At 35.2% G+C, this 72089-nt stretch overlaps 4 protein-coding genes and 1 long non-coding RNA gene across 5 annotated transcripts; 2 read left to right on the top strand and 3 right to left on the bottom strand.

The window, feature by feature from the left end:
- Positions 1–26512: 26512 nt before the first annotated feature.
- LOC131612637 (uncharacterized) lies at positions 26513–27014 on the bottom strand. Its single transcript, XR_009287445.1, has 3 exons — positions 26949–27014; positions 26730–26792; positions 26513–26642 (listed from the first exon to the last, which is right to left on the bottom strand). It is a non-coding gene; the product is annotated as an uncharacterized LOC131612637 (long non-coding RNA).
- Positions 27015–27593: 579 nt separating this feature from the next.
- On the bottom strand, positions 27594–28465 carry LOC131614900 (prohibitin-2, mitochondrial-like). The gene is made up of 3 exons (XM_058886436.1): positions 28406–28465; positions 28112–28324; positions 27594–27828 (listed from the first exon to the last, which is right to left on the bottom strand). Exons 1-3 carry the CDS (start codon positions 28463–28465, stop codon positions 27637–27639), a joined length of 465 nt encoding a protein of 154 aa, XP_058742419.1. The 3' UTR covers positions 27594–27636.
- A 9788-nt stretch (positions 28466–38253) lies between these two features.
- Positions 38254–47982, top strand: LOC131610348 (protein SEMI-ROLLED LEAF 2-like). Its single transcript, XM_058882267.1, has 20 exons — positions 38254–38546; positions 38655–38989; positions 39515–39589; positions 40295–40410; positions 40803–40917; positions 41016–41144; positions 41461–41508; positions 42471–42670; positions 42764–42960; positions 43067–43359; positions 43467–43616; positions 43720–44118; positions 44267–44416; positions 44797–44869; positions 46007–46134; positions 46408–46605; positions 46699–46797; positions 46884–47003; positions 47112–47342; positions 47509–47982. Exons 2-20 carry the CDS (start codon positions 38843–38845, stop codon positions 47680–47682), a joined length of 3042 nt encoding a protein of 1013 aa, XP_058738250.1. The 5' UTR covers positions 38254–38546; positions 38655–38842; the 3' UTR covers positions 47683–47982.
- Positions 47983–50382: 2400 nt separating this feature from the next.
- On the top strand, positions 50383–52000 carry LOC131610347 (uncharacterized). Its single transcript, XM_058882266.1, has 3 exons — positions 50383–50515; positions 51411–51518; positions 51603–52000. Exons 2-3 carry the CDS (start codon positions 51425–51427, stop codon positions 51746–51748), a joined length of 240 nt encoding a protein of 79 aa, XP_058738249.1. The 5' UTR covers positions 50383–50515; positions 51411–51424; the 3' UTR covers positions 51749–52000.
- A 5992-nt stretch (positions 52001–57992) lies between these two features.
- LOC131610346 (leucine-rich repeat receptor-like tyrosine-protein kinase PXC3) lies at positions 57993–62131 on the bottom strand. The gene is made up of 3 exons (XM_058882265.1): positions 61824–62131; positions 59105–61582; positions 57993–58986 (listed from the first exon to the last, which is right to left on the bottom strand). Exons 2-3 carry the CDS (start codon positions 61443–61445, stop codon positions 58667–58669), a joined length of 2661 nt encoding a protein of 886 aa, XP_058738248.1. The 5' UTR covers positions 61446–61582; positions 61824–62131; the 3' UTR covers positions 57993–58666.
- Positions 62132–72089: the final 9958 nt, after the last annotated feature.

The following is a 72089-nucleotide window of genomic DNA, read 5'->3' as shown; positions in this document are numbered from 1 at the left end:
CAGGTTCCACTTATTTTTTTTACAATAAATAGAATGTCAATCCAGTATATACCATGCGTGAGCCGCTGCAATACACCTTTCAATTCCAACCATCAGATACGCCTTTCATCTAATCCAACGCGTATAAAAGCGCCAGTCTACCATGGTCCCTCGCAAGCGCGCCACATCGGATCTGAAAGTTAAGTTCCCAATTTTTTTTTTTTATTTATACAGTCACGTTTTAATAGATATATATTTATACTTTTTTTTTTCTTTCTTTTTTTTTCTTCATATAAAACTTATTTTATATATAAAAATTATACAAATATCTTATAAAAAAATCTTTTATATATTTATTTAATCTATTCATTTATTTATTTAAATTAATAAATTCATATACTTGTTTTCCTTTTTATTTAATAACTTTATTTATTTATTTTTAATTTATCATTAGAAAATCATGATTATTTTTATTTAAATTCCAAAAATCTCATAAAAATTGTTTTTACTCTCGATTTAATTTTTTGATCCCGATTTAATTAATTAGGTCAAGAGACCAATAATTAATTAAATCGTTTGTTTTTCTTATTTAAATTCGTGCCCTAATCAGGGTTTACGAAGATCGGCCCTACACTAAAAATCTTCTTCTTCTGTGCCTTTTTCAGGGTTATCTTTTCAAACGCCTCCCGACTACGCGCCTGATTCAAAAGCCAAAGTTAAGTACTCTGTTTAATTTAACTTAGATTCTACTTGATTTATTTTTAGAATTAGGGTTTGTTCCGCCTTCATCTTCTTCTGCCTTGTCTCTTTTTAGGGTTAACCTTAAAGGCGCCCTATTAACCATATCAGATCAAATCCAAATCAAAGCTAAGTATTATTTATTATTCATTATTAATTTATTTATCTGTTATTTTATTAAGGTTAACCCTAATTGTCCCCGAACCGATAATGCACTCACCCTCTTTTGTTTGCCATTTTTTCTTTCTTTCAGGGTTTGTCAAATGCCAAAGCTACGTCATTGGTAACCCTAAACCTCATCTTTATATTTTTTATGATTATTATTATTACTTGTGTCAAACCCTGATAAGGGATCCACTGGTTACAATTTCCCGCCCCCTTTATTGCTTTATATTATTATGTACTGCGTGGTTAGTAATTTAGGGAGTGCAAGATTGTAATTAACCTAGAATCACTAATTTACAAGATAATATATTTTGAATTGAATCACGTGATTGATGCACACACGCACACTTTTTGGGTAACCATCTCTGTTGCCTGTTGCCTTGTTGCCTGTTGCCTTTGTGTTTTGCAGAATAAGCCACGTCCCTCGAATTCGAGGATACCTCAGCCATGTTGCCTCGATAAAAAGGTCACGACCCTAATGATGCTGCCTTCGATACACAAATGACCTAGACCCTCGGATGTTTCCTACGAAAAGGCTGAGGTATCTTCTGGCTGCCTACGAAAAATGGCTTATTCTGATCCTTGCCTTAGACTACCTGCCCCTCTATGGCATGGGACAGTCTTATGGTAACGGATACTTCCTCTTATGGCAAGGATAGACCCTTTCATTCTGAAAGGATAAAAAGAGACCTATCATCTGAGTTTAAGGTAATTGCCCCTAATTGCCTTGCAATGCTCAAACTTTCATTATATTCTTTCTCATAATTTTTCAAAAGGGCAACGCTTATTCACAAGCTAAAGTCCCTATCTCTTTCATCTACATTTTTCTAAACAAACGAGCAAGCAAAGCAATTAAGAGCCCATGGAAAACCATGGATGCAAAGGGTGCCTTACACCTTCCCTTTGCATAAATTACCCCCCGAACTTAGATTTCTTTTAAAAGGTTTTTTTCTGTTTCTTTTTGCCTTTCTGAATTTGTTTGGATAAAATAAAAGTCGGTGGCGACTCTTGCTTACCGCGACATTTCGATTATTAAAAAGTCAGTTCACCGTGTTACACCTACAAAACAAATTAGGTTTTGTTAGGTACCCAAATGGCTTTGGGTCCATCATAGTTAGTTCCTTTCTTCACCCATACATAATGTCCACTAGGAACACTAAAGTTCCTTACATAACAAGCATTGGGTGTGTGACCAATAATACCACAATAAAAACAAGTAGGTTCAAAGTTACTTCTATATCTAGGAGGATAAGATTTCCTCTTAACAAAGTTCTTCCTTTTAGGATAATGTTGCATTACTTTAGGCTTGATCACTTTCTCTTGAATTGGTTGGTTACTAGCCTTGACAAAGATAGTCTTGTTGGATGTTGGTTTATCAAATTTAGAGAAACCAAGTCCGCTCTTATCATTGGAGTTTCTTTGTGTGCTAAGAACATTTTCCAATCCAATTTGCCCTTTTTCATATCTTTCTAAAACACGTTTTAATTGGACAATTTGGAAGGAAAGTGATTCACAATTCTTGCATGCAACATTATCTTCTTGAACACTAATTATTTTTTCTTTGTCATCTTTATGTTCTACTTCACTTATCTTAACCTTCTCTTCTAAAGATAGTATGATTTTCTTTTGAGATGAGATAGTTTTATAGAGAATTTTACATTCTTTTAATAATTCTTCTATTGCACCTTGTGCACCATTATCAAAAAGAGAATCATCATAACTAACCTCGCCTTTTTCTAATGACAAGAAAAAAGAAAATATAGTATCTACAAACTTACCCTTTTGAAGTGCATTGTGTTTTTTTACATTGCTTGTAGTGGCAGTTCACCATTCACAATATTAAATGTAGGTGCTGAAACATGGACTAAGGGCTCGGATAATTTTTGTAAATTTAATCGTAATTTCATTTATGAGAGCCTTAAAGATGAAGTAAAAGGACAGTGTGAGCTTATCATTTTGTAGCCTTGTCCTTTTAGTGAGTGCACTCTTGAAACAACATAAATTTTGGTGTTATTTTATTTATAATAAATCCAATTGTCTATATGGTGGGGGCTTGAATATAACGCAGCAATTTTTGCTTCTGACCATTCGATAACTGTTTTGAGACAGATAAACTTGTATTCAAATTTTATATTTTTTGAGTGAAGTTGAATTTTTTTTATTTTTTTAGAAAATCTAACTTAAAACTTAGACTTTTGTATATTATAAACAACAAGTGTATATCATTTATTTATTAATACTATATGAAGGAATCATGGTATTGTTATACATATAGGAATATAATTACATGACATTAACATATAAATTTAGAAAATTTCTTTACCCACCTCCCTATGGGGGGTCACCCCCAGCGAAATTCCCAAACTACCCCTGCTTCGGAAATGAACTTCCGAAGCGCTTTTTTTTTAAAAAAATTTCCTTGATTCGGAAGTTCATCTCCGAAAACACCTCATGGGGGGTGCGTTCGGAGATGAACATCCGAAAACACCTCATGGGGGGTGAATTCGGAAGTTCATTTCCGAATTATGCAGAAACTGTGTTTTTTTTTTATGTTTTTTCTTAAACGCAACCGCATTTTAATTAAACGTTACCGGCAAATAAAATAAACAATAGATAGACTGAAAACACTAATATGATAAATAAACAAAAAAAAATACTAATATGAAAATATTATATACAAACCGAAATAAATAAAAATAGATTGCTAAATATACAATCCAAAATCAAAAAATGAATAAACCCCACCACTACTGGGTGTGCCTAACCCGCTCACCCTGGGCCCTCCTCTGCCGCCTGTACCCCGCCGCACGGCCCGCATCAGTGACGATCATCTCCATCACGGCGACTGCCTCTGGTCCGCCCTGATGAATGACACCTCGATGCAACGCGTCCCGCCCAAGCATCTCTATCCGCTGGCAGATCGGAAGGAGATCAATGGCGTGGTCATCCTCCGCCTGCCGGTTCTCCAGGATCTCCTCGTGTGCTGGCCTAGGAGCGCCGAGAACGTCGGGTCTCAAGAGAGGATGGGACACTATTAGCTGAAGATTTCGTTTTATATTATTTGTCCTTCGAAGGAGTTGAGAATCGAAGGAAAGATGGTTACTGATGGTCATCCCTTAAAAAGTAAAAGAATGACTACTGATGGTCATGCTTCGAAAAATAAAGACTTCTAAGTACGATGAAGATAGTGAACGCTGAAAGATTAATGAAAGCATATGTCTTCGGGACTTAGACAAAATTCATAGAATATGTATTTAAGTATTACTACTTAGCGTGTTTTCGTAGTGTTTGTTTAATACACTGCCACGCGTCGAAGACGGACTCAGGCGGGAAGATTTGAAATTCGAAGACGGTTTCGTAACCGTTCAACAACAGATGGCTTCGCTGGAAGTTCTGATGAGAAACGTGGCAGCAGATTAGTATAGGACCGTTAAGGTCGAAACTAGTATAAATAGGAGTCTTAATGTTAGGATTCTATGTGTTCATTTTGTACAAATCACTCACATATTTACTCAAGTATCAAGCGTTAAGAGAAAGAGTTCGCTGAGAAAATGTACGTATGACACCACCATTTTAATACATGTGTATTATCTTTTGTTTTTATCTTCCAGAATTACTGCATTTCGTTTACTTCCTGCCATTTACATTTCTGTATCTTTACTTTAACGTCACTTACTTTCGAATTACTTCCTGCCATTTACATTTCTGTATCTTTACTTTAACGTCACTTACTTTCGAATTACTTTCATGCCATTTACTTTCAAAGTCTTTTACATTTCTGCAGTTTAAGATTCTTTACTTTTCAATAGTCTTTTTAATTTTCTATGTTATGTTACTTATCTTTCCATTGAAGTCACATTTATATATAACAAAGTGATTGTCAAGACTATTTGTTCTTTAATCGAACAACGCTTATTGAAGAAGACAAATAATGAATATGGTTCGAATAAACATTGATAACAATCTTCTTGACTATGTGTCCTAGGATCAATCTAGTCGATCCTGCAAGTAACCAAATCATATTTATTATAGTTTGGAAGACTAGCGGTTGTTTACCGGAAATCACCGTAAACAAATTGGCACGCCCAGTGGGACTGTGTCAAGCAGATTGTTTTAATCAAGTGCTTTATTTTTGTCTAGACAATATCAAGATCTTGTATGAACCTTAGGAACGGTAAATTAAAGAACAGTACACAACTGATTCCCAAACGAAGGTACAACAAGAAAATGGTCGTTACGGCCAGTGCAGGGGGTAATCAAGATCCCCCACAAGGTTCAGGATCAGGAGCGGCAAATTCGACTTCGACTCAGGAAACACGAGATGCAACGGGTCCAAATGGATCGAGACCTGCAGATAATTCCCAGGCTTTGCCTGAAAATAATACAGGGCCTTCAGGGACTATTCCAGTTTCAGTGTCGACAACCGCACCCTCATCCACAAGCGCAGAGGACGTATTGTTTGCCTCGACAAATGCTGCAAACAATTTGTTTGGTCAAGGCACGAATTCTGCTTTCGAATGGAGACCAAACAGTTCATATGGAATGCCATACCCATACGGAACAGGCGTACGAGGGGCAGGACCTATATATGCCCCAACTAACAATGCGACATTTTCACCGAATGTTAGTTCAGTGGGTCGAAGTGCACACAACACTAATTTTTCTACCCAAATACCTCACTTTACCACAAATAACCAAGCAGCATTTCGACAAGAAATGGATGCAAGCAACCATGATATGGTAGGGGTTTTGGCCAGAGAATTGACTTCAGTTTTAAGCCCACTAATGGCAAATGTTACTACTACAAATAGAGAAAACATGGAGACTTTCCAAAAGATATCATCTCAAATGAATCGAATGGCAGAATTCATGGGAGTACCACCACCTAAAAGGAAAGACAAACAGCCCATGAATCAAGAAGAGAGGCCTATTTTGGAGCGTGTACAAGATATAGTCCCGCCACCCAGAACAGCTACTAGGGATGTAGGCCCCTCACGAAGAACAGAGATGTTCGAAGGAACTCCAATAATTAACTTAGAAGCTTCAAATCAAAGAACCGTCCCCGTTCGACAAGAAACGGAGGAGGAGCAACCCAGATTAAGGATTGTGGGTAGGAACGAACACCCAGATGAGGTTGTTCAAAGAGTCAGAAGAGAAAATCTGGCTACAGAAAATAATTTAACTGCCATGATAGAAAGGGTTATGGCTAATAATGGCCTTAGTACTGGACTTAGACGTCCAAATTATACGTCCCCTATATCAGACTATATCATGCAGACAGAATTGCCTAGGGGAACTAAGGTTCCCAAATTTATAAAATTTTCAGGAGAAACTAATGAGTCAACCGTGGAACATATTGCTAGATATTTGACAGAAGCAGGAGACTTAGCGGGAAACGAGGATTTAAGGATCAAGTATTTCCCTAGTTCGCTGACAAAAAATGCCTTCATTTGATTTACTACTTTGCCACCAAATTCGATAAATGCATGGGCATACTTGGAAAGACTTTTTCATGAGCAATTCTACATGGGTCAAACTAAGATAAGTTTGAAAGAATTGGCCAGTGTTAAAAGAAAATTCACAGAAACAATTGATGATTATTTAAATAGGTTCCGTCTGTTGAAATCAAGGTGTTTTACAACAGTCCCAGAGCATGAACTTGTTGAAATGGCTGCAGGTGGTCTAGATTATTCAATAAGAAAGAAACTAGATACCCAATACCTTAGGGACATGGCCCAATTAGCAGATAGGGTTCGACAAGTCGAACGGCTGAAGGCAGAAAAAGTTAGGGCGAATAAAAGTTATAAGAAAGAAAGAGTAGCGTACGTCGAAGCCGAGGACGCTGATGATGAGTCTTTCAATGACTCGTATAGCCCTGAAGAAGTCGAAATAGACCTAGCTGAATTGAAAGAGGCGCCACCTTACGCCTGCAAACTAGGGGTGTTCATGGGTCGGTTTGGGTTGAATTTAGCCAAAACCATAACCCAACCCGTATATGGTACACTGGTTTGGGTGAGGAAAAATAACCACCCACAATATCATTGGGTTGGTTTGGGTAAACCCACAAATTTGTGGGTTGGATTGGGTTGGGTAATGGGTTACCTAATATTATTTTTCCTTATATAATTATTAATGATATGTTACATTTTTTCTTAATAAATAGTTTAACATATTACTGCTATTTTTTTAAACATCAAATGTCAAAATGTATAGTGAAATTTATTATAAACATATATTTGTAAGAACCAAAGTTACATTACAGTAAAATTTAGAATTACATAAAAAACTTGCAATTTATTAGAATTAGCATCAAAATAATCAAAATGTGGCATCCTAAATAAGTAAAAATCATTACTTACTAAATAAAAGATGTTCAAAAAGTTGAAATTGAAGCAAGCAAAATTAAAAACATCAAAGTCATCACTTGTCAAATTATAAAAAAAAGAGAAAAAATATAGTCACTCAATAACCCATGAGTTTTGTGGGTTGGGTGTGGGTTTACCCATAACCCAATTATTTTGAATGGGTTTTCATTTTTGAAAACCGTATTCACCCAATAACCCGACCCAACCCACTTTTTCGGATCGGTTTGGGTGGGTTTTACTGGATTTATTGGGTTTATCCAACCCATGAACACCCCTACTGCAAACTGCTAAATCCTGCCAATGGAAAAAACCCAGTAGAAAACGATAAGAATGATAGGTTCCCTAAGAAAACTTATACATTCGACATTACCAAGTGTGATGAAATATTTGATTTATTGGTAAAAGATGGCCAAATGATACTACCTCCAAATTCAAAAACTCCTCCGTTGGAACAACGGAAGAAAAGAGGTTTTTGTAAATATCATGGGTTTTTAGGCCATAAAACTTCTCAATGTTTTCTTTTCAGGGATCTAATTCAAAATGCTCTCAATGATGGAAGGTTGAAGTTTGCTGACAAGACCAAGAGTCATATGAGGGTCGATACCAATCCCCTAAACATTGCTGACGCTAGCCTCTGCGAGGTAGAAGATATCAACATGGTGGAGGCTTCTGAAGTCGAAGTTGTGGAGACTAAAGCAATGTTCAATGGAAAGCAGGCTACTGAAAGCCTAAAAGGTGAAATAGTCTTCAACACTGTTGTTGAAGAATCTCCCAAGACAGAAATAACTGAAGAAAACAGTGAGGCTACTGAAGACCTCAGGATGAAACTCCAGAAAATCCAGATTTCTGAAGTTCCTCCAGCAGCGGTTAACATGGTTAGCGCCAGACGACCAGTGTCTGAATTTGGCGAACTAGAGACATGGCTGACGAGGAAAAATGGGGGCATCGAAGTTCCTCCGAGAACCGAGAGCCTCAAAGAATATCTCTGGAATTGCCACGAGAAAAATGGTGGTAAGAAATGGATGTGTCCAAGGTGTTCGATCATGCTGAATCGAAGGGTCGAAGCCAACTTCGAAAGGGTTCGACGCGAAAGGTGGGAACACCCAGGAAGAGAGCCAAATCCCCTACTACAATTGTACCCAAAGATGGAGGAAAGCTTGGTAGGATTTTTGGTCAGATGCCACAAAGGAAACACTGAAGTTGCTCTGTGCCCCAGATGTGGGGCAGTCTATGATGAAAGGCTCGCACGATCATTCGAACGTGTGTACTGCCATATGAGTAGAGAAACTCAGGGGTTGCGTCCTAACCTTTATGGTTTCGACATTTGGACTCCAACAAAGAGGCCTGATAGCCCACATCCTAGGGCTCGAAGGGTGACGTTCAAAGTCCCGGCAAATGCACCCAGGGATAAGTGGGTGCAAGCTGATGCAAGAACCAACAAATGGCGAAGTTGGGACCAAGGTGGAAGAACCGCAATGGCATATAGGAAACAATTTCAAAGATCAAATCGAGAGGCGTATCGATTGGGGAATTATAAAGGAAAAAATCCTATGTCTCGGTCCCAGTGGAGAAGGCATCAGAGAATAAAAAAGGCTCAGAAGGAATACAGGCCAAGAGAAGCTGGAGACTCTAGTAGCAACCAAGTCCCATACCAGGGGGCAAAGTCAAACAAACCTCCGGTAGAACGCAGATTGTTCGAAGCTGAAAAACTCTTGGATGAAGAAGAGAAGATGCGTTCAAACTCTTGGAAAGAAGAGGACAGAATGACAAATGATTTCGATTCTGATGGAGTGTCATCTATAAACTTGAATTGCAATGTTGTCTCTGTACTCCCTCACGAGTTTAATCAGGAAACTGAAGTAGAAGACTGTGAAGAGGCTGATATCGAAGAAATGGCAAAACACAAACCTGTGTGTTACTATGTGCTGAATAACGGTGCAGTAGAAGAACAGAATGCTTTCTTCGAAAGGCCTGATGAGGGTATGTGAAATCATTTGAAGCCACTCTATATCAGGGCTAAGATTGAGAACGTGGGCATAAATAAAGTCCTAGTTGATGGGGGAGCAGCAGTGAACCTAATGCCTCAATACATGCTAAAAAGAATTGGTATGTTCGATACGGATATAAGGCCACATAACATGGTTTTATCTAACTACGAAGGCAAAATAGGACAAACACTGGGAGTTGTTCAAGTCAATTTGACAGTAGGCTCAGTTACCAGGCCAACCATGTTCATGGTTATACCAGCAAAGGCAAACTACAACCTTTTGCTTGGTAGGGAATGGATTCATGGGGTAGCAGCTGTGCCCTCAACAATGCATCAGAGGGTGACAATTTGGAGAGAAGATGGTATAGTGGAGAATATCGAAGGTGATCAGAGTTACTACATGGCTGAAGTCAACCAGGTGAATAAAACCAACTTCGATAGGAACCTGGCGAACATAGGCCCTTGTCATGCTGCTGAAGAGATGTATATCCCAAACAAAAATGCAATGTACTATTTAACTTTACATCCAAATGGATTCCAATGGGATAGAGAGATCATGGATGGTCCACCAGATACAGCACCATTGGAGAATTATCCGACAGTACGGCCAACAGGCTGGGATGATGACATTAATCATGTCTGAGTCTTCGTTCTTCGAAAAGATTTCGGCCTATGTGGCCGAGAACAAAAGAAAAACGGCTCTCGAAGCCGAATTATCAAGTACAAAGATAGATACAGTTCTAACCAAAGAAGGAATATCAGAATTGGAAATACGTACGAGTTTTGAACTCCCTGAAGATACGGTTCCAGTTGAAGAGATCGTAAGAGAAGAACCAAGTCAAAAGTTAGATGCAATATACGACGAAGAACCTTTGGGATTCGAAAAAGACCCGATGGCGTCGAAAATAAAGATGTTGGCCCAAGATCCACTTGAAGAAGTAAATCTTGGAGACAATGATCAAAAGAGAATAACATATATCAGCGCGAAACTAGAACCAGAATTGAAAGCAACGATCATCAAAATGTTGAAAGACAACAGAGATTGTTTTGCTTGGGATTATGATGAGATGCCTGGTCTAGGAAGGGATTTAGTCGAACTAAAATTACCAATAAAAGAAGGGAAGAAGCCAATGAAGCAAACTCCCAGAAGATTCGCGCCAGAGATTCACTCGAAGATTAAAGCGGAGGTCGAAAGACTCTTACGTTGTAAATTTATTCAAACTACAAGGTATGTTGAGTGGATTGCTAATATAGTACCTGTAATTAAAAAGAATGGTTCATTAAGAGTATGCATAGACTTTCGTGACCTTAATGCAGCTACTCCTAAAGACGAGTATCCCATGCCTGTAGCAGAAATGCTAGTAGACTCAGCCGCAGGTTTTGAGTATTTGAGCATGTTGGATGGATATTCGGGATACAATCAGATTTTTATAGCAGAAGATGACGTATCCAAGACAGCATTTCGTTGCCCAGGAGCAATAGGCACTTACGAATGGGTTGTGATGCCTTTTGGTTTAAAAAACGCAGGGGCAACTTATCAAAGAGCAATGAATTCTATATTTCACGACTTCATAGAAACATTCATGCAAGTGTATATAGATGACATTGTGGTAAAATCTACCTCGGGTATGAGTCATCTCGATCATCTGAGCCAATCATTCGAAAGGATGAGGAAATATGGCTTGAAGATGAACCCCCTTAAATGTGCTTTCTTTGTGCAGGCAGGTGATTTCTTGGGTTTCGTAGTCCACAAAAAAGGGATAGAAATCAACCAAAACAAGACAAAAGCCATTATGGAAACCAAGTCTCCATCCACGAAGAAAGAATTACAATCATTATTGGGCAAAATAAATTTCTTAAGGAGATTTATCTCTAACTTGAGTGGACGCACGCAAGCTTTCTCACCACTACTTCGGCTTAAGCAAGGAAAATTCGAATGGCGTGCTGAACATCAAGAAGCTTTCGATCAGATAAAGCAATACTTGACTTGTCCACCAATTCTATCTCCCCCAAATGGGAAGAAGCACATGCGCCTATACATTTCAGCATCAGATAAAACAATAGGCAGCATGCTTGCCCAGGAGGATGAGAATGGCATCGAGAGAGCCATTTATTACTTAAGTAGAGTACTCAATGATGCAGAGACTAGATATACTGATATAGAAAAACTCTGCCTTTGTTTGTATTTCTCCTGTACCAAACTTAAGTATTATATAAAGCCAGTTGATGTTTACGTTTCATCTCATTGTGATGTTATTAAACATATGTTATCTAAGCCAATACTACACAGTCGAATTGGCAAATGGGCTTTGGCCCTTCCTGAATATTCATTAATATTTCAGCCTCTCAAGGCAATGAAAGGTCAAATTGTGTCGGACTTCATTGTCGACCATGCGGTGGTTGAGAATCATCAGCATTGTGTGGATTTGAAACCTTGGAAGTTATATTTCGATGGTTCAACGCATAGAGAGGGAACTGGCATTAGAATGTTGATAATTTCTCCTGATGGAATTCCAACAAAGCTCAAGTATAAAATCGAAGGTCCATTATGCTCCAACAATGAAGCTGAATACGAAGCATTAATTGCTGGACTTGAGGCTTTGTTAGAATTGGGGGCAACCAGAGTCGAAATTAAAGGAGACTCCGAAATGGTAATCAAACAATTGACAAAGGAGTACAGGTGCATCAAAGAGAATTTGATCATGTATTTTATCATCGCAAATAGGCTACTCAAAAAATTCGAATACGTGGAATTAAAACACGTATCAAGGGTGAATAACCAGGAAGCAAACGACTTGGCACAATTAGCTTCGGAATATAAAGTATCAAAAGAAAAGTTGGAAGAGTTGATTGAAGTAAGAGGAAGAGCAATGTTTACTAAACTTTCGCCAAGTGATCTGGAGGATTCACAATTGGGTTATGCCAACAAAGAACAATTCGAGGTACTAAATATAGATTCATTGGCAGACACAGATTGGAGGAGTCCAATTATTAACTATCTGAAAAATCCTTCGACGGATACAGACAGAAAAATCAAGTATAGAGCCCTGTCATATTTTCTGATGGGAAATGAATTGTTCAAGAAGACTCCTGAAGGGGTATTGTTGAAATTCTTGGGAGAAGCAGAAGCATACTTGGCTCTGTCGAACGTACATAGTGGGGCATGTGGTGCACATCAAGCAGGGCACAAAATGAAATGGCTCTTGTTTCGTTATGGGATATATTGGCCTTCGATGTTAAAGGATTGCATAGAGTTCGCGAAAGGGTGCCAAGAGTGCCAAGAACATGCAGGTATCCAACACGCTCCAGCAAACGAATTAAGTACAATAGTAAAACCATGGCCTTTCAGAGGATGGGCACTAGATTTGATTGGAGAAATTCACCCCAAGTCATCCAAAGGTCAAAGATACATTTTGGTAGGAATAGACTATTTCACAAAATGGGTCGAAGCAATACCACTGGTAAATGTGGATCAAGAGGCTGTGATTGAGTTTATTCAGAAACACATTATATATAGGTTTGGAATCCCAGAAAGTATAACAACGGATCAGGGATCAGTCTTTACTGGACGAAAAATGCAAGACTTTGCCAGAGAAATAGGTTTCAAGTTATTTACTTCTACACCTTATTATGCTCAAGCAAATGGCCAGGTTGAAGCAGCAAATAAAGTAATAATTGGCCTTATTAAAAAACATGTGGGAAAGAAACCCAAGAATTGGCATAAGACTTTAGATCAAGCACTTTGGGCTTGTCGAACATCTCCAAAAGAAGCTACAAATACAACTCCTTTTCAGTTAACGTTTGGACATGACGCAGTACTTCCAATTGAGATATGTTTGCAATCAGTAAGAATACAAAGACAAGCAGACATTCCTCCCAACGTATACTGGGAATTAATGATGAACGAGTTAGTAAATTTGGACGAAGACAGGCTTCGAGCACTGGAAATGATCAAGAGACAAAAGGAAAGAGTGTCCAGAGCATATAATAAAAAGGTGAAAGGTAAAACTTTTGTTAATAATGACTTAGTCTGGAAAGTTATTTTACCTATAGATCGAAAGAATCAGGCACTTGGTAAATGGTCCCCACATTGGGAAGGACCCTTTCGAATCTTAAAAGTATTCTCGAACAATGCTTACGAAATTGAAGAGTTAGCAGAAGATCGCAGGATCTTAAGAGTAAACGGGAAATACTTGAAGAGATATAAACCTAGCATGCATGAAGTAAAGATTGCAAAGACGTAGATACTCAGGGTACTACGAAAAGCCAAAATGGTCAGGCATGTGTCAAAAAATATACTTCACATTGATCAAAATGGCTTCACAATCAGAAAGAATTATGGAAAGAAAAATCAAAGAAGACACCAAAATATTCTTTTCATTTCAAGCATGGAAATACATTCATTACAAAAAGATCCAAGAATAGGATCTGAGGTTACAAAAAGAAAGGAAGACATATATATATATAAAAAGATTAAACCTAAGGTAAAAACTTGCTAGTCAATCCTCTGGTCTAAATTGTCCAAAGACAACACAGGAGAAGGTTCAGCCTCGAACATATCTCTGGCTCCAGAATCACGCATCCTTCTCACTACGCCTTTCTTAAGAAAAATGTAACTAAGAAGTCTCCCGTAGGGAAGACAAGTGACACTCTCTCGACGGTCAACACCGATAGAGACAGCTTTAACAAGCCCCTTGAAGATCATCAAAGGGATGTTAATCTTTCTTCCCCGAAGACCACAAAGGATAAACTCCAGATCTTCAACCATGATATTGTTCTCATCGATCACCCGAGGTTGGAAGTTGCCTACGAGCATTTGGTGCCAGATCCTGATGGTTTTTGCACTGAAGCGATCATTGTCCATGAGTGTTCTCAACATGATATGAGTGGTCATGCTGAAAACATTATCATCAAAAGTTACTCCGGAGTTATTGCATCTTATGAGATTGGCAATAGTAGTGGGAGTGATGCTAAGGTGAGCATGTCAAATGGATGAATCAATGGTGGCCCTACCTTCAGGGTCTATGCGTAAAGACGCATTCATCCAAAACTCTGCCACCATATTAGGGTAGATGGCACCCTCCAGGACTTCCTCAAAGTAGAAGTTCAGTTCCTGGTTAGCAAAAAGGGTTTCAAGATTAATGAAGTGACGAACGAGTTCTTCCTCACAGAGTCTGAACTCACCCTTGATGAGAGTTTTGATATCGTTGAAAGAGAGAGTTCCAGCCATTTCAAGGAAAAGTGGTATTGAGAGAAAAAGTTGTGGGTTTTCTTTTTGTTCTGTGTTTTGGTTTGGAGAGAAAACGCATGAATGAAGAAATAAAGGTGATATTGGACCCTTTATATAGAAGGGGAATACTGAAGGGTGGGTTTCAATTTTTAATGAGTGATTGGACTGCGGTTGGTTTTCCAAAGAAAGAAGTTATGGCTTCCGCCGTTTCCCGCCCTTGGAAGTTGAGAAGTAATCATTAAACTGATGCACGCACGTCTTAAAACCGACGTTTTGGAGAAAGTGACGTCACTTTTTAATAATGATTATGGCTAGAAGAAGTGGAAACGTCAAGTCTAGAGGCAAGAGTGCTGCGAAGGATGTTCAGGTTCTACATGTTGCATTTAATAAAAGCACTGTAGGAAATCTAAAGATATATTTTGACAAGAAATTGAAAGATTTGCTAAATCAACACTGGCAAATATGATAGAGATAAATGGGAGTCAAGCGTACAAATATTATATGTCTACAGTGGTCTCAATTACAAAATAAAGGTGCAACAAGTAACAAGATCGAAAACATCTAGTTGAAATCCTAGGAAGATCCTTTTTGATCTTCAAATATTGAGTCTCCCATGAAGACATGCGAAGTTCAATTAGTGCCCGGTGTTTCTTCAACCTTTCGATTTCTGGCACTAACTTTTGTGCAGTCTCGAAATGTTTCATTCCTGACTGCACCACTTCGAGCAAGTCTTGTTGATTAGACTTTTGTAGGACTGCTTGACAACTTTCAGCCTCCTTTATCTTGCCCTCGAGTACTTTAATTTCTTGTTTCCAAGAGCTGATTTTCTTCTCATAATCATCAATGGCCTTCTAATTTTCTGAATGTTTGAGCCTGAGGGCCTCACCTTGTTTCGTTGCGTCCATAGCAGAATTCCATGAAGAGTCATGAGAGGCCACTGTCTCAGATAATTCCTTTTCGACATTTTGCTTTCGAAGGATGTTAGCCTGGAGTTGCTCGAGTAGAGAGCCCAACAGAACAATTACCTCTGAAACTTCTGTGGAAACTTGAAGCAAATCTACCTTCTTTAGAAGTTGATTTAAGTTGTGACTCTTAATAGGTTCCCGGTTGAGGACATCTACAAGATTGACCCCAAAGAATCTTTCTTTTATTTGTCGAAGAAGACTGGGAATATCTTCCTTGTCGCTAGAGTCTACAGTTGTAACTGGAGAGACATTAAGCTCCAAAGGCGAAGAAGTATTCGCATCCATGATGGCCTTTAAGAAACTAAGAGGATCAGTTTGCTTAAGGTGTTCAAGCTCTGAAGGAGTAAGCTTTGCAGGGGTAGGTTTCGAAGTCGTCTCAGGAATGGTTTTTGCATCAAGAGTCGAAGTTCCTTGAGAAACTGGTTTTTCAGGTTGAGAAATCTCTTCCATAGCATCTTTCTCCGACGCAGAATCTTCGTTGTCATGTGATTGCTGGTTCACATTGTCGCTGCCTGAGAATGGATGATCCTCTTCCAAATTTTTGCCTTGATGAGTAGGTGGGGATTCGTCAGTAGAGTGACTTTCTTCGACTGGTTCATTACGCAATATGGTAGCAATTGGCCTAACGTCTTCAAAGACTGGCGAAAGAACATGAATTTGATTTTGAGAGGTACCTATGTTAAACAGAGCAAAGTTAGTCATAAGGATAAGCCTTTGAGGGGTTTAGTTAACGAAAGTTAAAGTTTGACAATTACCATAAAGTTTGTCAACATCAATGGTGAGGCCAGGGTCTTTAAAACCGGAAGTAGCAGTGCCAACATCATCCTGCAATAACAAGGTAAAATGTCAGTACAATTATTTAGTTAAAATCATAAGATAATATGTGGGTTGGAACCCAAATACCTTGGGTGGAATATTGTCTGGACTTGAATTATGGCTTTCCACAACAAGAGCATTGCTAGCAGTCTTCAAAGGAGATTCCTCAGAGGATGCTTTATTACCAGGGGAAGCAGCTTTGGAAGGGCTTGCCTTTTTCCCTTTTCTTGAAGGGGTAACAGCTTTGTGTTTTTTCTTCTGTCCTTGTCTAGTTTGAGGAGGGGATTTATCTTCGCCATCTGAGCCAGTGGTCGAAGAAGCTTTACGCTTCGAACCCGTTGGGGGTTTCGAACTCTGGCAAGTGGAAAATGAGAAAGATGAGTACTAATCACAGATTGTACAAGATTGAGAGTATGAGATAAGTATGTACCGTGGGCTTCTTATCAGTGACGATGGAATCACTTCCACTTGGTTTATTGCTTTTAGATGTCCCAGAGTCTTTTGGGGCAGAAGCTTCCTTAATCTTCCTCCTTCGTGCAACAGCTGTAGTTGAGACTGAAATCAGTATATCAATAAAGAAAAGATAAGTCAGTCGAAAAGATTGTCTTAATCCAGACCTTCAGGTATTGGAGTCAGGACACGAACATGTTTAAGATCTATATGAAGATGTCCTTTGAAAGTATCCAAGGTATGCTTAGTCGGAACCACTCGTTCAGCGCGTTTTTTGGTACTCTCTTGAAGAATTTTGAGAGCATTCCCACACACGAACCAGTCTAGGAAAGGAGGACTTAGAGCCACACCAAAATCAGCACTTGGTAGTGGAGGGAATTTTGGAGGATTGAGTTTGAAAGCCACTTCATAACGTAGTTCTGGTCGAACATACGAGGGCAATTTCAACTTACTCAGTTTGGCGGAAAACTTTTCGCGCAAAGTAACTGCATTCTCACGAACGGTCCGACTAAGATCATCAGGCCTGTAGATAGTTCCAAAGAATTTTTGAAAAGCTTGGATTTCTTTAATATGAGTTGAAGTACCTTTTTGAAAATTCTCCTGCACATCAGTAAAAGCTGCAGTTAGTGCTTGAGCAAGGCTATCAGCATCAAAGATTTGGGAGCTATAATAATCCGTCCACCATTGATGAAAGTCTGGTGTAGAGTAAAAAGAAGGTTCAAAAGGAATAGGAGAAAGATTGGTGACGTCAACGTATTTGTCGATTTTTTGTTCACATTCTTCTTCAGTCAAATACAAAGTATGGAAACACATATGGTTCCTTTTCTCATATAAGCACTTGGGTGTTATTTGAGTTAGCCCAAACTGTCTCGAGACCAAATTTGGTTGATAACACATGAGGATACATTGACCCTTTGATGGTCGAAGACGGTGGGAAAATAATCTTGGAGTCAGAAAGGCTTCCCAAATTTCCATAGATTCAATTTGTTGATCTTGAGAAGCTGGTGGAAACTTTTGAGTAAACCATTCGGGACCTATTATTCTGTGTACAAATGGGGCCATAGAAGGATCGAACTGGTCACGCCGAGCAAACATCATCGAATACGCCAGGAAATGTTCATGAAGCTTTCCCATTTCCTCTTTTGGAGTTAGGTAAGCTAACCTGGTCCCCTCTATAGTTCGATTTTTGATTGTGCTATCCTCCTCATTGACATCTCCTCGAAAGGGAAGATGAGTTTCGAATGTAGCATTAAGCCACAGTTGCAATAGCCAGAAAGGACCAGCGTAAAGTAAACTACCAGATTTGAAATTCTTGGTAAGGTTTGCAGCTTCACTAAGGTTTTCATAAAGAGACCCTAGAAGTAGTTGGCTGAGGTTGAGTTTTTTTCCAGCATGCAATTGATTAGCCATGCAAAGGTACCTTTTCGCAACTTGGATAGACCTTGAACAGAAGGCACATCGTGAAAGCCATAGTGCTAGAAAAGCAATATGCTCTTCATCAGATACTGTCGCTTCAGTGGTAATATGATGCTTCTGGATGAATGCCGTATAAGTGACTTGCGAATCGTTAAAACCAATAGTGTCATTATCCATTTCATTGGGATCGAAGGTTTCACCAGTTGGTCGAAGTCCTGTAATAGCGGCCACGTCGAAAAGCGTGGGGGTAACCATTCCACATGGGAGATGGAAGGTGTTGTGAGAAGCATCCCAAAAATGAACCGCTGCTACTAACATGGGTTGGTTGTATTCTAAACCCGTTCTTGACAGTTGAATCAAATCGTATATTCCTAATGTTTTCCAGAAGGATCCTTTTTGTTTCTCTACCTTTTCTAGCCAGGCATAGTACAAGTCAGGATCTTTGGCTAAAGGGATTGACCTAAACACTTTTACAGAATTGGTCATATAGTTTAACCTAATTTTGGTTAAAGCTAAAGGGGTTGCAGTTGAAGTTTCCTCAACATTAGCAGATTTGCCTAAAGGAGAACGACCGTCTTCATCTATCTTAACTTTGCTAACTAATGGTCTAGTCTTGTAATAAGCAGGGAAGAATTTATTCAGAGATGAGATATTTTCACTCGGTAACGGACCCATAAAGGCAAGAGTTTTTCCAGAGAGTTCAAAGGGAATGATTACCTGGGAAGCGTAAATAGCGTGTATTTCTTCAGTGTTAGGGTTTGGAACGAACTCTCGTTCCCCAGAACGTGTTGTTGATTGGAGCTTCAAAGCGGGTTGAAGAACATTTGAAGATGAAGCCATGGAGAAATTTTTGATTAAAAGAATAAGATTCTAAAAAGAGTGAAGATGTTTCAATTTTTCGGTGGAGAAGATGAATGAAAGGCGGTATAGAGGCACAAGATCAAGTATTTAAAGGTTTAACGGAAACCTTTTTAAATCTTTTTGGGTAAAACCCGAGAGACACGTGGCGGCTGGTGATTTAATCCAACGGCGGTCGGATGAGTTAGCTTCACTCCTAGTATGTAGGAGTAATGATCAGGAAGTAAGGTTAAAACGTGGGAATGTAAGTTATGAGAAGACATCTTTGAAAATGACAAGACGTTTCGGAAACAGTGTTATCAGTGATTATGACGTTAGTCAGCAGTCTTGGAACTTTCAAAGATCATAAAAACGAAATCTTATAATGACAAGAAACGCCTATTTCTGTTGATTCTCGAAACAAGCATTTATTGGGGGCAATTTGTTAGCTGAAGATTTCGTTTTATATTATTTGTCCTTCGAAGGAGTTGAGAATCGAAGGAAAGATGGTTACTGATGGTCATCCCTTAAAAAGTAAAAGAATGACTACTGATGGTCATGCTTCGAAAAATAAAGACTTCTAAGTTCGATGAAGATAGTGAATGCTGAAAGATTAATGAAAGCATATGTCTTCGGGACTTAGACAAAATTCATAGAATATGTATTTAAGTATTACTACTTAGCGTGTTTTCGTAGTGTTTGTTTAATACACTGCCACGCGTCGAAGACGGACTCAGGCGGGAAGATTTGAAATTCGAAGACGGTTTCGTAACCGTTCAACAACAGATGGCTTCGCTGGAAGTTCTGATGAGAAACGTGGCAGCAGATTAGTATAGGACCGTTAAGGTCGAAACTAGTATAAATAGGAGTCTTAATGTTAGGATTCTGTGTGTTCATTTTGTACAAATCACTCACATATTTACTCAAGTATCAAGCGTTAAGAGAAAGAGTTCGCTGAGAAAATGTACGTATGACACCACCATTTTAATACATGTGTATTATCTTTTGTTTTTATCTTCCAGAATTACTGCATTTCGTTTACTTCCTGCCATTTACATTTCTGTATCTTTACTTTAACGTCACTTACTTTCGAATTACTTCCTGCCATTTACATTTCTGTATCTTTACTTTAACGTCACTTACTTTCGAATTACTTTCATGCCATTTACTTTCAAAGTCTTTTACATTTCTGCAGTTTAAGATTCTTTACTTTTCAATAGTCTTTTTAATTTTCTATGTTATGTTACTTATCTTTCCATTGAAGTCACATTTATATATAACAAAGTGATTGTCAAGACTATTTGTTCTTTAATCGAACAACGCTTATTGAAGAAGACAAATAATGAATATGGTTCGAATAAACATTGATAACAATCTTCTTGACTATGTGTCCTAGGATCAATCTAGTCGATCCTGCAAGTAACCAAATCATATTTATTATAGTTTGGAAGACTAGCGGTTGTTTACCGGAAATCACCGTAAACAAACACCCGGTAGAACCATGTGACGTACCCCTCCACACTGTGCCAGTCCTGGGTGACCCGCATGCGACGGTACTCCTCCGGTACCACATGATGCTGCCACTCCTCCCATATGGCAGTGAGCTGCACTCTGGTCACTGTGTCAGGAGCAGCCTCGAAGGGTGACCTGGGTATGATCTGCACGAACCCAAACTGCCGCATGCACCGCTCCGGGAGATACCGGACCATGATGCCGGTCCCGCATGCCAACCAGCCTGAATATAGAGCAACCCCGTCGAAGAGGACAACTTGAGCATAGTCGGCGAACGGCCTCCAGGTGACGTCGTCGTGCATCGTGCGGTCCAGGTACAAGCGGTATGGTCCCACCGCATCGTTCCCCCTCTGGAGGGCGTATCTGGCGGCCCTGGGCATGGCGTCAACGTACGTAGGATCGATGTGGAAGCCGTGGATGCGGGAGAAGTAGGAGATGATCCAGCTCTGAAACACAAATACGATAATGTATTAAAAATAAATACGAAACATAGATAAATAAATAAATACGAGAATGTGTTAAAATCAAACGTACCGTAAGCAGAGTGCAGGATCCGACCAGCTGCCTCGTCCTCCAGTTGGAGGCCTCATTCAGCTTCTGGTAGAGATATGCCAGAGTAGCTGCCCCCCAGTTCCACTGGTGAACGGTATCCAGGTCCATGAAATAGCGGAGGTAGGCCACGTCGACGTACCTGGCGCTCTTGTCCACAAAGCATGCAGCGCCTACCACATGCATGTACCAGCACCGAAGAGCGCAGCCGCGGTGGTACTCCCTGAATAGGTCGTTACCCTCCTGCTCGGCCTCGACCGCCGCGTCCAGGTGGAACTCAAAATAGAGGCTCAGTGTGTTGAACCGGACATGAGGCCCAGAAGTCGAGACGCACTCCAGGTGAGCAACCTCGTGCGGCAGGCCCAAATAGTGCATCATCCACTCAATGGCCTCGACCCTCTGGATCCTGGAGTGGTCTAACAGCGGCCCCCTAATAGGCAGGTGGAGAAGACACTGGACGTCATGCAAGGTGATCGTCAACTCCCCCACCGGCAAGTGGAAAGAAGACGTCTCCTTGTGCCAGCGCTCCACAAATGCCCCCTGCATGCCGGTGCTGATGGTGGTGTACCCGGTCATGCAGAGCCCGCAAAGCCCTGAACCTCGCACATGGTCGTTAAACCACTGAGCTGCTGGTTTAAACAGACCGAAAATCTTCCTGGAGTGGTTCACTATTTTCAATGGCTCTCTCTCCTGTTACAAAAAAAAACAAATAAGCGAGAAATAAACGGTAAAATTATAAAAAATGGTGACAAATAAACGGCTAAGTTAAAAAAAATACCTCTCCCTCCCAGATCCGCCGAGCGACGTGATCCTGGTAGTGAATCAGCAGGGAAGTGTCAAAAGGCCCTCCCGGAAAGCTATCCACCTCCTGCTCCTCCTGCTCCTCCTCCTCCCCGACTGGAGGGTCAACATCCGGTATGACCTCCTCCTCCTCCTCATCCTCATCCTCCTCCTCTCGCTGGCGGGAAGAAGATACCCGAGCCAGCCTACTCCTAGAGCCTGAAGCAGATGAACTCTCCACCAAGTCCTGTGGAACGCGGACACGGCGTCCCCGTCCCTGCCCCCGTCCCTGGGTCGACGCCAGATGCGCCGCCGCCCGCTCGCGTCTAGCCGACGCAGTCTGGGACTTTCTCCCCTGTCTGATGCGTGCCGGCTGGTCTGACATGATCCTGTAAACAATCGAAATCGATTAATATGCGAGACAAATGAAAAAACAAAAAAAAAATGAACTTCTGGTACAGTTCGGAAGTTCATTTCCGAAAACTGGGATGGAGGTGTTTTCGGAAATGAACTTCCGAAACACCCCCACGCAGAGCTTCTCTGCAACCTCCAATGGCAGACCCAAAAACCTAAACCAAATCCATTTTTTTGCCTACTAAACATCCTAATATCAGTACTAAGCTATCTTAATGTCATTTTTTCAGATTCTAAACACCCTAATATAGTTTAATCAAATAGATCTAAAACTTGAAAAAACAATGATAAACTTACCAATTAGTGTTTAATGATGAGTTTGGTTGAGTTTGGAAGAAGAGTTTGGCTACTTCACACTTGCTTCTGCAGAAATTTCGCCTATGGAAGTGTTTGATGATGATTAGGGTAAATGATTTGGGGGAGGGGGAGAGTTCTGCTTAATCTGCAGAACGCGTTTTATTTCGGAAGTTCATTTCCGAAATTGTAGTTTCGGAAATGAACTTCCAAAATAAGACACTTTTTTCAAAAAAAAAGGCGCTTTCGGAGATGAACTTCCGAAAACACCTTTTTCATGCATTTCGGAAGTTCATTTCCAAAGTCAGGGGTATAATGGGGTTTTCACCAGAGGTGGACTAGAAGATAGGGAGGTGGCCAAAGAATTTCTCTAAATTTAATAGCAGAGTGTCAACAAAGTCCTAGTCGTTTATTATGTGAATTGTGCATACCTTCTCTCTTTTTTATCATCTTTTTATATAGTAGATTTGACTCAATACATGCTCAAGACACGTCAAAGACCAATTAAAATGAATTTTGTTGACTATGTGACTCCAAACACAAATGGGTAGTGAATTGTGTTATTCAATAATTACGACTAATATTAAAAAAAAATATTTAAAGCAGTTTATGTTAGTTTAACAAATAAGCAGAGATGAAACAATAGAAAAAAGAAGAGAAAGAATGAGAAAAGAAGGAAAATCAAATAACAGAAGATATAGAGATAAGGATAGAGATATTTTGCACCATAATCTATACAAATTCACTTATCCATTTGGCATGCTCTTGTCTCCAAAAAAAAATTCTTGAGAGATTCGACCGGTTAATCTTAAGAACCAAGCAAAGATTTTTCCAGGATTATCTCAACAACCAAACTAAGATTTTACTAGGATAATCTCAAGAACAAAACAAAAATATCAAACAAGAGAACCACACTCTTGATGAAGAAAACTTAAGCACGAACAAGTACAACCAAACTCTAACAAGTATTTTTTACTCACAAGAGACTAAGCTAACTTTTGTGAAATAATAGAAAAATAGAGTGAAGTAAGAAAGAAGATACTCAAACTAAATTATGGTGTGTATTGGAATGGGGAGAAACTCTCGATTTATAGGAGAACATATGTCTAAAAAGGGAAAACGATCCATGGGTTTTTTAATGCATATTATCGATTATGACCTATGGTTAACTGATTAGAGAGGCCAAATATGAAATGTTTTCAAATTTTGTCACTAATCGATTATATGCTTATTAAACAATTATGAGGCATTTCAAAAGATTTAATCGATTAATCCTGGTGTGTTAATCGATTATCTAGTGCAAAAAAATCCTCTTATAGGTTAATCAATTATCTAGTAACCAATTAGGTACCTAAAACATTTTCAGGTGATTTTATAAAATGAGAGACGTTTCAAAAACATTTGTGTGTGTGTGAGTGAGTGAAAGTTGCCTTAGTGTCTTAGGAGATACTCTTATACTTTCACAATAATACTGATCACTCAGAGTCTCAGACACAAGACCATGAGAGCTCTCACACTTCAACTCTTTTATAACTTTGAAGCTTTGAGGATCTGTTACTTGATTCATCATTGATTTAACTCTTCGCCTAAAACTGGACTTCTTCTAACTAATGAGACTTAATAGCACTTCTTAAGTTACATTTGGTGTTATCATCATCAAAACCACAAAGATCATTTGCCACCAAGATTATTTGAATATAGTTGTGCATGTAAGCACATAGTTCCACATTCGTCCTTTTTTTAATAATAACAATGCATCTTTTAGGTAGGTGGACAAAAAAATCAACATAGATGAAGAATTATAGTGGTTAAACTCCACCTTACAAATGTATAGAGTATACTCTACTCCCACTGTCATTATATGTTTTCCCTTTTGGTAAATAAAAAAGGCGAATAGGCATCTAGTAGATTTCAAATCATGCATGATTAATTTAATATTCATAAATTAGTTTCTATGAAAAATAAATTTTACCTAGGAAGAAGTTTAGTAAAAATAGTTGTCAGTTCATTAGATGAAGACACATGCTTAACTATGCAATCCACTTTTTCTGCATGATTTTTAACAAAAAGGTGCCCAACCTCATTGTGTTTAATCCAAGAGTGAAGTACCAAAATTTTTTGTAATATTTATGGCGCTAGTGTTGTCGCATTTTATCGAGACAACTCCAAGATCAACTTCGAGATCACTTAGGTTTCATTCAGAAGATTTTTCCACAACAGCTACCCGTAACAGCATATCCTTCCTCAACTATGGATATTCTTACACTTTATTGTTTATTTCTATACCATGAGGAAAAAGAATTATCAAGTAAGTGGCATGTACCACTGGTACTTTTCTAATCCAATTTGAGCCCAGCAAAATCAGAGTCAGAGTAATTAGTAATTAGACTTTACTGTCATATCATAGGCCATAATGGTATCTATTAGCATAAATGTGTTACCCCTTGTATCCAAATACAAATATTCCCTCTGTATTAGTTTCAGCCAACAAGGTCAACTTGTCCCATCAATTGCCTCAATCGACCTTGTTATATTGGACAAGCTATGATTCGAGGCAGGCTTTATTAGACCTAGGTAACTCGGTCCACTCTTGATGACTCAACCTAATAGATAGAATACTTACACAACCCCTTAAGCATGAGTTACGAAGGGGAGGAATGCTTTCTTGAGACCTACCAAGAGATCGGACATGTACACAGTCCATCGAACACGAGCCTCGTAGGGGACAAACACTTTCTTGAGACCTACTGAGAGACCATACGTGTACACAACTCCTTAAGCATGAGTCATGCATGAACAAAATGTTTTTCTGAGACGGATTAACGATTGTCTAGCGTGCCTCAACAGACGATCCTTCTTGAGCAAAATTCTTTTGGAATAGTAATAACTCATGCCATACCCCTACTTTCTGCAACCCTAGGAGGATAACTTTAAATGCATTCATTCTTTTGGCATTCACTCAACCCTATAAATAAGCTTTATGGTTTCTCATTGACCCCGTCTCTCCGCTTCATCTCGTATTTGCAACAAATAACTCCTGCATTTTACCTCGGTTGTGGAAGGGATTTTATCTCAATTTCACATGCGAGAGAATGAATGGCGTCATGAAAACTTGATACTTGATCCCTAGGTTTTTCTTCTACCGAGGGGACAATTGTAAAGGTTATTAGTTCGATCCCCAACAACATTTTTTATTTCAAAAACTATAAAGCTTGTGCCACCTATCTCTCGGTTTTTGTAACTATCTAAGGGAAAAAGCACTAGTACAAAAATGTTAATTTACACCCGTTTTTTATTAAATTTACACCCATTATTTTTAATAAAAATCGGGTGTATATCCACAGGGTGAGAAATGTCTAACAAATTTACACCCGTTATTTTTAACAAAAATCGGGTGTAATTGGGCGTAATTACGTTTTTAATTACACCCTGTTTTAATAAAAATCGGGTGTAATTGGGCGTAATTACGTTTTTAATTACACCCTGTTTTAATAAAAATCGGGTGTAATTGGGCATAATTACGTTTTTAATTACACCCTATTTTAGTAAAAATCGGGTGTAATTGGGCATAATTACGTTTTAATTACACCCTGTTTTAATAAAAATCGGGTGTAATTGGGTGTAATTACGTTTTAATTACACCCTATTTTAATTAAAATCGGGTGTAGATACATTCTTAATTACACCCTATTTAATAAAAATCGGGTGTAAATACGTCATTTATGAATGAACAATTATATTATATTTAAATCTATTTACACCCTGTTTCATATACACCATTTAGTTATCTTTCATTTTCAGTCATAATATTGCAAATACTATAAAATCATACACATAAAAATCATATTTTAACTAAGTCAAAATATTTTTAATATTAACCAAAAAGTATACAAAATCATGTGCATTCATAATATTTCAAGTACTATAAAATCATACACATAAAAATTATATTTTAACCAAGCCATGCTTGACGGTTAGCTTCGGTGTTCTCTAGTCCAATTGAATCCAACCGCATTCCACATGTAGCATTGGATTCATCCATGGCCAAAATACCACGCCCTGGAGAAGCAATTGCTTTCCACAATTCAATCCGGAGGAAGACCTTCTACATTCGTGTACACCGACTTCATCTTCTCAAGCAAAGTCTACAAAATTATTCATTATATAGCAATTCAGAGCCACACAACAAACCTCTAATTTCTTAAAAACTACGAGGTTAAAAAATGTTTTACCGTTTTGCCAGCCTTGTCAATCCCTAAAATGAGTACATGAAGCTCTAACTTGTTGAACATGTACTGCGAAAGTCCATAAAATAATGAAAAATAATTGTCAACACTTAAATATTGCAAAATATGCATGCACTAGTCTTTCCTCAATTATTGTATTTAGAAATTAAATCTTTTCAACCTGAAAAAAAGCAAAATTATAGAATTGCTAATTCAGGCACATACCTTTTTGTTACTTGCAGCATCTTCGGCGTGCTTCACCAATGCCATGCCTTCGGTGGTAACATTATGGGAAGAGGGAAAAAAGTTAAAGATAATTATTAAAATAAATAAAATTGAATGTAAAGCTAACATTTCTCAAATTCTAATTACTAAGGTTTCCTAAATGTTAAATATATAAAGATAAATATCAAATCAGAAACATATAAATAAAACACATTATTTATATAGATATTGCAAGTACAAATGCTATTAACAGCTTGTCAAAAAATATTCTGATAACTATATAGCCTAATTAGATTTGAATGGTCAAAGATTATCCATTTCGCTGGAAAAAGCAACGCCATCTTCATATTTATCACGTGAAAACAGATATCATTTCATTATGCATAAAAACTTCAATTCAAGAAATGCTATGATCAAAGTATAGAATGTGAACGACACGACTGGCTTGACTCCTAATTAACCTTTTAATTTGGTTGAGTATAGAGGCTACTCATAAACTTAGACACAGTAGAGCCAAATTGATTTGCAATGTTTCCGATGCAACATAATGCATCTACTAGATGATTGTAATCTGATTCAAATGTAAAATTGCCCAGAAGCATACTTCTTACCTAAAATACATCTCCCCATAAATCGATAATATTTTTATACATGAAAATTATTGAGAACCATAAACAGATTAACCAGCTCAGTTTTTGCCAGGCTCCAAATTCAGCTCCTGAAGATTCAGCAAAAGATCATCTGAATTCAGGAAAACCTTGTTTGCTGCGTTTGATATAGTATGTGCAATCTCTCTTGCAGCTTCAATCTTCCTGAGTGTGATGAAAGCTGGATTGTTGGAAATGGCTTGTCCAATAAGTTGGGCACTTTTAGCCTCACCCTGTTGATTTGTAAGAAAAGTCAATAATCGTCGGAGGTGTAAAACTGGCAATTGCCAAAACATTATTTAATTTAAAAACACATTAAACTTGACAAGCAGATTTGTGAACAAAGACACTTGTCAATCATTATAAAAGATGAATCCGACATCATGATCAAGGAAACAAATAAGACAGTTTGAATTTTGGGGATATATAGAAGCGCAACCAGCAATTTCCAATTGTAATATGCTTTGAAAATGCACCACAGCAGTAACTGCATAAGGATTAACATTTTCTTCTTACCTGTGCTCTGATTACAGCACTTCTTTTGTCTTGCTCAGCTTTTTCCACAACAAATTTCGCCCTCTCAGCTTCTTGTGCAGCCACCTGCTTGGCTTCAATTGCAGCAGTAAACTCCTTGCCAAAGGTCAGAGTAGTAATTGACACATCATCAAGAGCAATATTAAAGTTGGCTGCCCTCTCAGTCAGGATCTTTCGGATTTCACGGCTAACAGCCTACAAAGAATAGGTCAGTTAAAACAGATATTTCCCTCCAGGAAGGCTCAAGTATATGGCCAACCTGCATTTGTGAGGAACCCTCCAGGAAACAATTGACATTTCTTCAAACTTATAGTTTCTAGTTGAATCGGAACTCATGGAAAGATTTAAAAGTATTATATAATATAAATCATAAATTTTATAAGAAACTACCATACCTGATTAAAATATTGTTATAGCTTCTCATTTGTAAAATTAATACAGAACTGCTCAAAACTAAGAAAATGAATTTTATTAGATACAATGTTAAATTCTAAAGTACTAAATCATAAATGTTCGATGAAATCATTAGCTTACCTATTAAACTTAAAACTTTCAAACCCATAGATATCAAGAACTCCAATGATAGATTTTGAAATGATCCTTCCCAATTTGTAAAACGTAGAAGTTTGAGAGTCTAGGAATTTCTCTCAAAGCAGAAAGAACTGATTCCAACATTCTCCAAAGCAATAGCAAGCCATGTCATAATAATATCTTCCTGATGATTGAAAACAAAATTCCAACTTAGAAATACTGAATCGAGGAAATTACAGGTCTATGAGATCAGATTGCATATTTTGTAACAATTTGGATAATAATAAATATAAATATGAATAATGGACTCATAATCGATAAACCACGGAAACAGACCTTAGAAGCTCGAAGACCATGGCATAGAATAACGATATCTTTGGTTCCAACAAAATAGAGGAAGAAGAATCTTGGTTCAGAACTTTTACCAAACACTTGGTGAGCATAGTGCTAAATGAAAAATTTTGCACCAATTCTCCATCAATTCATCAATTACAGCTTGCAACAACAACAAATAACAACACAACAACGAGTATGGTTGATTGAACGGAAACCGCAACGGCAAGAGTGGAGCCGCAGTGTGCGTCTGTTTGAGGTATGGTGTCATTTTTCAGCCGTCAACTTTTTCTTTCCATGCTACATTTCTCAATCTTGGTTCAATAACCTTGATATTTGCTGCTCAAGGAATATAAATTAACACCTAAAATAAATATTATATAGAAACTCAAAGTTGGAATCTTATACGGAACCGCTATACCCCGAGAGGGTTCGGGGGTTTGAGTATCTAAGGAATGGAACAACGAAGGTGGTGATTGTGGTTCAGATAGTGTGGTGGAATAGGACGGTGGTGATGGTTCAGGAAATGATGGATTGGCGGCAGAATCAGACGGTGGTGGCGGTTCGGGTTGGGACGAGGTGATGGAATCAGAGAGGGTGGAGGTGTTTCGGGTTGTGAAGAATGATTCATGGTGGATGTGGAATTGGGGTTTGAAATATTTGGAGTTGTCACGGTGAAACTAAGAGCATAAAAATGGTGATTAGGGTTCAATGAAAGGAGAAAGAGAAATACAAATATTAACTTATACTATTTTATAAATAAAAATTAATTTTTTTTACTTTTCCTATTTACGCCCGTTATTGAAAAAAAGGGAGTAATAAACACTTGATTATAATATTTTTTTTTAATTTACACCCGTTTTTTTAAAAATAGGGTGTCCATGGTTACTTGTCAATATTAAAAATGAGATTTTATTTACGAATTTGTCATCTTGTGTCTTATTTACACCCGTTTTTAGTATAATGGGTGTAAATTTATAAATTGTATTGTCATTTTTGCACTAATGAAGAATGTATTTAATCGGTTATATATATTAATGGAGAGGTGCGACATATTTATTTGTCATTTATCATTTGTTTTAAATTTCAATTTGTCTTGTATTTTTCTTACATGCAAACCTTACATTTGTGACAAAATCATAGCATTTTATTTTATATAGAACATAACTAAATATACACATAATACCAAATTACACCATTAAAGATTCTCCTAAGCAACTCAAATCTTCCTAGAAACACATCAATCAAGTGAGTGGCTCTAGCCCATTTAGTCCAAAAAAAAGAATTTTCAATAAATAAAAAAATCTAATTCAAAAGGCAGGTAAGATTTGAAGCAAAAATAGTTGGTTATCTAGCTTCACGCACTATTCCTAGGAACTAATAGTTATAATAGTGAACCTGATATGATACTGGACTTGGCACATTTTGTTCAAAAACCTTGATTCTAGAAACGAAGATGAAATCCTAGTGAAAGTATCCTCTAAGTGCGTTGTCTCCTTCAGGTAAATCATTATGAACATCAAACCTTAATTTATTCACTTTTCTTTACCTTTTTAGTTGTAATTGAATGTAGCTTAAATTAATGCATGCTTCTGTATTATGCTGTTACTTTGAACTCTCATGCTTGTTTATTATATCTTGCAGCAACAATGGACACTGGTTTGCCTGATTCTCTTTTATCAATCATCTTTTCCAACTTAACTTTCAAGGATCATGTCAAAACTTGCTCATTGTCCAAACACTGGCTTCACGAATGGAAATTATCATCAACAATATCTGCACCTAGAGAATTGCCTTCTAGTAGCACCTATGGAATTCTCTGGATTGAAGAATCTGAGAACTCTTGTCTTGCAACTAATTGTTGTGAGGCAGAATCTGCTAGAGAGCCTGTTTTCCAACTGCGTCCATCTCGTAGACTTCACCCTTGATAACTGTAGTTTCTATTCCAGTACAACAATAAATAGTCCAGCATTGTTTCATTTGAAAATTGTTAACTGTCGTCATCAATTTATACACGCGATGGATATCGTTGCACCAAAACTTTCATTCTTTGAATATTCTTATCCTGATAGACACTCAATAAACCTTGAGGCTCATATGGTATCCCAGTTAATCTACCGTAGTAGCATCATCGAGTTTGTTGATAAGTCTAGCTTAAAAAATGTGACTACAATTGTGTTGGACGGATTTCATTTTCTCCAAATTTTCATCATGTCGTATTTGTTTGAAGAATGTCTCCAACTTGAGGACGTTACCTTTAAAAACTGCCCGATGTAAGATGAAATAGTAATTACCAGTACAAAATTGCGTCATCTGAAAATAATTGATTGTTGCCATGGGAGAACCACTCCTTATAAGATATCTGTTGATGCAAAGAATCTGTCATCCTTTGAATATAGCGGTCACGCGACTAGGAAATTTTCTGTTAGGGCGCCTATGTTATCGAAGGTCATTTGGAATGCAGCTGTAAGAGAGAAAAATCGAAATTCCTTTCCTATTCCAAAGTTAAAAGAGAAAAATCGATATTCTTTAGGTCCAATTCCAAAGTTACATCAGATTGAGAATCTAGCTATAATCATGGGTGATTGCAGGTGAGTCATTCAAACCCCGTCTATGAATTGACTGTATAGGTTTCTTTTAATTTATTGAGTCACTACATTTTACTGGTGTATGCAGATATCGAAATTAAAGGTCTTGGTACATTTCAAAATCTAATTGGAGTTATTTATGGATGAAGGTTATTATCCTATGAAGGAAAACTTTTCGATTTAGATGTTTTAACTGTTTCTCAACATCTCCAAAAGAAATTCTCTGACGGTGAGTTATTCAACACTATTATTATGCTCATCTTACTTTATGTGTAATATTATAATTGTTATTTTTCAAATTGCAGGTTAGAATTTCAAGTTGGGATGGATTTATTCAAAGAAAATCTGAAAAGTTTTTTCACAATGAATTGAAATATGTTGAGCTACATGGTTGCACCCCACATGCAATTGAGTTGGCTAAGAACCTATTAAGAAATGTGAATTCACTTAAGGAAATTAACTTCAGCTCTCTGGACAAATTTTATGAAGGTGGTGAAAGATGGACTAAGGGCTCGGATAGTTATTGGTTTGATCGTAGTTTCATTCATGAGAGCCTAAAGGATGAAGTAAAAGCAGAATGTGAGCTTTTCATTTTGTAGTCTTGTTTATTTATAGTGAATTATACATTCTAACCACAACATAATTTTGGTGTTATTTTATTTATGATTATAATGAATTTTTATTTTTTAAAAAATGTTTGATTTATAAGCATCAATAATTTGTACATTTAATTTCTCAATCCACCCCCATGGACTTCTTACGCACCATCGAATTGACCAAAATGCCCTCGTGCTTCCATAAGTACATTTGAAAAAATCAGAATGTTCCGTAGATATGAACTGCCAATATAAGCAAAGTCAAAAAATACTTACGCATTGTGCATATTATTTTTTGACTCTGCTTGTATTGGCAGTTCACCATTCACAATATTAAATGATATAATTGCAAGCTTTTTATTATTACATTATTTATCACCATTCTTATTGAGAATTTCTAACCTCACCCCATATATCTCTCACGCACCATTATATTGGCAAAAGTGTCCTCCAGCTTCCGTAGATGCATCTCCAGAAGCACATTTTTTACATTTGCGAGAAAATGTTTCGTAGATGCACATACGGAACACTTCCGTAGATGCATCCACAGAATCAACTCAGACCTAGAAAACCAGAACAACATTTGTAACGATAAAAGAAACATTCATTGATTAAAATCGGCATTACATTGAAATTTCCAACAGAAAATTAAGAAATCTAAGAAATTACAACAGTCAAAACGATATCATCTAACCCATGCATCATTTGAATGACACCAATGTTGTTTTCCACCTCATTCCACCAACGTTCCGTTTCTCCGGTCTCAAGCAAGGTCTTTGTTCTAAGCCTCTGAATCCTTCTGATGACTTTTCTAGTTTTGTACTCCCCCTCTAACCAAGACATCAGAACCCTTTTAAGTTGGTCCAAGGAATGGATGTGCCAACATTTTCAACAGTTGTTGCATCTCACTCCTATCTCCCCTACTCGCCTTATTATTGCGGTACCGTTGATTATACATTTGTCATATATTCGATACGTTGTCGGGTTCCTTCCTTTTCAATGTGGCAAGTATATTTTTCGGTTGGACAATATTCAAGGACATGTCATTAATACATGTCTTCTCTTCCGGATTGAGGCAACATACACTAGGATATCCTTGTAATTTTGCGTACAAATCATGGTTATGCAAACCACAAATAATAGAGAATCTCCACTTCTTGCTAGCCAACATGTAACCACGAATTTTAAATGGACCCTCGCATTTCCTTGTACACGTGTCGTCTCTTTTAAAATTCCTTAAAGGAGGATGGTATTTCCCCGTTCTTTCGCACAACATAGTTACGAAAGGGTCTCTTCTTGCCGTAACATTATCCATTCTTCCTATTACCGCACCAAAACCAAAGTTAGTTGCATTCCTACGAATCCATATTAGCATACTTTCATGATCATCAAAGTCTTGCTTGCTATTAAAGTCACTGCCGACATCTTTCACCTTTGCGACTACCCCTTCAACACTCAGAGAGACATCGACTAAAGGAACAACTTCTCTTGCGATATCATCGGGGTGCATCTTAACTATTTGAAAACAATTGCCAAAATAATAAAAAATTATAACACTGCTGAAAAAACAACACAAATATTGTTACGTAGATGCACCAACGGAAGTGTCCGTCTTCAACACGTTCCGTAGATGCATCTACAGAAGTAACGTTACTTTTTTTAACAGAAATTTAATGCATAATGTGAGCAATGCAATGGTTGAAGATGAATATTTACCTGAAATTCAGTCTTCTCTTGCTCCCTCTGATAGGTTGCACCAAGAAGTTTGAGTTTTTTTAGTGAAAATGGTATTGGAGAAGTAGGGTTTTTTAGGTTGTGGAGAGTGAGTGTTGATGAAAAAATGTAACGATGGGGGAGTGATCAAACTGGTTCAAACTATATTAGATACTTCCGTAGATGCATCTACGGAATAATGTGGCGCTAAGACATTCCGTAGATACACCTATGGAACAATCTCTAAACTGAATTTATGTGTATTTTATCCCCATTTATAATAGTTTATTATACTTTCGTAGAAGTACCCATGGAAGGTGACAAAATTTTTTTAACAAAAAAGGTGCTTCCGGATGTGCATCTACGAAAGCAGGGGCATAATTGGAATTTCACGCAGTGCGTAAGAGAATCATGTGGTGCATTGAGAAATTCTCTTCTTATTTGGGCCATAATTTTTACATGTTCTAGTACTGTGTTCATATTCTAAACACCACTTATATGATGTATTTAACCTTGTCCCCTTGATTGGTTTTCTTCATGTGGTTCCCTTCTATGACGTTTCTTAGACCTTCATAAGGACCACACTTGTAGTGTGGAGGAAAATTTTGAAGATTAGTGCTCTTTAGCCATTTGGTTTTCTCATTTATAGGTGTGATTCCTTTATCCATTCCAAAGTAGTTGTTCAAAACATTTTGAATTTTGGACAAGATAGTATTATTGGAATGCAATTGGTACAACAAATTCAACAGTTTCTTAAACTGGATTGGGAGATGCAAGTTTGACAGATTTACTGTGAGTTTATTACTTGTACAGATGTACTTCACAACATGATATCTGATCTAGGCTTTAATTTGATGCTTTATGAGTGAGTTCCTGCGTAAATTTATTTTCTTTTGTTAGCGGATTGTATTAGAGTCTCTACTTCTAAGTTGATTGCTATGTAATATTTTCCATTTGTGATTCGACCCTCATTTTTTTCAAAAAAACTTACTTGTTAATAACGTAGTTAATCAAAGAAAATGCATAAATTATACATCACCATCAATTAAATCATGCAAGTTCATCAACAATTTATATCATCGCCAAAGTATAACACAAGATAACACCAATTCAGATTTTTCCATACATATGGGCTATGGCATACAAATTTCAACATATAATCATGTCATATACAAAATTAAAACACTACAATTCAGAGGTAGGATACACCACAAACTCATGAATTCAATCTTCTCGACAATGGAGGAAGAGGGTTAGGATCCTTCATACCCTTTACAATTACATACACCCATTAGAGAATAATCCCAGTTACCTTAATTTTTCAGTAAAGCTTTGAATTTTAGTAATGGTAGTTCTTCTTCTCCCTCAAGCCCTTCTAACTCCCTTGCCTCTTTTCTCCCAAATTCTGCAGCTTCTATGCACTGACAAATTTTGGCTCCTATTAATCCCTTTTTAAACAAAAACTTAATTTAATATTTTGATTATTACACCTTAGTCCAACTCACTTTTCAAATATCACCACTTACCTCATAACTCCATGTTTTCTATTTTCCATCCAACCCTTTAATTTCTTTATTTTTTATTTATTTATCATCACTCTAATATTTTTAATCAAATAAAATTAATTAATAATCTAAATAATTTTCACCACTATGCATAAACCCGACAAAATACCCGCTAATTTAAAATAATCACATATTATCATTGAAAATAATTAAAGGCATGCAAAATCACTCAAATAATTAGAATAAAATGCAACTAAATTCAGTTAAATAATATAATTGTATCTGGGGTGTTACAACTTGCACGTCAAGATTCAAATGATTATAAAGATATGGTGGTTATGGCTGCAGTTGCAGATGAGCATGTCGACTCCAAGATCGTATTTCTCAACACAGTTTGCTCGAATCACATGACTCATAAAAAATGTGGTTAGTATATTTCAATGAGTCGGAGAAGAGCAAGTTCAAACTTGCAGATAATAGCTTGTTGCAAGCAAAAGGTACAGATAACATAGTTATTCATAGGAGAAACAAAGCAAAAGCTATGATTAGAGTTGTACTCTATGTACCTGAAATGAAGTAAAATTTGCTAAGGGTTGGAAAACTGGTTGAAAAAAGATTCTCAGTGGTTATGAAAGATGGAGCCTTCAAACTATTGGACACTCAGAATAGTTTGGTTTTAAAATCTTCTCTATCGAAGAATAGGACATTTAAAACCATGATCAGTTCGACTGAGGTACAATGCCTAAAAATAATTATCGACCACAAAGCATAGTTGGCTGTGGCATTTGAGGTTTGGCCATCTGAGTTTTAGGTCACTCAAGCAACTAGTTACTCGAGAAATGGTAACTGGTATAGCAAGCCTTGTAAGGTGTGACAAACTCTAAGAAGGTTGCTTAGTAGGTAATCAATCCATAAAGTTTTTTGTTTTGACTATGCCAATGAAATCCTCATGCATACTAGAGGTAGTATATTCAGATGTATGTGGCATGTTTGAGGATCATATCGAGTGTGGAAACAAGCATTTTGTCTCATTTGTCGATAAGTATAGTCGAAAGCTTTGGATCAATGTGATCAAGAAAAAAGATGAACTATTTGAGATCTTTAAGAGATTCAAGAAGCTTGTCGAAAACCAGGGTGAAAAGAAGATCAGGGTTTTGCGAACAAATGGAGGTGGCTAATACACATCCAAAATATTTGAGGAGTTTTGGGCAGAACATGGTATTGATTATGAGGTAATTGATCCTCACACTCCTCAACATAATGGAATAGTAGAAAGAAGAAACATGTCATATAGGATATGACGAGATGCATGTTGAAGAAGGAGAATCTGCCAAAATCCTTATGGGGTGAAGTTGTAACACCATAATTCCCCTGAGTAATTTATAGTTAAAAATCATAGTAAATTAAAACGAATATACAATTACGATGCTACATCCAACAACAACTTGCTCATCCATTTCGATATGTAACACATACGGTAATTAAAGAACATATGATAAGTCTGAACTTCATCATTTTATTAGCAGCGGAAAACACCAATAATTGAATAGTTTAATTCCTCAAACAAAACTATAATAAATGTAGTTATAACCATAACAATCATAAATAATTATCAAAGATAAAAATTATCCAACAACAAAGAGATATATATAGTTTCCTCCCAACATAAAACAAACATCGTCCCCCAATGTTACATATCAGAGATGACACCGACTCGACAAAAGCATAAAGAAGAGTAGCCTTTTCTACTCACTTCCACACCTTCATTGCAGATCACATACGCGTTACCCACGTGGAGGCGACATTCAAACAGAAGGGGTGAGATATCACAATTATATAAAGCAATGCATAATAAAAAGTAAGTATCAGATTATCTCATGCATGATCATCCATTCTATCGTTCACACCTCCACACAATCCAAACACAACATCAGAACAAGTATGCAATGCAATGAGACTCAACACCATGACTTAATGCATGTGAACGATCAGGTTCACTCGCTCCTGATCTCCACCGTAGGATCAAAGCACACCAAAAATCGTTACCATCATCATAGGTAATGCTTCACTGATTCCCTCTTGGAACCAGCTACTCGCACCCAATCCCACCATAGGATTGAGGCTCACCAAAACGGATCATCGTCCAAACATCATGATGCATGCTTCATACTTATCTTGATCAATGAAATTATCCTTTTGAAAAAATTGCCAATATATAAAATAAATAATAATTATTATTATTAATTGCAGTTTGAATAATTATAAATATAACTAATTATTATTATTAATTTGATAAAAAAAATAGTAATTGAAGTTTAAAAAAATTGTTCCACCTAAATCAAGGCCTTGAATAGGTGTGATCTAATGTCGCGTATAATAATTATTTTTCAATTATTGCTTAAAAAAATTATTTTATAATTATTGCTTATTAAAAAAATTATTATTATTTTTTAAATAAATAAAATATTAAATATGTTTATAGTCCTTATAAAATTACTAAAGTTCCTATAAAAAAATTGACTTTTAGTCACCATAAAATTACTTTTGCATGTAGTTTTAGTCATTGTACAGGGACTAAAACTGCGTGCAAAAATAACTTTATAAAAACTAAAAATTTATATTTTTTTATAAAGATTAAAAGTCACTTTTAATAATTTTATAGGGACTAGAAACATATTCGATCCTAAATAAAATGACAGAGAATTGATTTAATTGGACATGTGCTTCTTCATGCAATGATTGGCATCGTATCTGATTGCGTGGAACTTTTTAACGTGCCACACAATAACTACTTTTTTCGTTGTTCTAAAACACACAACTAATTATTTAATTAATTAATTAAATCAATCAATTATTAGCATAAACTAATTATCAAAAATAAAAATGAGCATAAACCATAGAAGAAGAAAAGGAGAAGGAAAAGGAAGAGGGTAAATGTGGTTCCCAGAAACCATTTCAATGTTCTTCACATTTCCCTCTCCTCCTTTTTTCTCCCTTTTTTCTTTCTTCATAAACCCAACCACTTAAATTCATATATCATCATCACATTCTTCAATTCATACCAATTTTTTATTCTCCTTTTGAAAATCTCAAAAATGTTTAATTGTTTCTAGCAATTCATCAATTCCACACCTTTATGCATAATATATTGGTACCTTTTTTTGTTGTGTTTATTATTATCTTTTAATGGATCAAATTCTAATGCTGCATTTTGAATTGCATGCTAAGTTTAATAACATTCAGATTTTGATATTTGCAGGGTGGTGATTCAATTTGCAGGCTACCTGTTTGATGTTTTGCCCTTTCTTTCCCTTCTTCACGTTCAAAATCGGATTTATCTGATTGGTGTAAGAAGGGAAAGAGAGCAGAATTTCAAGGCTAACTTGGTTTAGATTTTTCGAATTTTTTGAAAATTAATCAATTTGTTGATATTTTTGATAATTCCAAATGGCTGCCATATCTGGTGTTGTTTCCCGCCAAGTTCTGCCTGCTTGTGGTTCTCTTTGTTTCTTTTGCCCTTCTTTGAGGGCTAGGTCCAGACAGCCTGTCAAGAGGTACAAGAAGCTCATTGCCGACATTTTCCCTCGTAACCAGGTCTGCGTTTTCTGTTTTCCGTTGATTTTATTTTCGAACGGTTAAATATCTCTTTAATCATGTCACATTGCACATGTATGATTGATTTTGCTTCTCTAACACGTACAATTAACTTTAGATGTAAAGTAAGTAATCTTAACTGTTGACAAGAAAATCGATGTTTGTATTTGAATATATTCATAATTTGTTATTCATGTGTACATCAACCATTAATTTTATCATCAACTATTGAGGGAGATTACTGGACTTAACTCGCTAAAGTGAGTTAAGCTTTAGAAGAGCCGAATTCATGTAATGTAGCCAACTAGCCATGTTGAAGGAAGTAATTGTATGCAATTGATTTTAAATTTTTGTGGATTGATGTTAATTGTGGTAAGTAAGTTAGTGAAGTTCAAAGCAGGTAGATGTTTCTATTTATGTGATACATATGCTATTAATGTCTTCATGTAGCTAAACAATGAAAGCTTGGTATTTTTATATATTAACTGAAAGATCCAATATTATTTTGTTAACGAGGTGACACAGGAAGACGAGCCAAATGATAGGGCAATAGGAAAACTTTGTGATTATGCTGCCAAAAATCCTTTACGCATACCAAAGGTATGAAATATTTTAACAAAAAGAAGAAGCTTGTTGGTCATTAAAACTATTACATATGATCTATATATTCAACAATAGGAGAGAAATCACCTCTGAGCCCTATTAGAAAAGTGTAAAATTTGTATGATGGGTAGTTTTCTAATCTATATTGTTGTAAATATGTTTCTTATTTTGAACTGACATGTGGTAATCATAATGTCTTTCTTTTATTCCCACTCAAAATTTGTTCTCATCAACTGTACAATTCCCTTGGAATCAATTTTCTTTAGGTTTGACATGGTACTAGTATATTTCAAATATCAAATTGTTGCCTCTTTTCTTTGAATCCTCATTTTTTAAAAATGATCATCACGAGAAATCATGAAAGGGAAATGCTTATTATTATGAAGTAATCACAAATCGCACAAACACTTTCATTGGCTAACTTTATAGACAGAAGTAATGCTATTTTGTTTTTTTTAAGTAATCCTTGTATATCTTCTTGTGGTTTGTTATAAAATGTGTTCGTAACATTTAGCATTACTCTTATGAATGATATTTTTATACCCTTTCATTTGGATATGCATCATTCTTTTATTTGTCCATTCTTTTTTACAGTAATTGGACGATAGCAACTTGTTTTGATTATTTTATTATGAAACGTTCAACATTCTAAATGCTTAAAGGTTGTTTCAACGCTCACTGAGTTGTGTAATTGGCGATCAGATTGTTAATGCCCTTGAGCAAAGGTGTTACAAAGAGCTGCGGAATGAGAATATTCGCTCAACAAAAATTGTCATGTGTATCTACAAGAAATTTCTGTTTTCTTGTAAAGAACAAATGTGAGTTCATATCTCTTATTTTATGCTTGTATTAGATGGCTTTATACATGACTGTTTTTTTTTTGAGTAAGCACGTTGTATTAAAAGGAGAACTAAGGGTTCTCAACACCTGTTTACATCAAGAAAGGGGAAACAAAGCCCCACCAAAAAAAAAACGAGAGAAATTACAAACAAAATTAGCGCTACGAAAGAAATAACAAAGGGTCTTTGTTAAATTCGTAAAAACTACAAATGGGATGTGTAATCTCTCCTATACATGACTGTTGAAATATATTTGCAGTTAATAGCTGTTAATTATACACGATGTTCTTTTTTGTGCTCTTTGGTTAAAGTTGTGGAATTAAAAGACTTAAAACATGTTGTGCATTTATTGTTTCTATGTTTGTTGATAGGCCATTGTTTGCTAGTAGCTTACTAAGTATTATCCACACCCTGCTGGATCAAACACGGCAGAATGAAATGAGAGTTATTGGATGTAACATTCTTTTTGATTTTGTAAATAATCAGGTTTGTTTCACTTCTTCTGATACAAGTTTGATTTCTCGTTATCCTTCAAAATTTTGACCAGAAGAACACTTGAGTTGGATATATTTTAAATTTTGCAGGTTGATGGAAGTTACCTGTTCAGCTTAGAAGGTGTTATCCCAAAGCTCTGTCAATTATCTCAAGAAACAGGGGAAGATGAAAGGGCTAGAATTTGTCGTTCAGCTGGTTTGAAAGCTCTTTCATCAATGGTATTTATTTAATGATTCCACCATTGTCATTAACATTTAGATAAGATTTTGAACAACAGTGTGTTGCATATTTGCATGGTACAACAGGAGTTGGAGTTTTTTCTTTTTAATATTTTATTTTTGAAGTCCAAATACTTAGATATTCTTTCTAATTTTATCTTAAATTGTCCAATAAGTTTGTGATCTTATATAAGTTGTCTAATAATTTTATCTTATATAAAATTTGACCGTGTCATCAATTTAACTCCTTTGTTCTAGGGTAGTATAATCTGTATACATATTCTTCAGAATTAATTCAACTAACTTTGCTCTATAGGTTCGTTTTATGGGGGAACACTCTCACATATCAGTTGAGTTTGATAATGTAAGTATATTATTTGCTTCTTTAAAGTCATGACTACTTAGTTTTCTGATTTTTCAAATATAAGCTTATAGTAAAATCTGTGTCTTTTCTTTATATATATATATATATATATATATATATATATATATATATATATATATATATATATATATATATATATATATATTACAGCAAATTGTGGACATTGTATATCCTGTGATCTGCCTATTTTTCTCCAAATACTTCTAATTACAATACAAATGTGCCTCAAAATGAAATTGTAATGGATAACAAGTGGGTGAAAAATGAGATGGTATAATTCCTCTTAGGAATTGTGAGTGATTCTTCATTTTTACCATTAAGTATATAAAATTATAAATGAAATACTCATGGAGAATGAAGGTAGGGCTCTGAGAAAATTAACGCAGGAACATTATCTTAAGAATCATCCGGTCAAAAAAAAAAGAATCATATTTTTTGTTAGGGAATAAAGTCTTACCTTTTTTGGTAATTATGAAAATGATTTGTAAACCTGTCATCCACTGCTTTGTTTAACTTGCATGTGAAATGCTACAACATCACGTTGGAACTTGTATGTATGAATCAATTTATATGTTCAGTGCATTTTCAAAACTATGTATGACAAATCAATGTTAGGAATCTAGAGCTCCTATTACATTCGATGGAATTTTATAGGCTAAATTTCGTAACGTCCCTCCTATAAGCTAATCTCTATCAAATTGACAAAATTTCATACTATTATATAAAATTGAGGGAGTTTTATTCCAATTTGCATCATGTCTGTGATCTCTCATATCAGCTTATTATACGTCGTTTCATTTCCTGCTAGGTAAGTCTAGTGTGGCTAACTTTTACTTGCGAGTTTTATTGTATCCTCATAAAATATATATTGGTTTTGATAAAAAAAAAAACATCAATATATTGTTTGTTTGATCTATACTGAAAATTTCTACTGCATTTAGATTGTTTCAGCTGTCTTGGAAAATTATGAAGTTCCGAAGGAAAATTTGGCTAGTCTTGATAATGAGGAACAAGGAATTGAGAATAAGTCGGATCACGACACTGCCAATGAGGGTCAAATATCTCCTTTGCTAGATGTCAAAAAGAGAAACCCATCTTGGAGTAAAGTTGTTAACGACAAAGGCGAAGTAAATTTTGCAATGTAATTGCTTTGATCAGCAGAAAATCTTTGAAATGGATTCTCATCTATTTACTTCATTAACTTTCATTGTTTATGTTTCATAAACCAATGCAGGGAAGATGAAGGGAAACCCTCTTTTTGGTCCGGGGTTTGCCTACATAGTATGGCCAATTTAGCTAAGGAAGGGACTACTATACGTCGTGTAATGGAATCTTTGTTCCGGTATTTCGATAACGGCAATTTGTGGTCTATAAACCAGGGTCTTGCTTTTTCTGTGTTGAAGGACATACTATTTTTGATGGATGATTCTGGTATACTATTTTTCTTGCTTGACCATAAACTTCTGCTATGTCATATAATCATTAGTTAATTACTCCAACTTTTCTCTTATCATTTTTCTTTCATCTGTTGTTGCAGAGAAAAACACACATGTATTGCTGGCAATGTTAATTAAGCATCTAGATCATAAAATTGTTCTTAAAGAACCCAACATGCAGCTGGACATTGTTGAGGTGGTCACTTCACTGGCTCAATATGCAAAGGTCCAACCTTCTGTATCAATAATTGGTGGAGTAAGCGACATGATGAGACATTTGCGGAAGACCATACATGGTTTTCTAGATAACTCAAATCTGGAGACTGATGCAATCAATTGGAATAAGGACTTCAGAAAAGTTGTGGATAAATGCCTTGTTCAGTTAGTCAATAAGGTACCTCACTCTTCCCATAACTTCTAATCAAGTTTATGCCTAAACCTTCACAATACTTGAAGTATTTAATGGTAAAAGGAAAAGTATAAGCTGCTACTCATAAACAGGTTGGAGAAGCAGACCCAATTATTGATGTTATGGCTGTGATGTTAGAGAATATCTCAACAATTACAATGACGTCCCGAACCACGGTCTATGCTGTCTATCGAACGGCTCAAATTGTATCCACCTTACAAAACCTGTCTTATCAGAAAAAGGCAAGGAATGAATATCCATGCTTTAATTCTTTCCTCTTTGGTTTGTGGCTGTAAGTTTCATAGATAAAATTTATTCTAAAAGTAACTCTATTTTCTTCCATAGGCATTTCCCGAGGCATTGTTTCACCAACTGCTTTTGGCTATGGTCCATCCCGATCATGAGACACGAGTGGTAGCTCACCGCATTTTTTCTGTCATTCTTGTGCCAACTGCTTCTGATCCCAAAGTATTGGGTGTTCCACGAACACTTTCGCGAGCAGTCTCTTTTTTCACTTCTTCAGCTTCTATATTTGATAAACTAAGACTGGAGAAACGTTCTTCAAGTGTAAGATTAAGTCAGTATAACAGAGAAAATTTTGCTGGAGAGATTGAACCAGCTAGTAACAGTATTGGCATCATAAACAGATTGAAGTCAAGCCATAGTCGGGTATCTAGTGTGAATAACCCTCCTCTAAAGAATAAAATGGACGAAATTACTGCAAACAGTGATAAACAAAACTTGGTGAGTCTTGCATTTGAGTATACACTACAAATATGATGTTATCATGGTTAAACTCCACTCTAACCACGGGAGGCTTTTTTTACGTTAGCTTGAATTGGATGTTATTGTGATTAAAATTACTGATGGTCTTCTTTTCACTTGAGAACAGGATGTTGTTGCACTCAGGCTGAGTAGGCATCAGATTAACCGACTGATATCATCAATTTGGGCACAGTCTATATCTCCTGAAAATATGCCTGTAAACTATGAAGCAATTGCTCTTACATACAGCTTGGTGTTGCTTGTTTCTAGAGCTAAGGTAATAATTGGATTCAAGATTATGCTATATCCTCTTATATGATCTGAAAATATTTTTTTTAAAAGGCCTCTTCTTTTTGTATGGTGCTACTTTTATGTTTCCTTTTTCATGATAATACATGATACTTGCAATTCTTTTACTATGTATTTTATGCTTGACGTTCGAATATTCCAATTTTCAACTTTTCTCCTAACTCGGAAAAATGTGGGGAAACAGGGACAAGCCAATAGTCAGGATTAGTTTTACTTGTACAATGTAGTTAGCATTTTACAGCATCCAAAATGGTGAACAAGCCAATAGTTACTTGTGATTTCACTGAGCTATAGGTCAATTTTAATACTACTCTTTTAAACAACTTTCCAAATTTATTGTCATTGCAGAGTTCTTTTCATGAGTTAATAGTTCGGAGTTTTCAGCTTGCATTTTCTCTATGGAATATTTCTCTTAAAGAAGGTAAGCTTTCAGTTATGATAAACTTAAATTAGATTTTCCTTTGCACTGAATCTAGTTTGATAGGTAAGGCACTATTGACACATGATGTGATTTTCTACTGGTTCTTTTATTGGTAGGAAATGAAATGTTCAGCTTAAAAATTAGATTTAGACTAAAAGATACTTTTTTACCGAAAGCTATAAAATGCCGATTTTGAGCCACAATAATCTAGATAGTAGCCACCCCCACCATGTTTGCCACTGCAGCTTCTATTACTCTTGACATGGTCTGTGGAGGACAAGTGATTGGTTTGGATTATACGAGGGGTTACTTTGATTTGCAAGGAAGAAAGGGTTTTTTGAGGAAGATGGTTAAGGCTATTAGTAAAAAAGAGAAGACGCAAAAGCTCCTTAGGTTATCTTGAGTTTGTCCATTGTGATTGGAGGATTTCTTGTTAAATTTCGGAAGAAAGAGGGACTTTTGATGAATTTACATATTGTTTCCCAAGCAGGTCTTGCAAAATAAACTACCATTTCGAAAATATTCTTTATATCAATTTTACTGGAAACCAGATACATTTCTATTAGGAATGGATGTTGTTAAGAAGTGTGGTTGGGCCTAACTCATCCCTACAAAACCGGCTTGTAGGGTGAGGATTGCCCCCACTTATAAGGACATGTTCAAGCCATATATTGTCCGATGTGGGACTCTTAACACACCCCCTCACGCCCAGGACTAGACAACTGGAGCGTGGAAATAAATGGCGGGTGGCCCGATAGCGGAAACTGTTAAGAAGCATGTTTAGGCCATATATTGTCCGATGTGGGACTCTTAACACACCCCCTCACGCCCAGGACTAGACAACTGGAGCGTGGAAATAAATGGCGGGTGGCCCGATAGCGGAAACCATAGAAGGTGGCCCACCGGATCTTAAACGAGGCTCTGATACCATGTTAAGAAGTGTGGTTGGGTCTAACTCATCCCTACAAAACCGGCTTGTAGGGTGAGGATTGCCCCCACTTATAAGGACATGTTCAAGCCATATATTGTCCGATGTGGGACTCTTAACAGATGTGAAACAAATACCAAGATTCTACAAACTTATTGCAATGTTGGCATGTCAATCCTTTCAGCTCTTATTTCCTATTGTTTTTGTAGGGCCATTGCCACCATCTCGTCGGAGATCACTTTATACTTTGGCAGTTTCAATGATTATGTTTTCTTCAAAAACATACAACATTGTCCCTCTTGTCCAAAGTACCAAGGCAGTGCTTACAGAGAAAAAGGTAAGACTTTTATGAAATTTCCTGCATGTTATGCCTCATAGTAAGCCAATAATGGAGGTCTTAAAACCGCAATTCAATGTTGATTTATAGGGATAAATATATAAAGAAAATATATGTTTTAACAACACGTTAAATAAGGCACTGGGTAACTAAAAAAAAAAAGAAGCAAAAAAGCAACAATTGAAGGACCACAATGATCTTGGATTCTTGTTTAGGTGGATTATTGGAAATAAAGCAACTTATAACCTCTTAGTTTTTACATTCTGGAATCAGGTTGACCCCTTCCTTCATTTGGTTGAAGACAAATTGCAGGCTGTCAGCTTTGCACCTAACAATCTGACCATCAGCTATGGATCCAAAGAAGATGATGAAAGGGCCACACACACACTTTTGGAATTATTTTCTTCTGTACACCAAATGCAGGAATGCTTTGCATCTGAAATCATCAGAAGCTTGGACATTTTTTCAAAAGTAAAGCTCTTGCCTCTTGTATACGTCTTCGATTGTCGCAGGGTAAAATATATTCACAATTCTCAACATTTGAACCTTTGGTCTTTTGTGCAGGCTGAATTACTGTCAATAAGAGAGAAGCTGCTAGAAGAATTCTCACCGGATGATACGTGTAAGATTGGAATTCAGTTGACCACAAATATTCCAAGAAAGGTGTGTCATGTGGATTTCTGAATGATCGATTTTGTTCCAAAACTATTAACTTTTTGACCGATGTTTGTTCTTTTCACATTTTTCAGGATAGTTCAGTAGTTGACGATGATTTTATTTATGAACTATTTGAAAGTCAATTAAAACAAACTCCAAGATTGTCCACGGAGGTCCCTAATCTTTTGAGTGCTAATCAACTTTTAGAATTAGTATGTGATACCTTTCTTGTCCTCATACATTTTTGTGTTCATTGGATTGCATTATAAGCTCTTCTCTTATCAATGACTCAAAATTTGGCATTACACATTTGAACGCAGGTTCTCGACCCATCTCATCCTGCTGGGAGGATTTCTGTATCGACTGCATTTAATACGCCTTACAAGGATATGGCTGATAACTGCGAAGTACTCATGATGGGAAAGCACAATGTGTCTAGATTGATGAGTACCGCCAATCAGGCACAAGAAAGTTTAGCAAACTCCACTTTACCAACAAACGACAATGAATCGAAAAACACGGATTCATCTTCCACTGAGGATCCCTTGAAGGTACTTCCTTGCTTCTGTATCTACATTTAGTAGACATATATGTTTACATTTAGAATGTATAACATGCCTTTTTCTTATGGTCAATTCAACGACTTTATAGCACTATTATTATTTTCATATACAATTTTAAAATGGAATATCTAATCAAATTATATATAAAATGTAGGTGGAAAAGGTGGACAATTCTTTCTTTGATGATAATACTTTTGTGGAATTGTACCAACCAACTTCTACCCCTGCTCCATTATTCTGTGGAGCGGATTATCAAAACCAGCCTCAGTTTTTCCAACTGCCAACAGCAAGTCCCTTTGATAACTTTCTGAAAGCCGCCGGTTGTTGATCCTGTACATGTATCATAATGAGGAAAGCAGTAAGGCTTCTAAGCACTGTAATTTCACTGGTGCTAAGGTCATATATCTGAACATATTATAGTGTTGCTGTTTTGATCATAATGGGTTGTGTTTCCGAATTTTTTTGATATTCAATTCTTTACTACTTTTTCACCTAACCTTGTATATTGGCCTAGAAATGCTTCATGCTATGCTTTCATTGTAAATTATAATACTCTTTTGACATTCTATTTCCATGTACATATACGGAAACTGCAGGTTTAATACATATAGAAGAAATTTACATGGTACACAGTGAAATGCTCATCTTTCATTCAATATTAATTTAAAGTCACATTATTTAAATCGTTATACACTTCTTTTTACTGAAAATTCCATGTTGGGTTATGGAAAGCTAAAAGTTAGCTATAGAAGCATGCTTTCCAATAAACATATAAACTAATTCAGTGTCACACAAACCCATAACTTAGGCTATGTTTGGATATTATGAAATTAGCGGAGTGGAAGTCAATGGAACTGAATAGAGCAGAGTGGAACCAAGTTACTATTCTATTGTTTGGAAATTTTATGATGAAACAAGGTAAGTTGTTCATTCCATCCAAATAGAGGGCGAGGAATATGGTGGTAAGTGATGGAATGGAATGAAATTCATACCATTCAATTTCGCTCCGCTCTATTCAATTTTAAATAATCCAAACAATAGAATATCATTTCACGATGTCTTTTTCCGTTTCACTCAAATTCTATTAATCCAAAGAAAGCTTTAGAGTGAAAAGGAAATTAACTGGATACTTAGCTTAGGAGTTACTTATAATTGAAAATGAATTGACATACATGATTAGTTTGTCTCTAATTATCTTAAATGATAAAGAAATTATATATAAATTAAGTACTTTTCATTCATAACGGTCAGATTAATCATTTAAGTGTCGAGTATAATTTGAAAGTACAATTGAATTGAGTTTGATCATGAACAAAAAAAGTTTATTTTTTAAAGTTTTAACATTATTACCCATATTCAAATCAATTCAGTTGTACTTTCTCATCATCGATTTATCTAACATCGATTTATCTAACATCAATTTATCTCGTCATATCATACGTATATGATGACACAACAATTTCTATGTAAAAATCCCCTAACAATTAATCCATCCCTTTGTTAGCCTATGCTACTCCCGCATGAGTCAAAACTATCATTATTTTGTCAACTAAGTGGTAACAATTATATATGTATGCAAAAATGGATTCCCTAACTTTGAAACTACTAACTTTCCCTAACTTTAGTCCATTTTGATAGAGATGGAAGAGAAAAAAAAAAGGAAAAAAAGAGGGAAATATGATGTAAGAGAGATGAATCTTAGATAGATATGGAGACAAAGTTAGAGGGAAGTTCCCATCAAAAAGTTAGAGGATCCATACCCATTTGTATGCATCTCAATTTGAAAACATCATATCGAATATTGAACATTCATACATCACCGTGACATAATCCATGTCTCTAATCACTTAACATAAAACATTATAGTATAATCCATTTGCAAAAATAGAGAGATATTTTCTTAACATAATTCATGTCTCTAATCACTTAACATAAAACACGTTAGTATAATCCATGTACAAAAATAGAGATATATTTTCTTCGCTTAAGACTAGTGATACCATGAAATAAGGATGATTATTCTCATTTTAAATTATCTTTATAATTGGTCCATTGTTGTAAACAAGAAAAATCTTCATATCTATATCTATTACTTGTCTTCTCTAATATATATATATATATATATATATATATATATATATATATATATATATATATATATATATATATATATATATATATATATATATATATATATATATATATATATATATATATATATATATATATATATATATATAGAGAGAGAGAGAGAGGAGGGTTATATTGACTCCAAGAGTAAGTTATAATAACTTTCTTCACATCTTGACCATTAATTCTTTTCAATCTAATGGTTAAAAATAATAAGAAAAGTTTTCTCTTTCCACATTTAATGACTTATTATTTTTAACCCTTAGATTGAAAAGAATTAATGGTCAAAATGTGGACTAAGTTATTATAACTTACTCTTGGAGTCAATATAATCCTCCTCATATATATATATATATATATATATATATATATATATATATATATATATATATATATATATATATATATATATATATATATATATATATATATATATATATATATATATATATATATATATATATATATATATATATATATATATATATATAGGGACGACTCAAGTAAGTGAGAACACTGGGTTATTATGAGAAATGACAAAAATGAATCACGATCATTAAATTTTAATTTATTGATTTTAATGAACTGTATTGGTTTCTCTTTCTATGATCCTTAATATTTATTTTAAATCAACATAAAAAAAGAAATCAATCTAGTTCATTAAAATCAACAAATTAAAATTTAATGGTCGTGATTCATTGTTCTCATTTCTCATAATAACCAAGTGTTCTCACTTGAGTCGTACCCTATATATATATAATATATATATATATATATATATATATATATATATATATATATATATATATATATATATATATATATATATATATATATAGTAGTGTGTAAATAGCAAATATCTCAACTTTGGGTAGTGATAAAATAATGGGCCGCGATGATAAGCCCAGTCAACTAAAGAATCTAAAATTACTAGCAACGTTTCTGGCTCTCTCGGAGTAGTAGAAGTCGCGTTTCTCTGCCATTTCTTCATTTTGCATCATCGCACAAATCAAATAGATCTCAAGCTTCAGGTACGAACCCTAACCCTAACCCTAACCCTAACCCTGTCAGTCTTCTTCTACGATTTTTTCGATCTTTTCTCTCAATCATCTAACTATTGTTTTGGGTTACCGATCAACTTCTATTATGTTTCAAACTGTCTTGATTGTTTCGATTCTTTGATAAACGAATAGGCTCCAATTCTTACTGTCCGTTTCAATTGTAGTTTTTGTTTGATTTTGAATTTATTTTTCTTCAATTGATTTTGTCAATCCTGTATCTAATTGTTATTGTAATTTAGGTTAATCAAATTTTGAGTTGTATTTTTGTGCAAATGTTAACCATCTATCGGTTGGGATGTAGTATGTATTTAAATTCTATTGTATGTTTATATTGACATGTTCTAAGAATTATTTAGTTAAAATTAAGATTTGGAGAATTGTAAGGTTTATTTGGATGAAATTACATAACCGTTAAACTCTTATTTATATTTCTGCTATATTTCTGCATGTATGGGTTGAAATCTAATATCACTGTGTTCGTAGTTCGGGTTGGTATCTAATATCACTGTGTTCGTAGTTCGGGTTGGTATCTAATATCACTGTGTTACTAGTTGGTTGGTTGGATGTTGAGCATTAAGAGGCTTATATGGGGATTTAATATCAAAGGGATTTTAGTTAAGTTTGTGAGTGAATAGGATTATAGGAATCTCGTTTCCCTGCCACATCGGCTGTTTCGGTTTACGCTTTTAGTATCAATGGAATTTTGTCTGAAATGAGCCCTGATTGATGTCACAATTTTTTGTCAGTTTCATTCTTTGTTTTATGTAAAGAGATGGATACTTGTCTCCTTTAGTCATTCTCTTTATCTATTTCAATGGAATTAATTACTTCAATGAAGTTAATAATTATTTTTTTATGTATACAGTTTGATTTTTCATCATGTCGGGCAAGTACATCCTAGGTGCTACAGTTGCAACATTTGGAATTGCATGGGTCTGTGATCATTTTGTTTCAGACAAAAAGATTTTTGGAGGTAAGTTGTGCATTTCCGTAGGGATTGATTTGTGATGTGATGTGGCTGTTTCAGCATTTATGTAACTTCAAATTCTTGCTTCAGGTTCTGTGTGTGCCACAGCTTCAAACGAGAAGTGGTTTGAAGAAACCGACAAGAAGTTTCAGGCATGGCCTCGCACTGCTGGTCCACCAGTTGTGATGAATCCTATTAGTCGTCAGAATTTCATTGTGAAGTCTCGTGAGTCTTGAATTTAGTTTTTCATTGATTTTGAATTAATTGGTTCACGTTTGTCATGGAATATGGTGCCATAAATGATAGCTACTCTTGAGATGAAACTCTTGCTGTTAAATTAGAGTTTGGGGGTTTTTACCTTGTGAATGTATTTTTTTGTCTAAATAAAACGTTGAGGCAATCTTCAATTGGTTGATGCATATTATTATTTTGAAACTCATGTGCTAAGAATAGCACTAAGTGTTTATGGGAACAATTTTTCCTTTAAAGTAAGTGTCTCTATTTGTGATGATTTCATTTAGAAAAGGGATCCTCCATTATAGCATATCAGGATTCAGGAAACGCTCCAAAGTTCCGAATTAGCTTTAAGCTTTTCATGGCCGTAGAGCTGCCCATTGAAAAGCTCTTATATTTTCCTTCTAGTCAATACTAAGTTTGCATTTGATCATTTTTGGTTTTTCAATTTTTTTGACAAAAGCATTTGGTTTGTTAGAAAATAAAGAACCACGCATATTATACATAGTTCGGTGGCCATCTTTCTTGAGACTTTTTTCTCCTTCAATTTTTTACCATCTTTTATTCTACTTTAAGGTTGTTTTTGATGTGCATCAATCATTAACTAGTAATTTTTACCCGACCAATCTTCAAGACATTTCATTTATAAGGAAATAGATAATAGAATGAGAAGCATAAGGTTAGATGCTCCAACTATTGACTTGGCTTTTTTATCAAGCCTGATATGTACTGGCTGCACTACTTGTGCCTTTTTAATTCAATGCTCTTTGGCTTTTTCAAAAAAAAAACTAAAGAATAAATACAAATGAATTTTATTTGGCAATCTTGTAAGAGAAGTTCGTATCTAAATAGTTAGATTTACCTCTGTTCATGTCGTCTACCCCCTCAAAAGCCAGACCAGTATACCTGTCAAAGCTATTACTGTACTCCACGCCCCTCAAAAGTTATTAGATGGTTGAAATACTATTTTCCTTAAATGGTTAAAAAATGCGTAATGATTTCTACTGAGATTTAAGAATGTTTTTTTAAATATAGAATGATTTTTATAAAAAAAATTGAGATTGTATGGTAGGCAAATTTGATAAGCAAATTATGGAGATTGTTAATATTTTTTTTATTTAGTTACTTTCAATGAATGAGGATTGTATGGTTGGGATTATATTAACAATTTTGTATGGTCTATAATGGTTTGACTTTGATGGTCTATAATTTTGAATCATATATAAATGTTTCAAGTGTTGTTAGGAAAAAATGAATGAAATAGGAATTTGTAGTGTCCTTATTGTTCTCCCTAGATTGACGTGAAGATAAGGTTTAATAAGTTTGAATTCAAAATGTAGGAAAATGAAAAAAAAATTAAGTTACAAAATTAAGGATCCTATCGAAGTGAATGCGACCCTTGCAAGGTTAACAAGCAATATTCGAAAAATGATGAAATATTTTAACACAGCTAGTAATAATAGGTGAATGCGACCCTTGCAAGGATAACAAGCAAATATTCGGAAAAATGATGAAATGTTTTAACACAGCTAGTGATGATACCACTGTATTTTTATGTTATGTTTATGTTTAAGTCAAGTATATTTTATGTTATGTTTATGTTTAAGTCAAGTATATTTTAGGTTAATATCAAGTTTATGTCAAGTTAATTTTATGTTAATATCAAATTTATGCAACGATATTTTGGGTTAGATAGAGGACCAATCCATCGGGAACATAAGGAAGAGCTCCAAACTATGAATCAAGATAAAGAAGCTCCTACATATGTTTACCCAAATAATGCTCTAAGCATGATGAACTAGATCTAAGACAAGCCGGTGGAAATTTTCTAAAATCATGTGATCATGGACCCTAATTTCATTATTGTTGTTGATGCTTATAAACTCATGAATGTGTTTCACGTGTGTGACACCCTAAATCCTAATAAACAAATTTCTTTATAATATAACATACATTGCGGAACAAGTAATTATAGAATCAAAGGGGTATCATATTAGCATAAATAACATGAAAATTTATCATAAAGGAGTACTTTGATCAAAACATAACAGTGAACATAATAATTCCAAGTTATGGATCCCGACCCCAATGTCAAAATATCAAATTCTTATACCAATTAAACCAACTATTTGACTTAATAGTCCAGCAAAACATAAGCATAAAGGAAAACTAATGAAGTAGTCTTCTACACTATCTTCCATAAGGCACTGCAAATATCTACTCCTTAGTCTCAAGTACTCTCCATATAGGTTCACATTGGATAACATAGAAACAAAGGTGTGAAAATACATTCTATAAAATACATGGTATAACAGCAAGGGCATCATAATCACAACATATAACATTTACACAATTCATACCAAATTACATAGGATCATATAAAATTACACAATACACACATAAATGCTTATGAGATGCACTTATCCTCTACTCAAATGCATGAGCATCACTGGACTCAGAGATTATTTTCCTAAGTTTTAATACTTTAGGAGGATATATGAGCTACGTCCCACACTACAACACCCTCCTAGACGTTTGTAGACATGCAATGTTTAGAAGTACATGCGAGCTACGTACGCATTACAACACCCTTCGTTAAACTCTACTTCTAGGAGTACGGGCAAGCTACACCTGTACTACGATACTCTCCTAGACGTCCGTAAACAATGCCTATGAGTACATGTGAGATATGTCGTACTACACAGTCTCGCTAAATGGTACCAACTCTGATATTCATGATGCATGATGAACAAATAAATGTGAATTCCATTTGAACCTTCAAACTATATTGAACACATTAACCTTGATTACCACATTAAGGATTTCCACAAGGTTTTACCTTACATTCACTGCCATATTAAAGCTTCACATTGGTTCTATCGAACCTTCAACATAATCGTTACATTAGGGCTTTACAAATATTTTATCAAACATTTGACTCACATTCTAAGAGTTTTCACACAATCATTCATCATTTACAATTTGATTCATAACAAGCATATCATTATAACATTGGACTCGTGTCCTAACATATTATACAAATATTCGTTATTCAATGTAATTTTCATACATACATATAATTATCATGAAACATTTACAATAAGATAGGTATATGTATTAGCTTCCTAACGTATCTGACCGCGCCTCAATCTGAGGTTCTAAACTCAAGTTTTGGATTTCTCTGAAAAGTTTCAAGTATGTAATCGGTTATACAAATCATGTAACTGATTACATGACCATTCAGTTTGGCATTTTTGAAATTTGACAAGGATGTAATCAATTACACACAGATTGTATAGCCGGTTAATAGTGCATTCTGTTTGATATATTTGATTATTTTCAGTGGTGGTAATCGATTACAGATAGAGTGTACCTGGTTATACCCAGTGTATTTTTGAAATTTCGTAACAGTAACCACTCAGAAACTCAATCGAAACACAAGAATCAATATAGGCTCTAAATCACAGAATATCATATAGTATGATATCATCTAAACAACAATTTAACATCACCAATTCATCAAAATGCTTCATCATTTAATCAACACATGATAACAACATTAAAATATATATGGCTTAAATGCACTTTTGGTCCCAGTAAGTTATCGAGTTTTTGATTTTCGTCCCTATAAGTTTTTTGTGTGAGTTCCTATATTTCACTTCCGCATTCGTTTTAGTCCCTAAAATCAAAATCCGCAGGAAAATTCGCAAGAAACCTGCAGATTTTCCTGCGAATTTTGACTTTAGGAACTAAACTGCAAACAAAAGTAAGATATAGGGACTTAGATAAAAAAAAATTTACAGGGACGAAAATAAAAAAACTCGCTAACATACAGGGACCAAAAGTGCATTTAAGCATATACATATAGGGACCAAAAGTGCATTTAATATATGAAGTAAATTTGAGTCATTAATTCAAATCCAATAATTATTATTAAAAGTTCTCAGTTCTCATTATAGCCAAAGTTCTCATTTGATACGTCCATATATATATATATATATATATATATATATATATATATATATATATATATATATATATATATATATATATATATATATATATATATATATATATATATATATATATATAATTCATTAGTAATGAGAGAGAGAGAGAGAGAGATATTTTCATAACCTAGGACATATGAATCATCATCTCATGGAAAATTAACATGAAATTTCATACAATTCAGAGTTCAAGGGAAACTCCACTACCCTAAATGATAAACTATCAAAATTATAGGGCAATCCCCCCTTGCCTTGTTAGTGGAGAATTTCACCACAAAACTCTCTAATAATGGTGGAAATCCTCGCTTGCACAATCTCTAATATGTTCTTTTAGGTGGGTTGAGGTTTTCTTTTAGATTTATGGAGAAGAATGGTCTTGGAGAAAAAGAGAGTCTTTTAAGATTAAAGTACAAAGTCTCTTTTCAATTTCCTCTTTTTTCTATTTCTCTCATTTTCTTTCTTTCTTCAAATTTCCTCCTCATTATTTCTACTAATTCTAAATTATAAAATAAATTTTAAATAATCATTTTAATAATAATAATAATAATAATAATAATAATAATAATAAAATCATAAAAACACCATAAATTTGAAATGATGACGACGACAACAATAATAATAATAATAATAATAATAATAATAATAATAATAATAATAATAATAACTATTATTATTATTGTTATTATTATTATTATTATTATTATTATAAGGATTATTATCATTTTATCCTCTTGTCATATAGGTCATTTCTGGTTTACTCCCTATAAAAAAAATTTGAAAAACAACTTTCCATTATAAAATACTAATAATTTAGCCCCTAAAGTCAAAATCTGCAGGTTACATGTAGATTTTGACTTTAGGGGCTAAATTGTAAATATTTTAAAATGGCAAGGTTGTTTTTCAAAAAAAAAAATTACAGTGGCTACACCAGAAATGACCTATATGGCAAGTGGGTAAAATGGTAATAACCATAATAATAATAATAATAATAATAATAATAATAATAATAATAATAATAATGACATCAATAAAATTTATAAAATAAAATGAAATTTGAAATAATAGGCAAATTAACATATCAATTATTATGGGTTGTTACAACTCTTCCCACTTATTAAATTTTCGAACTCGAAAATTTACCTGGAACGAACAAATTTAGATAAGACTCCTTCATTTGTCTATCTAGCTCCCACATCACACCACCATTAACTGTTCCGCCTCAAACGATCTTAACCAAAGGAAACTCTCTTTCCTCTCAAGTGTTTTACCTTTCATTCTTCATTCGCAAGGACAATGTTTAATAAGTTAAGTTATCTCTTATTTGTACATCATCCGATTGAACCACATGTGACGAATCCAAAATATACTTACGAAATTGAGAGACATGAAAGACACTATGGAGATTTGAAAGAGATGGGAGTAATGCAATTCAATAGGCAACTTCAGTGACTTTTCTAAGAATCTAATAAGGACCAATAAAACGATGAATAAGCTTTAGCGACTTTAATGGCCGTCCAACCCCAGTCACAAGAGTGACTCTCAAGAACAAGTGATCTACTCCTTGAAATTCGAGGGCTTTTCTTCGCTTATCATGATAATCTTTCTGCCAGTTTTGTGGGGTCCTCATCTTTTCCTGATTCATCTTAACTTTTTCGATAGTCTGCTGAACTACTTAAAATCTTAACATGGCGTTTTCACCGAATTCATAGCAACACAAAGACGTTCTACATCTCTTACCATATAACACTTCAAAAGGTGTCATTCTAATACTAGAATGGAAACTATTGTTATATATAAACTCAATCACTAAAAATAATGCATTGTGGTAAAAAGGAAAAGTCTATACAAAAAATTGGATTAATTAGAGGATTTAGTGCATAACTCTTAGTCGTCCGTAAGTGTCTCATATCATTATCCTTTTAAATAAGTTAGTCGTCTATAAGTGTCTCATATCACTATCGTTTTATTGTTTGTATAAAGTTGAAAATAACTTGGTTTGGATTGTCATTGGGTTGTAAAAGAATGTATAAATAACTATGAAGCACGAACCAATACACAACACCGATAATAATTAAAAATATTAATAAATTAATCGTAATCACAAGTTTGGTGGCGGACAAAGACACGTCTTTTGATTAATTAAAAATAATTATAAATTAATTGTAATCGTTTGGTGGCAGATACAAACACATTTTTTTTCCAGATGTATTGTATTGGTGCTAAGGAGATAAATAAACAATTTGAATTTTAATGCTGATGTATTTATGATATTTCTGTCCAATATGATTTGTGGCTGTGATACAAGGAGACATTGTTTCACCAATCCATAAGAGAGACCATCCAACTTTTCTCTGTCACTTTCACTCAATTGCCAGCTGAGAAATTTGACATATATTTGTTGAACCAAATGACCAATACTAAGATTGTCAGATTTGGTTTCCACAAATTGCATGTTAGAAATATGTCTAATAAGTTCCACATAAATATCCAGTACAAGGTACATCATGCATGCATGGACAGACACATCACATGTATAGTCTGCAATCACAACAAAACTAAACTATAACTTTCAGTTCCATTAGGAATACACTAATTGACATCTGAATGCATCTTCCAAATATAATCAAGGCCTTTCCTTGCATGCATATATTCAATAAGAACCTAATAACATAGTGTCCAACTCAAATAGATTTCATAACTAATCATTTGGACACACTAGAATGGTGAAGTTCTATCAATTCCTATAACTTCGATTTTACTTTGATACACCATCTTCAACATGTAATATATAATTCCTGATACAAGACTACTATTTGAAATCGTAACTTGTAATAATCCATCGGTTCCTCAGTGACGGTATCCATGACAGGTTCACATACTTGAAATATCGATGACTTGTTTCCCTCGGCTTTACTTAATTTCCCGAAGCATTTCAATTACATTCTTCATTTTCGGTCGTTTGGCTGGTGTGCCGTCGGTGCAGAGCAACGCAACCTTTAGAGCAGCAAGCATTTCTTTCCTCCAACCGAAGGAAACCGTGCTAAGCCTTGCATCAAGTATCTGCTCTGGAGTTTCGCCTCTTACAGGAGCACTTTGAACCCACTTCACCAAATCTACGCCTTCGCCGAAATCTTCTTCAACAGGTTGTCGAGATGTAAGGATTTCCAACAATACAACGCCGTAGCTGTAAACATTTCCCGGTGCTGTCACTTGCATGGTGTATGCATATTCTGCATTACATTACCAGACAAAAGTATCATAAAGCGTATGCATAAAAACACACACGTTTAAAGTTAATACGAAAGAAACCTTAATGGAAGAATTGTAAGTCGGAAAATAGTAGTATACCTGGAGGTATGTAACCGAAGGAACCGGCAACTGCACTAATACTTCCAGTTCCTCTGGTTGGATCAAGAAGTTTTGAAATCTCAATCTCTCCAACCAATGGTTTGAAGTTTGCATCCAAAAGAACATTGCCAGAAGAAATGTCAAGATGGATAATTGCCACATGATGAAGGAAAGCCAAGCCTTCTGCGACACCGATGGCGATGGATAGCCTAGCTGGCCAATCAGGCTGATATTCAGGTTGCTTTGTAGATTCATGAAGAAGCTGAGACAATGTTCCATTAGGAAAATAATTATGCAAGAGAAGAGCAACATCTTCGTAAATGACATAGCCGATAGGTCGCACGAGATTATCGTGACAAACCTTGCTTAGCCTTTCGAGTTCTCGAATCATCTTGTTCTGATGGTGGATTATAGTTTTGTCCACAGATTTCAGTCTCCTGACAGATATAACCACACCAGAAGGCATGGTTGCTTTGTAAACTGAGCTGAAAGTTCCGCTGCTGAGTTTATTCGAGTCTTTCAGCGTTGCGTTAACAACAGCGTCGAGGTCTATCGCTTGTTGTAGATTATCAACAAAAACCGTCCCTGCTATGATAGTTGGTTTGTCATCGGTTGGATCATCAACAATACCAGCAGCCTCTTTAGCTGCTTTTTCTTGCCTCTCTCTGATCATAAACAGCAAGACAACTATAGTTACTGATATAAAAACTGCCAAACCAGAACCAATTACCGCCAATACGATTCTGTAAGAAACCTTATGATGGTAATTACTGTGATCATCATAAATATTCCCACATGAAGAGTTCAATGGATCTCCACAAAGCCCTTTATTTCCTACAAAACTCGAACTAGGACTCTTCTGGAACGGTACAAATGTTGGCACAGGGCCTCCAAATAGATTATTCGAGAAATTCACCTCTATCAAGCTCAACATTCCCTTAAGCTCGGTTGGGATATTACCTGATAGCCGATTATTCGAAACATCAAGAGAAACAAGTTTATCCAGTTTTCCCAATTCTGGCGGAAGTGGTCCGTGGAGATGATTGAAGCTCAAATTCAAAGCTATCTGTAAGTTCCTGATGCGACCGATCTCAGGAGGAATAGTTCCAGTCAAATAATTACTCCCTAACTGTAATTCAAGGAGTTTTGCACAGCTTCCAATTTCATGAGGGATCTCTCCTCTTATGGAATTCAGATTCAATAACAAGTACTGCAACCGAGAAATATTGCAGATTTCGTTCGGTATCGTCCCATTGAATCTGTTGTTGCTAATATCAAGCTTGTTGAGGCTTTTACAACTGAGAATTGGTTTTGGAATATCACCAAATAGGCCATTTCCTGACAAAATTAATTCCTGAAGATTCATAAGTTGTCCAAACTCTTGTGGAATCGTCCCGGAAAATCCATTTGAAGCTAAATTCAAAAGGGTGAGATTAGAACACCGTGCAAACTCCGACACTACCTCACCAGAAAGATTATTATTATCGGCTTCGAAATATGTCAGGCTACTAAGATTTCCAATGGTCTTAGGAATAGTACCTACAAGATGGTTGTTTCCAATTCTAACGCTCGAAAGGCCACGACAGTTCCCAATTTCCTCCGGAAGATCGCCACTAAAATTATTCTGAGTAAGAACCAGAACTTCTAGCTTCCCCGAAGCGAAAATGCTTGCTGGTATCGGACCTTCAAGCTGGTTAGAATGCAAGTTAAGAATCTGAAGTTCAGGAATCAAACCTAGATTATCTGGAATCCTACCATCTAAACGATTCTCATACGCCGAAAAAACTCTCAAATCGGTTAAATTCCCCACCCAAGAAGGTATAAAACCACTCAATTGATTACTAGAAAGTTGTAAATCCTGCAATTTCTTCAAACCATGAAGTTCCATTGGTAACTCACCAACAAGCAAATTATTAGAAATGTTCAATGATTTTAAGCTTCTGAGATCACCAAACTGTGATGGAATTGAACCTTCAAACTTATTAGAAGACAAATCAAGAACTTCAAGCTCAGACAAATCTCCAAAAGCAAGAGGAATCAATCCACCAAAGTTATTATTAGAAAGATCAAGCAACTTCAAACTTTTGAGCTCAGAGATTAAACTCACATTACCTCTCAGGCTTCTGTGAGAAAGATCAAGCTTCTCCACCATTGAATGATTGCCACATGAAACCCCTTGCCATGTACAGTAATCAGAAATGTTTGCATCACTCCATTCAGGAACTCTTAGCTCTTGATTGATGGCTTCTATTATAGCTTGGTCTTGTAACTCAGCACCAACAAACTCACCAAATGAAAGATACATACCCAACATAACATACAACAAGCACAGAATTTCCATCACTATACACTGTTCTTCACTCAAAAAAACATACTTTCCTCCACCCCTTTTCTTTATTTCACAAATGTGGGATTTTGAAACAATGTTGCTGCTTCCATGACTTGCTTCAAGGGGAAAATGTTAAGAATATTTCAGACCTGAAAAATGCAGCAACCCAATATGAAAAATCAAATTTTGAAGAAAACCCATTTGAGATTTGAGTAAAATTATAATAAAAGTATCCATTTTTGACTAAAAAGTTATCATTTTCAGGAGAAGAAAAGAGAAAAAGTATAAAAAAAAAAAAAAAACAAAAGGGTGCATTGTGAAGTGTGAGTTGCATACTTTGTAACAGTGGAGATAAGTGAAGTGAAAGTGATTGAAGGTGAAAGTTGTTACCTCTTGAGTGTTGAGGAAATGGAAGAGATGAAATGAGAGAGAAGGAGATAGGAGAGAATAGTGGAATGACAGTAAAGTGTGGTTCACGGATGAAGTGTTTTGTTGTGAGAGAAAAGAGATGTGTGAGAGTGAGAAAAGAGAGAAGATAGATTGTTGGGAAGAGAAAGAGAGGAAAAGAGAGAGTGGTGAGGTGATGTAGGAAGAGAGTTTCACGAGAAATGGGCAGTGAATGAAAGCTGCATAAAACTCCTGTCTGTCTGACGACAGTGGGGTATACTTGAACATAGATGTTTGTATTTGTGTTTGTGTTTTCGAGCATAATAATACTAATGCATTGGGCTCCATCAATTATAAATTATGAAAATCAGGTTTACTTTAAAATTGATTGTTTGTATTTCAAACTAGAATACAAAATGATACTCTCTCATTTCATAAGGCTATTTTACACAAATTAAAAAATATATATATATTATTTTTACTATAATACATTTTATTATGTATTTAAAATAGTCAAATTTTTATTAATTACTCGGATGGTAGAATTGAAAAAAATGTATTGAAAATTAAAATGTGTCATTTATTTTGGAACACCATTTTATTCTAAATATGTCACTCATTGTAAAACTGAGGGAGTAGAAGACTTTATTTTTTGAAAGAGGTAAAAAAAATTTAAAGGTGTAGAATTAATTTTGAAATGATTTTGAGATGTATGGTTTTTCTAGAGTTTAATTGATTTTATCTTTAGAATTAATTATATTTGAAGATAAAATTTGTAACTTTTTAGTTTAAATGATTATTACATTGAAATTTACTCTTAAACTCAAATTTGCGTAAAATTATCCAATCATAAATCACGTTACATTCAAGTTATTTTAATCGGGATCAATTTTTTACATAATCAATTTTTTCCACCGCAGAACCAAACATACACTTATATGATTAGAGAAATAGGCACATTTTAATGTCAAGTTAGTGGAGAAAGGTAAAACTATATAAGTGTGCATGTGGCGTTGTAAGATAGTGGAATCAACGGGTTGTGCCTGAGACATCGTAGGCGTCATATGTAAGAATGTTAAGCCCATCGAATAACACTGGTGACGCTCGATAAATAAATTTAATAATCAACGAATTGTGCCTAACACGTCATAAGGGCGCGAGTTTGACCTCTGGGCTGAAAGTCTCATCACAATCCACACCTGCAACTTATGACCTGCCATCACCTACAAGACGAGCCTTATAACGCTCAAGGGAAGCACCAGAATATGTTTTAAGTTAAAAATCCACATACAACGAATAAGATTAGCATCACAAGAATAAGGAACTAAATTTCACGTCTTATTGTTAATAAGAGCATCAAACTTAGATTGCATTGCAGATTTCTAATTATGGTCGGATAAGGCTAGTTTAAGGTTTTTAGGTATGTGAGAGATGATGTGGTTGGGATGAGAGACTGATAAGGTAAATATCTTGTGGAGTTTGACAATGTCTTAAATGCTACGGGTGGTGATGGTTCGGGTAGGTGGATGTGGTTGGATTCGTGGCGGTGAAGGAAAGGAGGTTGTAGTGGACGAGTTGGTCGGGGAGTTATGAGATAGTGATTGTTGGTTTATTGTTGATGGTGATTGGTCAGTTTGGATGTTGGCATTGGTTAGGTGTATGCAACATGTGGTAATTTTTTATTTTGCCACTGATGTACAGGGTAAGGATGGAGATCATCATTTAGAAGTTTATAAGAGTGGGGGAAAGGAGAATGTATCTTGGTGAAGGAAAATTGGGTTTCATCAAAGATAACATGTCTCGAAATTATTAATTTTTTGTTTGACAATTCAAAACACTTGTAACTTCTATAATTCAGTGGATATCCAAAGAAGACATGCGGAGTAGAGTGAGATTGTAACACTTGAATGTTAGATGACATGAATAAAGGATAACATAGACAACCAAACACTCGTAGATGTGTGTAGGTGAGATTTTTGTGATATAAGAGTTTCGTTGGTGACTGATTTTGAAGTGTATGTTTAAAATATAGGTTGCCATGTGAAGAGCATGATGTCAAAATAATGTGGGAACAGAATAATGAGCTAGCATAGTGCGTATCATATTGTTAATGATTCTTATTTTGCATTATGTTTCACATTTTGTGAGGATGTGTGGAGACAAGAGAAACGAAAAACAGGTCATTCAATGCAATATTTTTGAAATAGCTCACTATTATATTCACTTTCATTGTCACATTGAAATGATTTTACATTTTGCAAAAATTGCGTGTGAATAAGTTTAGTAAGTGACTTGAAGGTGTCAAATACTTAAGATTTTCTGCAAATAGGAAAGGTCTACAATTTTTTTAAAATCATCTAAAAATAGTACATTATATTATGAAACTTAAAATTTGATATATCCATAAATCACTATGTAAAATATCAAAAGGCATCAAAGTTGTAGTTCGAGAATTAAAAAATGGAAATTTTACGTGTCTTTCTAAAACCAAGAGTCACAGATAAGAGAACAATTAAAAGGTTCACAACATATGAAATTATTATTGCAAAGGGAATTTAAAACATACACGCCATGGTGAACAAGATGACAGTGCCAGAGATTAGACGTAAGACTGCTCAAATAGGAGGGAGTGTGGAGCATCAATATCCTTGTGATGCTACCATGTGAGATGTTGTGTCAATATCCATGTACCACTAATTGTCAAGACTGTGGAGCGACATGGTGTGCATATATATATATATATATATATATATATATATATATATATATATATATATATATATAATGTATGAAGTAGGAGGGTTTTTAAATAAGAGATAAGAGCATTCAATGCTAACCATTAGATTAATCAAGAGAGAGAGAAATAATAGTTATATTAATATTTTAATAAATAGTTTAATTTCTCTCTCTTGATTAATCCAATGGTTAGGATTGAATGCTCTTATCTCTTATTTAAAAATCCCTCCTACTTGATACATCCCCTATATATGCCTCAATGTTTGTCGTTGTCTGAGATGATGTAGTAACTCCATATGCCTAAGCACGCTATCTTAGGATGCTTGGCTACTTTGGAGGGTGTGTCCACTAAGAGATAGGATACGGACATAGGGTCGTATTCCATGGTGGCGGGTTCTAACTCCATGATTACTAGTCTGGACAATGTTGCTGCTACTTCCAAAGAGGAAAGGACGATGATGGAGGCTGGACGGTTCTGGCTTCCACAAGAGCGAGAGAGGTTTCCAGGGCGGCGGTTTCTACGACCATGCTGAGAGGTGTATTCAGAAGGTCGCTGCTGAGTGATGTGCATGGAAGTATAAGAAGCGCTGCTTGCTATTTTAGCTATATCGGGTTCTTCCAAAGTGGGCATGGAATGAGCCTGATAGAATGCATGAAGAGGATTACTTTGGTGAATCAAGGTTGCAACACTATGGTAAGCTTATAGGAAACTAGATATCAGTTGAAGAACCACACAGTGGTTATTGACATGTGAGTCGGTATTCCTCAACTAGTTAGAGAGCATCTTAAGACGCTGACAGTAAGTAAAGACATTGGAAAAATTCTCCATGCGAGTTTTAAAGAATTCTTACTCAAGGGTGAAAACGTGAGCATTCTGATTGTCCTGAAAAATATTAGCCAGGCGATTACATGTTGTCATATCATTGAAGTTTAGTTTCTGGATGTTGGTTAGCAAGCCGGTGGAAATTGTGGAATATATCCATTGAATGACAAAAGATTTAAGGTTTGTTTACTGTTCATACTAGACACTATAGGTATTTATCATTGATGTTTTGCCCTTAGAGAGGACAATATGATAAAGAGCCTGATGATAGCAGGCACGGATGCGGAATAGCTCGACCTAGGTGCCATATTGATCTTTATCTATCTCAAGAACAATATGAATATGGTTCTTAATATTTGAAATTGCGAGACCAAGGTGAAACTCAGTTTTGAAATTTCCAATGAGGAAGAGGGGTATGTGCCTTGCCGAAATCATGACTGGCAGAAGTGGTGTTTCTGACGTTGGTGTTGTTGTCGCTATGATCGGACTCATACATCGCGTGAGAAAAGGGAATGCACAGATGGAGAATGCGGAAGCAATAAAACGAATGACAACAAATTGAATTAGTGCGCATGATGTTTTCCGTGTGAGAAAGATGATCACGCTGATGTGATTGTGGCGGTGTATTGGAAAATGTGGCAGCAGTCTGAGTGGCGTGATGGAGATAGGTGCGTGACGATGACATGTTGGAAGGCGCGATGGAGGGAGGTGCATGATGGGTGTAGGTTGGGTGGCGCGATAAAGGGGGCACGCGACTCTATTTTACGTGTGAGTGTTTGAGAAAGAGAAAGAGATGGACCTATTAGGGTAATACAATGTAAGATAATGAAATGCTTGCCTTTTCTGATTCATGTGAATAGAATAAATATACATCAATATGCAGTGTTTGGTGAACTATCTAATTATGATACATCATAATTACAGGAAATTAATTATGACAAATTATCACAAAATATTATATTCTATCAAGTGTGACCTAGAAACACGTTTATATATGAGAGAGAGAGAGAGAGAAAGAGATAGATAGAACCATTTTCGGTTGGTCCAACATGGATTGTAGACAATCGTCAGATGCAAAAAAGCGGAGGAAATAAAGATGAAAGTTGTACTTTTGTGTGATGTTTCAGAATAAAAGTGCACATGTTTGTCATGTGATAGGTGTCTCGATTGAATTGATCATCTGAATCGAGTCGGTCTTATTGGATCTTTGGCCAACTTGAAACTATTGGAAAGAAGTCAGGTCACTCATTCAAACACTATCAAAAATGTTCTAAATCAATTATTTTGTATTTAAATGTCACTTGCAGTTCAAATTGTACCAATCAAGAATGATTTTAATTGTCTTTTTAAGATTGACGTATGACATTCATTTTTCAATTTTTATCAATTAAATCATAATTAAATAATACATCCACACATTCTCTCTTTTGATTAAAATTTCAAAATTCTTTCACATTTATTTTCCCTACATTTTCTCACATTCATTACAATTTTTTCTCTCTATTTATTTATTCTATTTCTTAATTTTAATAAAATTAATAATTTATTTTATCTCACAAATCACTGTCAACATAATATCTATTTTATTTTAATCAACCATTACCTTAATTTGATAAACAAAATTCTTATTTTTAAATATTAATTTTTTTTCATCTAACGATTTTTTATATGATTATTTAAATCAATTTAAATTTTGTGTGTGTAATTAAATATATTTTATATTATAAAAAAAATTATCTTACGGGTCATTATCAATAATGTATATTTTATTTAATCAATAATTTATTTTGATTTAAAAGAAAATATTTTTATAATGCAATTGAATTTATATAATTATAATTTATTTTAAAATTAATAAGTAATTTCAAATTTAAATATATATCTAAATAATAATTTATAATTATCAAATAAATTTACCTGAGTCACTTACAGATATCTGATTAATAATACAAAAGAATGATGAAGTATTTCTTTGTATGGTTTTCAGTTTTATAAGGAAGCTCCCCCTATCTCAACATGCAACATTTATATGGTGTCAGTAATTAAAGTAAATAAACAAAATGAATTGGAGGAGAGGAGTGATCGTGTATGTCAGTAGTAAGTAAATGGTTTTGTTGTTCATTGCAAGTGGGGAATGACAAAGACCCTCATCTATGGGGAATCACTTTGCAATTATCATTCATTTAGGAAAGGCCATAAAGTTGTCTTTCAAAACCTCACTCACCTAATCCTAAGATTCCTCCAATTTCTTTTGCTTTATTTTTCTAATTTTGCTTACATAGCTTTTATCATAACATACTTCAATTTATTTTTTAAATGCACAAGACAAGAGTTCTAGATTTATGGGGGATGTCTTTTCAAACTCCCCTCATAAAAATTGAAAGAATAACAAATATTTAAAATTTTAATTTAAAATAACATTAATATTTAATTAGTATTGCATAACAATTTATAATTTGTAATATTTTTTCTTAAAGTGAAAACTATTTAAAACATAAGAAGTATCAGGTTGTGTAAATTATATACATTAAATGGAAATATGTTGATTCCATCACCAAGTTACAATGTCAACTGTAAGGTAATTATTGTGTTTTTTGATTGTATTCATATATGTGAAATCTTCTTAATCTAAATTATTCAAATAAAATAAATAAATAAATAATAGTAACTACCATACCTACAACTCACCTAATATGTATTTTATTTTGTTGAGAAGCCAATTGAATGATTGAGTTTTGACCAAAACTAAATAAAAAATTGCATGATTGAGCTATCAAACACTTATAATCCCTTCATGCTAACAGCATACTTTGTTTTTGATAAAAATGCAAAGAGTATAAATACTAACAAATTTCTTTAGCTGTATTTATATATAAAAAGTATTCAAAAAATATAAATAAAAAAATAGTAGATGGAGTACAATAGTGTGTTGTGATTGATTTAAGGGTTTTTTGTTATAAGTTTTAAGAAATTGGTTTTAATTTTATATTTTTAAGAATAATTTTTAGGACAATTTATTTGAAGATAATAAAAATTATTTCAAACTCATTTGTTATAATATAAAAGGATATTTTTAATATTATATGTAATTAAGACATTTGTTATTAGAGATTTTAACATAATAAAAAAACACATATTTTATCAAAGTGATATCTCAAAATAATAATTTTTATAAACTATTCAAAATATATTCTCATTTTAAGTATTTTTTAAAATTTAAATAAAATAGTCAAGTTGTGATAGTTTGTTTGTATTGCAAAGCCACATTTGCAAAACTTCTAAATTATCATTAATAACAATATTCAAAATTGGACTATATCACTATTACTCTTCATAATTTAGTTTTTTTTAAGATACTCATTCCTAATCAATCGTTAGTTGGTCTAGTGGTGATTGACCCTAGACTTGGTAGGGAGAACTACGGTTCGATACCCCGCAACTGCGATCGGGAGGGGATTGGAACCACTTGATGCCAGAAATGACCCCCGAACCGGACTAAATCGGTGGTGATAAACCAAAAAAAAAATACTCATTCCTATTAATCATTTAAGACCTTCAAACCTTGTTTGCTTCAAGGATTTGGTTAAAATGTTAACCAATTGAAACCGAGTCTTGCAATGCTCAATATTCTACCTTTCATTACCAATTTGATCCTTTAAGAAATGACACATCACCTATATGTATCTACTCTTACCATGACTCATAGGATGATTTTCTAAATCAATTGATGATTGTTTGTCAACTAGCAATTTGATCTGCACACACTCATTTATATTTGATTCTTCAAGTATCACTTATAACCACAATGCTTGGCATGAACCATTAAAAGTTGCATTGTACTCAGCCTCACATGAAGATGGAGCCACAACTCCTTACTTCTTTGAACTCCATGAAATTGGTATTGCTCCAAGCATAAACAAACAATATGATGTGCTCTTTCTATCATCATGATCACCACTCAAATCTGATTTAGAATAGCCATAAAATTTTGCATCTATTCTAATGATTTATTGATGTGGTACGAGTATTCCATGGCTTGTTATACCTATAATGCATCTCAGGATTCTTTCTGGTGCTTGTATATGACATAGCCTTGGTTCTCCTTATATATGTTAATCAATCTCACGCTATGAAAAATAGTTGGTCTTGTGTTGAAAAGATATCTTAAAGAGGCAACGATCTTCTTGCACAAGGTGTTATTTACTACCTCATCATATGATTCATTCTCCAGTTTAATGTTGGTTTCAATAGGTGTAATTGTAAGGTTGCAATTTCTCATGTAAACTTCTTCAGAATGTCTTCTGCATATTTCTTCTGATGCAAGAAAACTACATGCTTTGTATTTGCAATCTCCATTTATAGGAAGTATGACAAGTTTCATAAGTATGTAATTTTAAACTCATTTTTCATGCTTGCCTTTAATGTTTCCAATTTAACTTCATTAAAACTTGTTACCAATAGATTATCCAGATACTGACATAGGAGACTATTTTTCTCACTTGACCTTTCATATACACACAATGTTCTAATGTACATTTATGGAAACATATCTTTAGTAGTAAGCCATCAATCCTCATGTTACATGTTCTAGGTGGTTTCTTCAGTCAATATATTATATTTCTCATCATGTACACCATTTCTTCTTGGCCTTTAATCTCAAAAATTGGTGGATGCTTGACATAAACCTCTTTTTCTAATAGTCCATTGAGAAAGGTTGACTTCACATCAAGTTGATGTATCTTCCAACCTTTATATGCTACAATGGCCACCACAATCCTTATTGTTTCAATTCCATCCAATGGTGCATAAACTTAATTAAAACAAATTCTCAGTTTTCTGAAGAAACCCTTTTTTCCACCAATCTTGCCTTGCACTTGGAAATTTTGACATTTGGCCTTAACTTCAGCTAGTAAACCCATCTCATATCTATATCTTTCTTACTTGGGTGCTTGACCAGTTCCTATGCATTGTTCTTCTTAGTGGCCTTGAGATCTTCCTTCATTATACCTTGCCAATTCTCATCTCTCACAGCTTGTTTATGATGAATAGGTTTTGATTAAATCATTATGGCTTCTTCAATTAGTTCACCAGTATCTCTTATGGCTTGATCATGAAATCTCTCATAATTATTCAATATAAATGATTGAGTTATGGATCTTGTTGATCTCCTAACTTCCTAAATTTGTGCAGGCTCAGTCTCAATATCTTGGCCATCATAAAAAATGGTTATGATGTGGCTGAATCTTCACATTCTTGGCTAAGGGTGCTTGGAAATTTCAACCAAATCTAACTTTTTCTCTCATCAAATTTCACATACCTGTTAATCCCTACCTTATTCTCATTTAGTGAGATTAATTTGTAGGAACCTATGGAATGGCATCCAACCAATATCATGGCTTGACCATTATCATCTAGCTTCCTTCTGAGTTGCTCAAGTATACGTATGTAACATAGTTAGACAAAGATCTTGAAGTGTCAAACACCTGGTTTCAATCTTAACTAGGTTTCATAAGGTGTCCTTTTTCTCATATTCTTTGTTTGACGTCTATTGAAGATGTAGAATATAGTTGATGTAGTCTCGCCCTAGAAATGTTTTGGCATTTTGTTTATGTTGAGCATATATCTTGCCTTGTTCAAAATGCTCTTAATCTCCCTCTCATCAATGCCATTATGATGAGGGTGTATAAGGAGTTATAACTTTGTGTTTAATCCCCTCCTTCTCACAAAACCAATAAAATTCAATTGAGGTGTACTCGCCACCACCATCACTCCCTAGCTTCTCGATGACACGTTCAACTTGTTTTTCAACTAGCAGTTTGAATCTCTTGAAGATGGTGAACACTTCACTTTTCTTATCCAACGAGTAAATCCACATACATCTAGTGAATTCTATGAAGGCTAATAAGTAAAAACTACCTCCTAGATAATATATACTTAAAAGAGTCCACACAAATATGAATGCATAATATCTAACTTCTGTTGTGACTTCATTGGAAAGTCATGTTTGAATGACCTTCTTACGTGCTTATAAATGCATCACTCCTCATACAACTCCTTTGCTATTATGATTTTGGAAAGTCCATACACCATCTTTTTCCAAGTTGAGACACCCAAATATAGATGACCATACCTTTGATGCCAAATCCAATTTTGGTCTTCAATTGAGGTTGACGCAAGGCACTGATGGTCAAACATGTTGGTCAAAATCTTGAGTTCTATGTTGTTTGATAGGAGTGCCCTTGATATTATCTTATAAATTTCATCAAACACCTTGAGCTTTTTATCGTCTAGCCTCATTGTATAATTTTGTCTAGCAACTGACCCAAGCTTATCAAATTTCTTGCCATTGATGGCACATACAGAACATCACAAACGATTGCTTCTTGTCCATCCTTCTTCTTCACAATAACGTTTATCCTCCTTTCTTATGTGACCATGCTATCATCTATAAATCTAATGGATATTCTTACGAGTTCATCAAATTTGATGAACCAATTATTGTTGCTAGTCATATGATCGTTGCTTGTTGTGTCAAGATACGACACACTGGTTTTGCCTTGAGTTAAGAGTGTGTTGGCCATCAAAATGACCTCCACAAAGTCATTGCTTCCTGCATGTGTATACCGTGCTACACCATTGTCATTTCCATTTCCATTTTACTCTTTGGAGAAGTAACAATCCCTAGCATAATGTCCAAACTTTTGACAAGA

This window comes from Vicia villosa, linkage group LG6, assembly GCF_029867415.1.
Source record: "Vicia villosa cultivar HV-30 ecotype Madison, WI linkage group LG6, Vvil1.0, whole genome shotgun sequence".
Classification (NCBI taxonomy): Eukaryota; Viridiplantae; Streptophyta; class Magnoliopsida; order Fabales; family Fabaceae; genus Vicia; species Vicia villosa.
The sequence above is the reverse complement of the archived record's forward strand: the minus strand, read 5'-3'. Positions and strand labels throughout refer to the sequence as shown.

Excerpts from the sequence above, each read along its gene's own strand:
- LOC131614900 (XM_058886436.1), bottom strand. The coding sequence starts at position 28,465 with ATGAGTTCCGATTCAACTAGAAACTATAAGTTTGAAGAAATGTCAATT. Across the intron at positions 28,325-28,405 it reads TGTCAATTGTTTCCTGGAGG|GCTGTTAGCCGTGAAATCCG; the intron begins GTTCCTCACAAA and ends TATTCTTTGTAG. Across the intron at positions 27,829-28,111 it reads GTGCTGTAATCAGAGCACAG|GGTGAGGCTAAAAGTGCCCA; the intron begins GTAAGAAGAAAA and ends ACAAATCAACAG.
- LOC131610348 (XM_058882267.1), top strand. The coding sequence starts at position 38,843 with ATGGCTGCCATATCTGGTGTTGTTTCCCGCCAAGTTCTGCCTGCTTGT. Across the intron at positions 43,360-43,466 it reads TTGTTCAGTTAGTCAATAAG|GTTGGAGAAGCAGACCCAAT; the intron begins GTACCTCACTCT and ends ACTCATAAACAG. Across the intron at positions 46,798-46,883 it reads CCACAAATATTCCAAGAAAG|GATAGTTCAGTAGTTGACGA; the intron begins GTGTGTCATGTG and ends CACATTTTTCAG.
- LOC131610347 (XM_058882266.1), top strand. The coding sequence starts at position 51,425 with ATGTCGGGCAAGTACATCCTAGGTGCTACAGTTGCAACATTTGGAATT. Across the intron at positions 51,519-51,602 it reads AGACAAAAAGATTTTTGGAG|GTTCTGTGTGTGCCACAGCT; the intron begins GTAAGTTGTGCA and ends TTCTTGCTTCAG.
- LOC131610346 (XM_058882265.1), bottom strand. The coding sequence starts at position 61,445 with ATGGAAATTCTGTGCTTGTTGTATGTTATGTTGGGTATGTATCTTTCA. Across the intron at positions 58,987-59,104 it reads CTTCGGTTACATACCTCCAG|AATATGCATACACCATGCAA; the intron begins GTATACTACTAT and ends AATGTAATGCAG.